Raw genomic sequence first — 71,832 nt, forward strand, 5'->3', positions numbered from 1 at the left:
TGAGGTAAAGAGAGTTGAAAGTGTTCAATATCCACGATGAAAAATCTTTGTGTGGAGCGTCTGAGTTACAAGGAACACAAGAAGGAAGTTTGGTTTTAAATGTATTTGATGACAAACAGGTTTTAATCCTGCAGTGTAAATCTCTCTCTGACACTTGGCTGACGGTTTTCCATTATTTACGAGTCAACAGAAGGATGAGATGCGATTTGTTGTTTGCACCTGTGTAGTCCAGACAGTGTGAAAGGCTGTTTTGAATGACGGAGAAACTGCTGTGGAAATGCTATTTTTTTTTAATACAATTGACGTTATACATCCATCCATCTTCAGTGCTTAGTCCTGTCCCTGGTTGCGGGGAGTGCTGGAGCCTTAACCTCGCAGGGTCCAGCCAAATGTCCCCACACAGTCATCCTGTCAAGAACTGGTCCCCACAAAGCAGGATAAACAAGCCCACCATTCACACACACACACATAGAGTGTCCAATAAGTCTAGTCTTTGGTGAGTGAGAGGAAACCAGAGTGCCTGGAAAAAAAACCCCACACAGGCACAGATGCAAACTCCAGCCAGAAAAGTCAAGCCAAAGATTTGAAGCTGGAACCTGAGGGGCAGCGGTGCGAACCATTGCATCACTGTGCCTCCAGTTGACATTATTATTTCTCATTTCTTAGTGAAGAGGAAGATAGGTGCTGACTCTCCGCAGCTTGACCACACTTCTCCAGAAACTCAGCGGAAACAGCACACTCAGGAAACCCAAGTCTTGTTTTTCACCCATTCATTTTAAGTGTATACAATAGGTCCGACTCTTCTTTGACCTTTACCTGAATACAAATAACATCACAAACATGTTTCCGGTAAAATCCTCAGCTGAGAACAGCCTCCACAGACAAGCGTCGAGAAGCTGTTCAGTCCAGTTATAAAGCGGCTTTTATTAGGTCAAGCAGTAATGAGTTTCCCCAGCAGAACAATTCACTGATTTTCTAGTTCTTATCACTGTCTACGTGCTTGACTTGAAAGCTCTAATGGTTTCATATCCTTATTAAGGATTCTATAATCTCACACCGGCAAAGATGTAATAAAGGCTGCGACGCAGCCGAGTGTGAAATGAGAAATGAGAAAGAATAGCAATTACTCGCATGTCCAGAAAAATGTCCTATGAATCAAATCCCAATTTGACTGCGGCTCTGTTTGAATGTCAGACACAGAAGTGAGTGAAAAAGAGTGTTTAGCTTGCAAGTGTGAGTGCCATTTCCCGCGTCCTTGTGCGGGGATTTCAGTGATCCAAGTCGCCCACATCTTCTAACTGCTGTCGTAGATCTTGTGAACTGCTGAATTAGAAGCAGGGAACTTGATGCAAGATCTTCTCAGCATGTTTCAGTGCATGTTTAATGTAGCAGCCTTCATACTTCCCAGCAAGTGAACCCTCAAGACAAGCTGGACGCATGTTGCGACGAAGCGAGACCGAAGGTGATGCGTTCCCACTGTCAGCGAGTCCACTTCCTGTCCACAAGCAGCTCATGCTGGTGCTGAAATCCCATCACCTCTACCCTCATTTCTGTCTGATAAATGCTAGCAAACGTTAACCACTAGAACCGTTGCCGATATGGATCGTGGCATGAGCAACCCATACTTCCATGGCGCAATATATTGACGTGGGGTAAAGTGGACTTTTGGGACCTATGCTGATGACAAACGCATGTTGACGCATGTTCGATTTGTTGGAGTAAAACTGTGTAGCGTTCCTGGCGGGGCGTGGATCGCACGTTGCATTGATCGCACTGGCTGTTTATTACTGTGATGCGCTGCCCATGGCGCCAGGATGTGCCGCTGAGGGCGGGACTTGGATTGAAAGCCTAGCATGGCAACACGCAACACTGAAGGCTGCATACGCCGTCGGAATCGGACGCTAAAGTCTACTTCCCCACTGTCAATATACGTACAGCAAAATAGGTCAGTATCTGATCGATGCTATTATTTGTATCGGAACCTCCTTCGGTTAGTTTAGTAGCGATGGTTCACATTTTTATTGTTAGTCATAACCATATGCCCCTTTGACTTGATGAAAACAATCTCTGTGGCCCTTTCACATTTGCCTTTAGTTGGCGCTGGACTACTGGGATAGGGTCATTCAAAGACGCATAAAAATCCATCCACGTTGGAACCAAGTTTCAAATCCTTGGCTGAAAAATGTGACGTGGAAGTAGCTTTGATTCGGCCGACGATATGTGTGCAAAAGGCTTTCATCAGAGCCGATGTCCTGTGAAAGCTCTTGGTTTCACACATCTCCAAAATAGACAGAGAAGTGGCTGGAAGTCTGCGTCATGAAGTCCTTTAGATCTTACGCGTCTGATCAGCGATCCGACTGGGCCAACACCAAAAGCTCAGGTAGCACAGGACGCTGAAAATCACAGCAAAGGTGGAAGACAGATGAAACTTCATCAAAATGTAAACACCAGTCGACTCAAATTCTCACCATCATAATACGTAACTTTTTAAAACCCTCATCTCTAGCAGGTAAAGTCAATTCAAACGCCGAAATTGATAATTCATGAAAGCGTCATTTAAGCCATAAAGAAACACATACCATAATTTCTGGTCAATAGGACGCTACTCTTTTATCGAGGTCACATGGCTAATATATCAATTTTTACAGGCTTAAGAGCCTCATGCTGCCGAAATATTGCGCCTCATCACATCAAAATGATGAAATCACAGACGTTTTATTGACATTAAAGCGCTCAAAATGCGCTGTTTTTGCCGATCTCCTGGAGGACCAGCGACAAGAAGCCGCAGCTGAGACCGGCTGTGTTGTCGGAACTTCAGACACTTGGGCGAAAACATCAAATTTTGAGCGCTTTAATGTCAATAAAAGAAGTGAGGGGTTGATGATTCAAGTTCAGAACATTGCCCAGTTGGTTTCATGAGTCAGTTTCCATGCTGGACCCTGTTTTCAAAACGAGTTTTGACGTGATCCTCATGCATTGTTGGGACCCTCTAGTGTGGATCCCAGCCGAAACTGTTGCTCAGCAACCAGTTAGCAAATGTAAAGTTGCTGTGAAGACAAAAGAATAAATAGGACAGAAAAGCTGTGATTAACTTTCCATTATCTCTAACAGGAAATATCATTACTTGGCTGATGATCTTTTAATGTGAGTGATTTTTCAACATCACTCACATGCGGATGTTAGTGAGTCGGGAAGGAACAGAACAACCCTGGCACTCGGACTGGAAAGTGATTCAGTAGTGGAATACATGGGAGTCCACTGTGTGGCGATGAAGGATCCGGTGTCCATGTGGGATAAAGTGACCACTTCTATATTAACCGCGAGAACAGAATCTTCATTTAGAGCAGCCGCTAATACGCGTATAGAACTGAGCCCATTCATCCGCGTGGCCTCACGCTGGCTTTCGCTGAGCAACAGATCCTTGCAGAAGCCTTTTCTTTCTCATTAACACATTCTATATGATGGTGTTGTGCACCGTCACTCGAAAGAAGGAAGGAACTCACAAATGGCAGGGTTTATTATTTCACTCAACTGCCCTTCTGGGATGGAAGCACCTCCGCAGGCGTCTCAGATAAATGAGGCTCGCATCTGAAAGAGGAATAATTAGCCTGGATGTTCCCGGCATGTGGAAAACACGCAGAGATTGTTTAATCCTCCTGATATTTCAATAATCGTTTAAACCAACGTGTGACAGGAAATGATGAGACACTTCGGAGGCTTCAAAGATCGCGTGTTACGCTCATTTATTCAAAGCTTATTCCTGCCGGCTGAACATTGAAAAGTTGAATTCAACAATTACATTTAATTTGTAAATGATGTCTTTTTTTAAATTCAAATTTCTGGTCATTTCATTTTCAAATCCTCAAATTAAATATATATATATATATATATATATATATATATATATATATATATATATATATACCGGGTCGGTGGAGAGTTCTTGCCCCAAGTGGTGGTCTCGGGGTCTTGTTCCCGAGTGAGGGAAAAGGGGAGCGTGAGATTGATAGACGGGTTGGTGCAGCGGCAGCAGTGATGCGGTCGCTGTATCGGACCATCGTGGTGAAGTGAAGACGAAGCTCTCGATTTACAGATGGATCTACGTTCCCACCCTCAACTATGGTCACAAGCTTGGGTCATGACCGAAAGGATGAGATCGCAGATACAAGCGGCTGAGATGAGTTTCCTCCGCAGGGTGGCTGGGCGCACCCTCAGATATAGGGTGAGGAGTTCGGTCATCCGGGAGGAGCTCGGGGTGGAGCCGCTGCTCCTCCACATCCAGAGGAACCAGCTGAGGTGGCACGGGCATCTGATCCGGATGCCCCCTGGACGCCTTCCTGGGGAGGTGTTCCGGGCATGTCCTAACGGGAGGAGACCCCGGGGAAGACCCAGGACTCGCTGGAGAGATGATGTCTCTGGTCTGGGAACACCTCGAGATCCCCTGGGAAGAGCTGGAGGAGGTTTGTGTGGATCGGGAAGTTTGGTGTGGTTGCTATGGTGGAGGGAGAGAAACAGATCTCATGTCTGGTTTCATTTTGCAGGGTTCTGTAGCGCCTCTCTTAGGGGAGGGGCGGAAAATGGTAAGTGTGAGTGGGATGTTCCCTCCGCCCTCTTCCTGCTCCTGAACGTGGATAGTTCCTGGACCGAGGACAGAGGGGCTCCAATGATCCACTCACCGTCCGCTGCAGTCTCTTCCTGTCCTGCCGCTGTGTGTCCAGTGATGTGGGTGGAAAGGACCAACTGTATGACCACTGTGTAGTGGTGGTCCATATCCATCGATCTAGCTCATGTTAGTTTGCGCTATGTTTTCAGTCCATCTCTTTGCCCATGTTTGTACAACTCTGCCTCCTTTTAGTTCCGTGCTAAGCCACAGTAGAACTGAGAGGAAAATGTCACAGAAGGCCCAGACATGCCCTTTCCAGAGCCGACAACTGATGAATGAAGCCGGTGCTGTCAGTTTTGAACATGACCCCGGGCGTCATTATCTTTATCTGCAGTGTCCAACTGAACCGCCGTCCGCTCCGCAAAGGTCAGGATTCATCTTCTACAAAGTCTTGTGCACATCAAACAGCTGCAGGAGCCATGTCCTCAGTCCCTGCTGATGGCGGGGGAATCTGACCTGCGGCAACTCGAGGCGTCCGTTTCCTGGTGCTGAGCAGCGAGTCGGAAGAAGCGGAGACTTTGATGCAGCGGGAGAGTCTGGGACGGTTGATGCAAATTAATATGCCGTCAACTCAACCGCCGCATTGATGGGAATCAAATATTAATCTGAGTGGAGTTCAGGTATTGAAGCAAAAACAGCTAGAGAGCTCATATGAATGTGTAATTCCTTATCCTTGAAAGACCCCAGCAGAGGAGCAGGCGCCCAGCACAGTCTCCTGCAGTTGACAGAGCAACAATGCTGGAAGATGGAAGAGCACACGTTTTTCAGGTTCCAACATCTTCCAACACACTTTTGTCTTTGTCTCAACTTTCCTGATGTCATGCTGTTTCTGTTTTGAGAACTTCGCAGATCACCCTGAGGCTTATTTCCCCTCTTTTCTTCACTGTCATCGCATGCTATCATCCATTCATTCTATTTTTCCCTGACCAACAAAATGTCTTCTAATACCTAAATTGACACTGGAGTGTCTTTATCTGCTGCTGAGTTCTTTATTGCTTTCACTCTACTCAAATCCTGATGCTTTTCATTCATTTTTTTCACTACTTTTTTTGTTTTACTGCCATTTTTTGCCGACAATATTTCTTTGTATACTATTTATTACATATAATTTATTTGAATACATATGATAAGTAATGAGTATTTTTATGTATTTTCTAAGGCTGGAGTAAAAACTCAATTCTCAAATACGAAAACCTGATTCTTTTTGTGACAATATTAAATATCAATATTTCTGCCCAGAATCTTATTTTTCCCCACATTACGACCCCAGCAAGACGCGACGTCGTGATCTGTTTCAGCTGGGACGCTGAGCTCCGTGTGTTAAAACTATCATGTCCGTCCACTCAGTTTGATATTCGAGCCTCTCTTGCTACAGTCTGTGCACATCTGACGCTCGAGAGTGACTCGGCCGGGCTGGTGACATTTGGGCCGTGACAGCTCTACAAAGTCAGTGCTGGGCCATCACATTTGGACCACCACCTGCGGCTCAGTACAACAGTGAGGGCTTTTGAGAAAAGAAAAAATAAGGATGAGTCAGCATCTTGTTTCCGCAAGGATCCGCATCGCCGCAGCAAAGAAACTGCCAGGTTTATTTATTGAGCTTTATATTGTTGAGCTGAGTGAGTAAAGGAGCATCACACAAGCTCAGTGGCAGATGACACGACTGAGGACATCAACACCATCGCCCAAAACTGTTTTGACTCTTGACCTTTGCTGGCAGTGAGTCTGACACAGCCTGAAAGGCTTTCTCTCTCTGTCTCTATGCGCTTCTGCCACAGCAGTTCAGTCAGTCTGGATCTTCTTCATATCCTCATTGACCCCATCTTCAACATCTCCTTCCCACCTGGTGTCTCTAAGCTTCTCCACACGAGCTGTCACTGTATCTCAACCTTCATCTCTGACTCCAGCGCCCTTTAACCATGCATCATCGCAGTGAAGGCTTCTGTGGCTGATGTCACACTCACCTCCATACGTACCACCCAGCCTACACTCTCTTCTTCACACCCTTCGTCTTATACATTACTCTCCTTTCCGCTCTCTCCACCACCTCACTATAGCTAACTATAAATATCAAGCTCCCTGAAAACCCCTCTCTAACCTCTCAGCTTGAATCTCTTCCTATCAAACACCTCATACAGCACATATCCAGTACAGCCCTCACCTTCCACACACACTAAACAGTGCTACATTCTTCTTCTTATCCTTTGGGCTTCTCCCTTCAGTGGTGGCCACAGTGGATCCTCTTCCTCCATCTCCCCCTGTCCTCTGCTTCCTCTTCTCTCAAACCTACAAACCTCATGTCCTCCTTCACCACCTCCATCAATCTCCTCTGTGGCCTTCCTCTCCACCTTCTGCCCGGCAGTTCCAACCTCAACATCTTCATCTACCAATGTCCTGGCTCTCTCTCTCTCTCCTCTGTACATGTCCAAACCATCTCCATCCAGCCTCTCTGACTTGGTCTCCTAAACACCTGAGCACATGTGCTGTCCCTCTGATCCTATCATCATCCTGCTCACTCCCAGAGAGAAGCTCAGCATCTTCATCTCTGCTACCTCCAGCTCTGCCTCCTGTCTTCTCCACAGTGCCACTGTTTCCAAACCATACAACATTGCTGGCCTCACCACCCTTTTGGACACTTTCCCTTTCATCCTTGCCCACACCTTTTCTCCAATGATTCCATCCTGCCTGCACCCGCTTCTTCGCCTCTTCCTCACACTCTCCATGGCCCTGGACAGTGAGCCTCAGTACTTCAAATCCTCCACCTTCTTTATCTCTGCATCCTGTAACTTCACCTGTCCACTTGGCTCCCTCTCATTCACACACACATTATTCCTTCTTGCCACCGTATATTAGACGACACAAAAACAGAAGTTCTCGGTCCAACACAATTTACTTTTGAGTCAAAATCTCAAGGTGTAAACCTCATTCCAGTTTTGTGTGCTACTCTCTGCCTGCTTCTAGGTTTTGATAGGTTGGGTCCTTTCCAGTTGTGGCTGTGTGCATCACCTGAAGGACGACAACAACATCAGCAACAATATTAGATTCATATTCTCTTCTCACTGAGTCTCTGCTGAAAGCACACGACTACACACCACTACACACGCGCGTAAATTTCAATTAATTTTCTCTCCATCAACGTCCCTGTTATCCATTCACGCTCCTCATCTGTGCCTCATCTTTTTGTCTCAGAAATATTCACATCCATTAAGACTTGAAAAGCATTTCACATCTCAGACCATAACACGTGTTGGATTCTGGTGACTGGTCACACACACACACACACACGGACGACAACCCTGCACATCTCCAGAGAACATTTTGATGGCGCTTCACTGAGGTGAGGTCAGAGTTTATGCTGTATAGAAAAACAGACACTGCCAAGATCCAAGCATCATGGTCAGTGGTCAGACAAGAAAACGGAACCACTTGAATGAGAAAGCGTTGAATCGACACACACACACAGGTGGAACAGTTATTTTCAGCTAATATGTGTTCTCAGCTTCCTCAGAACGTCAACACATTGAATGATTTCATATTTTTTGCATCACAGGCATTTTTTTCGCCTCAAAACTGGAGACAAATTGACACCGAGCAGAGCCTCCGTGACGTTTGGCTTTGGCTTCCAAGTGGCCGCTTCTCTCAATGTAACCCTCTGTTGAGATTTTGGAGGCTGTGTTTTTCTCAGCAAGCTCACTCAGTTTTATCCTTCAAGATCTGCTTTTAACTTGGCAATTTCCTCCCTGAATTTATTAGTTTATTTTCTCTCGCTAACTTTGAAATCGATTCATTACTGTCATCTTTAACGTTACGTTCTGTTTTTGTTTTGTTCTTCCTTCATTTCCTTTGTCTCCAATGAATTCTGATCAATTTCAGTCGACATGATTTGCAGTTTTGCCAATGTGTGAAACGTATCGTGGGTTTTAGACGGTGGTCGGAAGGCAGCGATTGGTTTAGTTAACAGTTTTTATTACGGTTCTCTGATCAGCCGCTTCATTTCTTCAGAGCTTCCAACCGACTCTTCTAGCTCTGTTCGCCAAAACTTCCATATCCTATCAGCTCTCTGAAGCTCTGGCTTTTGCGACCGTCTGGCGTCTTTCGTTTCGCAAAACAAGACAACCACCACTCTCTTATTTAATGCAACAATTCTTTTATCCATCCCCTGTATCAATAAGGTTCACTCGGAAACGCTGGTGAGCCATAAGGCAATTTTTAAAATTTGAATAAAATCTTCAGGGCGTTTGAGTGACAGCATTAGAATGACTGCAAGAACACAAACAAATGTATCAAACGTCTTTATTCATATTTATTAATTTATGTAATTCCATCGACCTTTATCTACCTAACATACATTTGAAATGTCAAAAAAGTAGCAGCCTTGTAAGTCCAGGAACCAGAAAGGTACAGTAAACCATGAACAACAAATGAAATAGAGGCTTTTGTGGGGTCTTTTTCAGCTTTTTAAGTGTCGATAATAGAGAGTTCAGTTACGTTAGAGAGAATTCTTCTTCTTTTCCTTTTGGTTTCTCCCTTCAGCGATGGCCACAGTGGATCACCTTCCTCCATCTCACCCTGTCCTCTGCTTCTTGTCCTTCATGTCCTCCTTCACCACCTCCATCCATCTCCTCTTTGGCCTTCCTCTCCACCTTCTGCCTGGCAGTTCCAACCTCAACATCTTCATCTACCAATGTACCAATGTACTGGCTGTCTCTTAGAGAGAATATTCACTAAAATGTTGCTCTTATATGCCACTATGTAAAGGGAGCAGACCAGAGTGATGTGGACTCTTCAGCTAATGCTGCTCTTGTGTTTAGTCGCAGCTGACAGTTAGCAAACCAGCTGTGATTGCTTTTCTTCAGATGACACTTTTCGTCTGCTGAGGAGCAAGTGGCTGTTTTGCTTCTGGATGGGACAATATGTGGAACAGCAGGAAGCCCATTTTCTGAGGAACATCCATTCAGCCGTTTGACTGGCAGCAGCAGAATCTTTCAGAAGATTCTGGATGTTAATTCTCTGTTGCACATGGAGCTGATGTCCCCAGCTGATGATCTTAAATAGAATTGATAGAGACTGGATCAATGGGAATCCATTTAGCGGCAAAGGAGCAATTTAATTAAGGTTCCACACAGGCAGAGCAAAATAGCTTTTTTGCAGCCGAGCAGGTTTGGAGACACTTGGGTCTGGAAATGAAAACATCCCATTTACGATGAGTGTTTTGATGGTTAAATCAAGTCAGACTTGTTGGTCACGGGTGCAGGTGCATTCGGGCGCACATGGACTGCCACTGTGTTTCTAATGTAGGAGATGAAAAATGACTGTTGATCTGAGATATGCAGCAATTTGAACAAGCTGGGATGAGGATCAGATGGAAGAATTAGGAATGACCTTCTTCAAGTGAAGCACCTTGAGTCAGTCCTACCTTGTCTTTTGGTCACAGGCTGTGGGAAGAGACTGAAATAAATGGTTGGATAATGATTGATTTGGGGTACGGCTGCCATGGCTGTCATGGAGTCAGACCCAGTTGCAGTGTAGTAGTCGACTGACAGAAGACTCGGGATAGCGCGGTTAAATTAATAGATTTATTTAACACAGATGAGTAATTCATTGACAAACAGGAACGGAGAAACAGAGGGCGCTGACACCAGAACACAGAGCGGGAAATGCACACAACAGTTGGGAAAAACGCTTGGGTCAGACAACACACGAACAAGTAACTCAAGCCTGACTGAGAGGCACAATGAAAACACACTCGGAAACTAACTCACGTGGCCCAATAAACAGAAAATGCTCGGTGGAGGAAAACACACACACACATACAGTACGCATATAGGAAATAACGACAGCGAGAGAAAACCAAAAAGTGAGAAAACACTTACAATCTATGGAGAATGAACGAGAAACAGAAACAGAGCAAGAAGAATTAAACAAAGGAGGCAGCTGAAAAGGAAATCAAGCACACACACAATTTGGAAAGATTCAGGGAGAAATACAGGAGAGTGTAGTCACAGGAAAGTTTATGGTCGGAGCGCGAAGTAACCATCTGGCGACACAAGCTGGCACCGAGGTGTTGATATCCAGGGAAGCTTGATGAGCTGGTGAATGCTGGAGGAAAACAAGGAAGTGGAAACACAGAACAAACCCGGAAATCACACAAATAAAAGCACGAAAGAAACAGACCTGACAATTGCGAGGGATGAATGGACTAATTTTTACAAGCAATCCATCAACATGTACACACTTCCAGTCATCAGGTACCCCACTGGGATCGTCACCTTGCCAAAGGAGGAGATAGAAGCCACAGATCAGAAAGCTCCTCACCAGGCATGGAGGGTCTCACCACAAGTCCTGTACCCTCAGGCTGTACACTAAGCGGAAAGATGGCAGTGGACATCAAAAATACAAGAGTATATCAGGAAGATGGCCCTGGTCAGTTAATGCCTCAGACAGACCTGGTGAGGGTGTGGAAGAGGAGGAGGAGGAGGAAACTACATGGAGGGACAAGCCCCTACATGGCATGTACCACAATCAGACAGAGGAAATGCCAGCTATCTGGAAGATCTGTTGGAGTGACAGACAGCACAAAGGCACTGGTCATGGCAGTCGCAGGCCCAAGGCACCAGAGCTGTAGAGACCAGGATCTACCACAGTAGAGCTGACCCTGAAGGTGCTGGCTGTGTTTAGAGATCTGCATAGTATGTATACATATAGTATAGTAAAGAGTGTACGGGTAGATCTGTATCCAGTACAGACTAGAAATCCCTAAAGGGACCCACCACCAGTAGTTGAGAACAAGGCTAAGATTCTGTGGGAATGTTAAAGTGTGTATTTCCTTATCAATACTTCATTGTGTTTTCAACCAGCCGTCTGATAAAGTCTGCCGTGGTTCTGTTTTTCATTGTGGCAGGATCACAGGAACATTGAAATAATGATCTCATAACATGGACTCAAGTGCCAGTAGAACATGCACACACAAAGGGACGCCTGGATGGACTCACTGAAGGAAAAATGCTCTTTGTCAGACTCAAGATGAAAGCGTCTTGAAGTTTGAAAGCAAATCGGTGGCTTTGATTTCTAGTCACACTCATTCATTTTACAGTGCTATTCTTTCCTCTGTTCTGCTTGCCATGTACGTCTGTGCTCGTCATTGAGCTGTAATATAGTTACAGTCCAGCCTGCGGCATCGATGCAGCAGGAAGACTGGATCACCTATTGACTCTGTCCACTTGCATTACACCAGAATATGGCTTTTTTATTGATTTTTCTCCTGGTTTTCTGTTCCTTTTTTAAATTCATTGTGGCCTGTGACCATGCCGCTGGCGGACACCAGCATGGACGCAGTCACGTGCAGGATCATGCTTGGTAAAGTCTTGGCGCCACACTCCTGTCCGTGACTTGGTCCCGTCCATCACCATCAGCTCCGGACTCCAGGTCGTCTCCACACTCATCATCAGGGCTCCAGCTTCAAGCTTGGCTTCCATTCCTAATCCAGCTACTGGTTTATTACAGAACCTATTCGCATCCATATCCCCAAAACCCAGTCTGGGACCTGGAAGCCTCCCAAATGGAAGTCTGAAGGAGGCAGACCAAAGGCTTTTCTGCCGGTCCCTTGTGTGCTCTCCCACGCTTGGCCTTCCTTCCATGAAGGACCAGATGCCTCTTCCAGACACCTCTCAGGGGTCGGACCTCTTCTTATGATGCTGCAAGCTGAAGCCACTTATACATTTCATCCTCCATATGCAGCAAAGGCAACAGTTTCTCCTCCACTACACTCTTTATCACGGTGCCAGAGGCTCTCAGACCGACACCACCCATGTGTTCCGTGGCATGCACCACTGCAGCATATTGCCACCGTTATCAACGATATTCCTTCAGTGAATTCTCCTGAGGTGTTTCTTCACAATCCATCTCTGCATGCTGGTGAAGGATGGATGAATTTACACTCCTCAACACACTGATCAGGATGAGACAGCTCACACACTGAGTGTGCAAATGTCACTCAGCAGTTCTCTGAAAAACCGACTCCAAATGAGCAGTCATCTTCAAGTAAGATTTATTGTGTTGCTTTGAGGTGATGCACATCATTTACCACAGCAAAGAATCACTGACAAGGCATCGGTCTTGTTTGAACACAATGACGTCATGAATGTTCATTCACTGGTTGCAGTGGCGGGTTGAGCCTCACGCACATAGTTTCCGAAGCAGATGAACGACGACGGTAAGGATGATGCCACAGCCCCACTTTTTTCATTTTTTGGCAGGAATCGGCGGCCGTTGATTTTCAGGTCGATACAAAGGCTGTTGGTCTCGAAGGGTTGTTTCGCTGAGAGCAGTCCTGCACTCAAGTGCTGAACATCGCAGGCCCCAAGATCGCAGTTTCTTAAAACAACATCAAATTAAGTACAAGGCATTTTTTTCTTTTATCCATGAGAAAATGATTTGATTGTTGGATGTTTCATAAAGTTAGTTTTTTTCTTTTTAAATGGGTTTTGTTTTGTGCCCTGAACGCAGCACAACGCTGCAGCCCTATTAAACAGACCCAGACAAGCATCCAGACTATATTCTGTAATTTCTTGTCCTGTTGCTCAGATTTTCCAAAAAAAGCGTCTGTTCATATCTTTATTTTTCCCTGATAAATACGTGTCTGAAGTGAAAGAGGAATTCTGAAAGAAAGACATGTACTTTGTTCGTCATTGACTAGTGAAAAGTTATTTTTGTTTTGTGATTATATAGTTTTTGGTTAGTAGACTTATTATCACTTAATAACAACGTCATTATTATAGACTGCTACAGAGCTTAATTCTACTGCTTTGTTGTGATGGGACATTCAGACGATGGCGGTGTCCACACAGGTACAAAATCGTAGACTTCAAATGGAGTTTTCATTTTGCTTGCTTTGAGGAAAATACAAGTTTTCCAGTGGACAACGCCGAAGTTGTCAGTTGTCATGTGACTCTTCTTCTTCTTCTTCTTCTCCATGGCAAGAATGTTTGTGTAACATCACACAGGTGTGTTGTCAAACACTTTTCTCACATAATTGTTTCCAAAAATGTTGACTTGAGACAGCTATGAATTAAAGAAAAATAGAAGATCGGAGGCAGAAAAGAAAAAATCGATCTTTATTTGTGGAGATTTATGAAACAAGTTCAACGTGAAAAGATTCAACATGATGCATTAGGTGGTTTTAGAGCGGGGCAGCTTCTGTTCATGTGCTGGTGATGAAGTCTAGTTCAGCTTCAGGAAGGCGCACTTGGACCAAACCAAGACTCCAGCGTGCAGCGGCTCGTTGAAGGTGGTCTGGACTCTGTGGAGCAGGGTCATGGTGCCAGAGACGTCAAAGAAGGACAGAAGACCTGCAGAGTGATCCAGGTACACTCTCACTCTTGAGGACGGGACGCTTGAGACTTTTGTCGTGACGCTGTTGTGTTTAAATGAACACCCAGAGTTGTGACAATGCAGAGACCAAGATTTGTCGTTACATCCGAATAAACTTTCTCCTCCTGATCGGCTGATGCTCCTGTATGCGACTGCTACTTCTGCGGCCAAGCCTGTCCACTCCACCTCCCAGTAGCAACATCCAGACAGAGAGTTTTCACTCAGGACCTGAAGATAGTCAGTGAATCTGTCTGGGTGAGGGGGCGGAGACTGATCTTTCCTCATGTTGGTCACTCGTCTGTTTCCTTCACTCAACAACAACTTTGAGTGTGCGGTGTTCGGATCCAGAGTCACGTCCCGTGAGTGTGTGAGGAGTGGGAGTCTGGGCGCGGACTGTGGAGTGAGGATCAAAGAGATGTTGGTCCACAGGTCCCTGAGGAGGTCCTGGAGGAGGGCCCTGCTGGCTGCCACGGCTGCTGCCACTTCCTCGAAGCAGTGGTGAGGAGGGACGTGGGTCCTGGAGGAGAATGTGTCTTCACTGACCTCGGAGAGTGAGGACAAGTTCTGGAGAAACACGGTGTGACTGTGGGTGTGCGACAGCTGCTGCAGCTCAGCATCTTTCTTCTTCAGCTCAGCGATGTCTTGCTCCAGCTGCTCCTGAAGGCCTCGAACTCGAGCGGTTTCAGTCTCTTGCCGGGACCTGATTTGCTCCTCCACCTTGGACATTCTTCTCTGGATGTTCTGGATCAGCTGGATAAGCGTCTGCTGACTGTCCATTACCGTTTTATTAGCACAGAGGGCAATCTTCTTCTCCTCCAGCTGAAGACGCTTCAGATCTTTCTCTTTGTCCTGGATCTTCTTCTTCACCCTCCCTCGTCTTTGCTCCAACTCTTTCTCTCTCTCTCTTCTCTCAGTCGCTGCCAAGACCGTGTCATGATCTTTGTGTTTCTCCAAAGCACACAGATGACAGATGACCTGCTGATCAGAACGACAGAACATCTTCTTCTCCTCATCGTGCTGAGAGCAGATGATCTCCTGGAGCTGCTTGGACGGCTGGACCAGCTTGTGTCTCCTGAAGGCCGGAGCTTCTAGATGAGGCTGGAGGTGTTGCTCACAGTAAGAGACCCGACACACCAGACAGGACTTGTGGGCTTTCAGCTTCCTCCCAGTGCAGGAGTCACAGGCCACATCTTCAGGTCCAGCATAGCAGAGGTCAGCAGCTGGGGATCCAGTCTTCTTCAGCTCCTGCACTAACTCTGCTAACATGACGTTCTTCTGCAGTCGAGGTCTCGGTATGAAGATCTGTCTGCACTGAGGACACTCGTAGATGTTCCTCTCATCGTCCCAGTAACTCTCAATGCAGATCTTACAGTAGTTATGTCCACAGGGGAGAGCGACAGGATCCCTCAGTAGCTCCAGACAGATGGAACAGGAGAAGGATTCTTTCTGCAGATCAACTCTTGTCTTCTCCATTTTACTGTTGCCTGAAACACTTGTGGCTTCCTTCACAGGCACCGCCTCGTCACATGACCCGGCCAGGATCTGTTCCGACCGGTTGGCTCAACCTACTTTGGAACCGCGTGATGATTCTTGTAAATAGTCCAAGACAAGGAGAGGTGTGTATTCGTCATGTGACTTGGACTCTTGTCAACAATCTAGACTCTGATATGACTGCGCATGCTGCTGTTGTTTTTTATATCACTTTGCATTTTCTCCATCCAGAAAAAGAATTGTCCCTGTTAAATACATGCAAGTAGGGTGCTTTTATATCTTCATGTTGGTAATAAACAGTGGTTGAAAGTTACTTTTTTGCTGCTGTGCAATAAAATGAACTCTCAAATAACAAGTCATTTTTTTCACCCAAAGTTATTCACATGGTATAATGCGAGCAATTTCCTTTGTGGATGATTCTCATGAAACAGTTCAGTTCTCAAACATACGTACAAAACCAGTACTAACACTGTTAAAGTAAGATGTTCACTGAGATCACATGGCTCTTTACAGCCAATTTGTGGGAATCTTCAGCAAAGTAGCCAATGAATGATAAGTCAACAAGTAAAGATATTTGCTTATGCTTGGTTTCATTGATTATTTATCATTGTTTACCTCGCCATAAGGCAACGTCCCTTAACAAGTCCTCCTGGAATTAGCCCAGCATATGATTTGCAAAGACATTACGTGAGGTCTTTTTTGAGCGATTTTCCTTCTCATCCTGCCATCTGTTCTCCGCCTGCAGATGAACAAGCGTGGTTGAAAATGAATCGCCCGTCAGAGATTCTCCGTGACTTGAATCCAATTCCAATGTCGGCCCGTTCAAGTTAAATAAATATGACAGTGTCATCTCCAGTCCTCTGATCTTGATCAGCTTCATCAAAAATACATGGCAGGCGTCGACGTATCGCACAAGGCCACGTCGAACACTGCAGCCGGAGATCTGTGCGAGTAAACATGTCCACTTGTTTACCTCGACTCCACTGCGGCATGCTTGAAGGTCGCAGATCAAATACTTTCCGTTTGTCAGTCTGGTTTCAGATGGTTTATTTCAATAAATAAACAAACGTATTTGATGTTAATGTGTCAATTTATGTATTAGAAGATCTGTTTTAGTCGTATGCAGTGCTGGAGTTACAACGACTATTGAATGTTATCTTCCTGCGAACAATTCCACGGTGATTTCTCCTCTTTCGTCCACTACTCAGACTCACCACTTCTACCAGTCCAAATACTACGAATTCAAATACTTCATCTGGCTCTACTTCTGCTTCCACATCTCTTAACTTTTTGTAGCCATCAACAATGACTTCTACAGCCATTTGTGAACAACTCTTGCTCTCAAATATTCGGTAGTTGTACAATCCTTCGTTCCAGTCTATATAAAAAAGGAATTCGAGGATTTTACTACATAATCTGCTACTCTTTGGGCATATACACAGAGTAGTATGCCAGCTGGTACCGCAGAGAGAGCAGCTTACTTTGCAAGTATTTGATGACATGTAATTCTACTACTACTATGACTGCTGTTGCTACCGTTACTTCAACTGAACTTCACTTTTTATACCATCTGTGAGGGATCCGACGAGCATCACTGGTACAAACGCCTCTCTTATAATCCATGATATATGCGACCTTCAGGTACATAATTGTCACAGCATTGTACCTTTTATTTTTTTGCAGAATTCATGAAGTCCGTGGTGCCGCTCATGAGTAAATGCATAACCGAGGCAGCACTGCCGCCTGTTGGTTGTAGGGTGGAATTACAATTATTTTTTTCAGTATTACTTGTTTTAAGTTGAACTATAATGTATTCGATTTTCTATTCGGATGTTTTAATGTTAAGTGTTTCCATTATGTTAAACATGGCATTTTATTTTTTGTAATATATAACTTAAATAATAAAATAAGAGTCACTTTCTTACTCTGACATTATCGTCTGTCGCTGCTGCTGTTAAACTAGAAGTTTTAAGCGGTGGAATAACATCTATCTCCATATCACGACTGCGATCATTTTATTTGGCGAAAAAAACTCGTGGGAAAAATAATTTGTTATTGTCCGTCTATGCTGTCAATAAAGTTTGTGTGTGGGATCTCGCGAGATTTCGTTCAACCAAACTGGAGGGAGTTGTGGTCCGCAGCTAGCAAGCTAACAGCGAAGTGGTTACCAGTCTGCGCTCAGGTAAAAACGCCTTCATTTATTACAAACTTTGACTTATATTCCACCGAAATGTGCAATGTTCAACGAATATTGTTTACTGTCGCACTAGCTGTAATTCGAGTGCTGTAAGTCGTGTACGTATAACTAATCCTTCTGCGCTTGTTATTGTTGCCACTAACAAACTTCACCACTTTATGCACATTGTCTCAGTTGGTCTCCGTAAATATAGTGGACCTGGTTAACAATGTGCTGTTATGAAAGTGACCACAGCTGATATTATGCTTGAATGACTAACCTTTTATCCCCAGTGTTACTGTTACATGACATGCATAACGACAATATAAATACGAGTGGGTACAATCGACCGAACGGGAAACTATGTTTATCACTTAGATAAGATACGACCGATGAAGAGAAACTGTTTCGAACTCAAATTAGTTGTGATTCGATGTACGATGTAGATGTACATATCATAATTTGTGTCATTGAAAGTGTTCCATATAAGTGTTCCAACACCATATGTTCATCATATTTGTGATATTGTCTGCGAGCCCAAAGCACATATCAAACACTAGAATTTCTATCACCTGCATGTCAACATCTCTGTCCAGAAACATTACAAGTTTCCAGCTGTGCTTTTCGACAGGTTGTTTTATAACAAGCAGAACTTCTAAATACTAACATAAGGGCTCACTTGAGATTTACGATATGCTTTAGTGTCGATCCGTATTTCCTGTTTAAAAATACCAGTTATGGCCTCTTGATTAGATAAAAAGTTTTGCTTGCTCTGTGTTTAGAAGTTTGATGCCACTCTGTTGGTGTTTTTCAGATACAGGTTAAAATGGATCTGGATGATGACACCACTGTCCTCACTACTCTCAAATCCTTCAACTCCTTCATCAGCCGCCCTGAACCAGCAAGTCGTCGGTTGGAGACTCCCAGGACGGGAAACCTGCAGGCTCAGTACAAGCATAGTATGGAAGTATGTCCTGCTTCAGGCTTGGTGTTACTGCATATAGTGCTGTAATAAATATGACTGTTGCTTTGATTTACTGAAATTGCATCTGAAATATTTTGGCTTTATTAATGAATTGTTTTAGAAGAAGTCTCTGAAGTAATTTGCCCTACCACTCATGCAGTCTTCAAAAATATGTAACTTAAAAAAAATATCTAGAGAAAATTTAACTTTTTGTTTTGCAGTATGAAACTGTCATCTGTCTATGGCAAACACAAGCAGCTATATTTTACTCTTGTCTATGTTTCCTGCTGGCAGGCAGAAGAGTAGTTGATGTCTCTGATTTGGATTCTGTCTTACCACTAATGTCAGCTTGGTTGAGACAAGGATGAAAAGTTTTCTTTCTATAATAGAGAGACAAAACTTGCAGCCACATGCTACATTCAGGATGCCTTGCAGAGACGTAGCAATGTCAAGTTCACTACTGGACAGGGTGATTCTGTCGTCCACATCGCCCACGCAAGGCTTTTAGCACCTTGAATGTGATTTTTTTTTTTTTTTTTTAATATATTTTTTTTGAGATTGCCATCTGCAAAGATCAACAAATACATTTCTTCTTCTGCCAGTTGCTGGAGGCAGCAGAGAAGGTGCATTCAAAAAATCGCTTCCTTCAGTTGGACCAGGAGAAGAAGCAGATGGAACTGAGTCACAAGCGAGCACGATTCGAACTGGAAAAAGCGGCATCCGATAATGCAAGGGACCTGGAGGTATTAGACGTGCTGGCTCTTCATTTTAAGTTCTTTTAACTGCTCTGCTGGACACACTAAAATGTGGCAATATTCCAGCACGAGGTGAACAGGAACGAGGAGCTTCTGGGTCGTATCAAGAAGCTGGAAGAACGGGAGACGGATGCTGCAAAAAAAATACTAGAGCATGTGGAGGAAAACCACACTCTGTATAAGAAGCTAGAGGGCGTGAATAAGAAATTGGAAGAGCGAGAGATGAAATTCAATTCTGCCAATCAGGTTTGAACCACATTTGTCGCTTCTGTTTTCAGTTACATTTTCTAATGATGCTATTATTTGTACCTCCAGTCTATCAGCTGCCTGAGGGATGAGATCAGAGAGCTGAAGCAGAAAATTCAGAACCAAGATTCCCTCATTTCCAATCAAAACCTTGTGAAGCAAGAGCTGCAGGAGGAGCTGGACTTGCAGCACAGGTGCCTCAAGAAGAAACTAGTCAGAAGATGAAACTAGCTTGACTTTTAGAGACAAGCAGGGGTTTATTTTTCATGATGTTTCTATAGGAAGCACCAGGAGGTGACTCAGCTTTGTCAGAGTCTTCAAGCTTCTCAGTCGACCTGTTCTAATCACGTCCTGAAAATCAAGGTTGGAGTGTTGAGAATTCTGACTTAAATTCCATCACTGAATTCCATAATTTCAGATTGAATAACCAGTTCCAGTTCCAGGTTTCCAGTTTGTTTGATGTTTGAGTCTACCTTTTTATTTACTTTTATATTTTTCAGGAGTTGGAGAGACGTCTTGCCCTCCAGGAGGAGGATGTGTTAATTGTAAAGACAGTCCAGGCTGAAGTCGCTAGAGTTCCAGACCTGGAAAAAGAGTTGAAGCGCCTCCGTGAGGATAATGCCTTTCTCAGGTACAACTCATTTTTAGATTTATTTTGATGGACAGTTGTAAAATGCCCCAAGATAAATAACTTTGCTTCAGTATTAAATACTTTTGTCAGCACTGAAAACTGATTTTAATCTCTCTGTCTAGGCAGAGCAGAGAGAACTGCAGCCTGCTGAAGGAGGAGGTGGAAGGGCTGAGGAGGAAGCTGGAGAGGATGGAAAAAACTAAAGTGGAGCTGGTCAATGCAGAATTGGAGAAAGAGGTGCGACGTGACCTCTAAAAGTGGTGCTCAAGAAGACAGAGGAATATTTTGTACCCTTTTCCATCACACCGGAAATTAGTTTTAGCAGGACTACTTGACATTCAGTCACAATGCAATGAGCCAATAATAGTATTTGCCTTATAAGTAGTAAGAATAATTGAACACACAGACACGTTACTAATGAATATGATTGTGTTATTATAGTATTTATACTTTTATTTTTTTAAATTCTTTTCTTTCTGTCGACGCCACAGTTTTATTAATTTTTACATTATTTTTTTTTTTAGCTAGATTTGTTGATCTTTGCAGATGACAATCTCTGAAAAACTTTTGATGGTTGACAATTTGCCTCCTGGTTTCAGAGGTTGGCGGAGAAGCTGCAGGCCTGGGAGAACCTTGGACCATCATCAGGACTCAACATAAGGTCAGTGAGATAGCTAAGCAGTGTAGGCAGTTGTTTAAAGTGTGTTTAAAATATATATACTTCATTGGTGCATTTAGAAATCATTTTGCCATTTTGTGACATGGGTTTACTACCTTAGCCACACATTAAATGTGCAAGGTGACACACAAAAAAGACTCTATACTCTTCCCTTCTTTAACCAGTCTGACTAATGGATGTTTTTCTTTTTTTTTGGATGGAAGTTTTGTTCGCTTTTACAGAATCACACATTTTAACGGTAGTTACCTAGGTAAACAAATTATGTCGCTATCACACACACTGGTGTCTGTGTATGTGGAGCAATAGCCCACCAGATGGCGCGTTGGTTTCGCAAATAAGACAACATCTCTGTATTTTGCTGCTCCTTCCAGCGGTTTTTAATCTTGAAGGTGCATGATTTGTCCACACACCGATGGACAGCGACTTGCCACAAAAGCTTGTGCCGAAACTGCCAGTGGTAGAGTTTGTAATAGTGCGTTTACTTGAGGTGCAGATGACAGAGATGTAGAAACAAGAACCTTTTCGAGGGTTGGTGGCGCTCACTAGTACTACACATCCAAGAGCTAGGTTTTCTTGGACTAACTCGGGATGTATGTGAATGTAAACAGAACGGTAGTGCATCATGTTCACTCGGCAGAGAGTGTGTGGTCACTGTGTGCGGCCAAGATTCTGAGCGGCTGGGAATAAATTACAGTCAGATCCAGTGCTCCTTTTCACTTGCATGCTGATTAATGAAATGAGTCTCTTGTTCTCTTGCATTATATTTGAATATCAACTAGTGTTTCTGACAGCTTAATTTCATCACGAGTATTAAACTTTCATTTCTCTCTGATACAAATGCATTTTAAAATGTTATGTGACAGTTGCTCATGTGAGAGATTTCTGCCTTTGATATTTGCTTCTGTTCTGCTGGTGAGGTCCTCCGAGCTCACAAAATACAGTGTGACTGCATGGTTGAGTGTTTAAGCTAAAGATGAGGAATCCTGGTTCGTCACTAGCTTTACTGATCGCGCACTGCCGCAACTTTTCTGCATGATTTCTGTGAGCCTGTACTGACTTCTGTATTTCAGAAGTGGTCAAAGGTTGGCGGCCATATTTGTGCAGATGTCTCATGGCTACTCGTCTGGCTGCAAAGCTCTAAAAATTAGATTTTTGTAGGCCGCGGGAACGCAAGTGTTTCCGCCTCCAATTGATTTGTTTGAAAAAAATTCCCAAACTATGTGATTTCATCTAAAATTTTACTTTAATTTGATTTGCTGCATAAATATTCATACTTTGACTCATAATATTCAGTAACTTTAGTTACTATCATTGTACATTTATGGAAAATGATAGCATGTTTAGGTCAGAGTTGTAGTTGGTTCTGATTTGAAGGGTTTAGTGTTATAGATTTGGCCATCTCCTGGTTCCCCTGCTCTTGTCCTCTAGATTTTGATTTTGTTGTATCTGTCAACCACAAACACCATCTTTTCCTTCACATTCAACTGAATGACTGCACATCAAGCCAGAATGGATCAAGAGTTTGGTGCTTCTTAATGCGGAGCAATGGACAGTGACACCAGTCAGTGTAACGCACACTGGACCTTTTACCAAATTTCCAAGTGCATAGTTCATTATGTTGACAACCTTGAAGCACTGGCTCTTTGCCACTGCACCTTCTCAGCCCAGGAATTTCCAGGAAAAAGATGGCTTTGCTTCACTCGTGGTGACTTTTAGTGTGTATGCTAATTGGCTACAGTTGAGTTGGCCTGACCTCTGCAACACACCGATTTCACTCCTGCTGTCCAATTCCATGACTCGCAGTAACAGGCATAATTAGAGTTGGATGCCTCCATGTGTTAGAGCAGAAGGTACGAGTTCTCTCCCCGTTACCCCAAAGGGATGATTTCTATTTTTTAGCTGATGCTGCACCATTTACAATGAATATAGACTTCCACTGAAATAAAACAGAGCATCCATCAGCACCCAGTGTGGTTGAAGTGGCACAGAGCCATGAGGTCAGATCTACTTAGGCTACATTCACACGACTTTGTGGAAGAGTGCCCTGTTCTGCCTCCAGTCAAATTTGAGTCGATGACTTCATTAGACTAGTCAGCTCTCTGACTCAGTTCTTTCTGCATTTCCTGCACAGATGCCCAGGCTGCTATCACATCATTTCGTTCTGGAATTTAGTCGTGAAATCAAATAACTGGATGATGGCAAACCTTGTGTTTCTATATGTGAGGAACCTGCAATTCTTTCTGAGTGACACACTTGTGTGTTAGGTTTTGGTGGTGTTGGATCTATAATGAAAACTGACAGCAGCCTGTGTTGTGTTTACTGGCTTTTGATGCCTTCACAGACATCAAAATTCTAACCTAAGATGGGTTTGTGTTTGCCTTCTGTGGGACCTTAATTTGTCTATATATATATATATATATATATATATATATATATATATATATATATATATATCCTTGTGGCTAAAACAGCGACTCGCATAAACCACCTGGGAAAGTTAATCTCTCTGTGCTCAGGGCAATGTGAAATTACCTGCTCTTCGTACCATAGTTATCCCATCATATGATTCATGGACTCATATTTTAGTCATGAGATTACTTCCAGACCCCAGGCACCATTCAGCCAAGTGCAATTGGTGATAAATCCACAATGCCTAACTTCTGCAACATCTTTTATGAAGTGTGTATGGTTAATGCAGCACATAAGAATAAACTCAAGATCCTCTTCTCTTTTTCATTGTTTCTTGTCTATTTGTTAGGAGAAAAAGTGTGGCGTGTATTTAGCCCACTCGCAGCTGCTATTTCTCTTTGCTACTCATGTTTTTTTCACCTTCCCCTGTGGCTCCTTTAAAGAGGATGTGAACTTCCATCATTTTTAGAATCCATTTCATTTCTTCTGCTCACTTGGTCTCATTGATTTTTCATATTTATTTCTCTGTGAATGAATCTGACTGCCCGTGTACATGCGTTTCATGTCTGCAGGAAACCCGAGGATTTGTCCAGGGAGGTGATTCAGATCCAGCAGCGAGAAATTACTCTGAAGGAGCAGAATTACTCACTGAACAGCCGGTAGGACCCAGCAAGTCTGCTCTGCAGACATTCTCCGCTCCGTCTACCTTCCGACGTCGCTCCCACACCCTCTCTCTCTTTGTGCGTCCAGTAGAGCGTATCTCTCAGAACTCCTTTAATTGTCACCAAGTTAATTAAACCGCTCTTGATTCTGATAGCACTCTTGACAGTAACCGCTGGTGTGTGCGTGCACAAGTGTCAGCGTCTGAGTGAGAGAGGGTAAAATCTCTAATTAGACTTGTCCTGTTTAAGCAAAGGTGATGTCTGCGGGGACGTCAGCGCACACGCAAGGGAATAGTCATGCTGCAGCTCAAGTCCAACTAAGAAAAGTTTCATTAGCCAGCAAGCCTTCCCTGTCCTCCAGACTACAGCAGGCTTGCTATGAATTTTAAGAAACGGCAAAACGAGGAGCGGGGTGACGAGAGCAGAGCTTATGTTGTAATTATTGTCTTGCAGGATAATTACAGTCTCATTGATCAGCCCCGGAACGAATCTGCCGACGCTCGTCGCTAAACAATTCAGTGTCAGTCGAGTTAAATGTCTGTAAATAATGTGCCAAAGTGACATTGCAGTTTTATTCTGCTTTAAAAAAAAGCAATTATTTAGATTAATTACTATACAGATTTTTTCCAAAGAAGAGAAAGACTTTCATTATCCTGGACATTTTTATCAGTTCCCATTAAGGACTCATTATTCAGCTTTGACCGTTATGACTTCGGACAGGAACTACTGCCGTTCTCGCTGCTCGTACTCTATGGTTTGGGTTCTGATTTCATTACATGGCCACCAACCTTTTCCCTGTTTTCTGGGGTGCTTCGTCAAGACTAAATGACTGCCATTATTTAGTCACTTTAAGTGGAGAAATTATATAAATTAAAATGGGGACACTCGTTTTGAATCCTTCAGGCTGAACCGTTTTCTTCACCAGGATGCATCCGGACAAATGAAATCTACTTGTGGTGCCATCGACACAAATCTGATTAAACAAACTTTTCAGCTCTCAGATGTGCCTCGACAAACCAATGCATATATGTCCATGTCCAAAATATGATTTATGTAAGCATTTTTCATCCGTTTATGTACTACAATACCACAAAGTTAAAGTGCTATTCAATCAATGTTTATTTTTGTGTTATTATTCAAAATCTACTGTTGTGGCGAGACAGCTGTGCAGCTTTCAGCACCAGTTAAACTGTTTTTCCACACTGGCTGTCATGGTTCAGACTTTGTCGTGCACTCTGTCACCATAACTGTTTTTAATTTATTTGCGCTTCTTTTTAACTGAACCCATGAAAACAAGTGGAACTGATTACGTCTTATGCCATTCAAAACCTCATAAAAGCAGGTTCTGTCCACAAATTCTTCTGCTCTCGGCTTGCGTCGGTGAAAAGGTTTAAAACAATTAATTGAACTTCATTGGACTCATTTTTAGGTTGGTGACTTGTTTATTCTCATGTAGAGTTAATGCCTTCTGCTTTGAGTTAGAGCTTGATGCAGAGTTTTTCCTTTGTGATCAGCATAAGGAATCTCGAGCGTGTCCAGTCTGAGCTCCAAGCAGAGCTGAGTCAGCACCATGGGAAGACCCTGGAGGAGCAGAAGAAAAAGGAGACGCAGGATCTACATTTCCGAAGACTCCAGAAGAGATTGCTCTTACTTACAAAGGTACCAACCTATAAGCACTTTTAGATCCATCACAACTATAAAGCTACACCACACACAAAAAACAGATCCTTCTCCTTTAGATTTTCGATGAACGTGCTGAAAGTCATAAAACATATCTGGCTGCTGTGAATTTTACATTATCCTGAAGTTTCGAAAGCACTAATTTGTCCGTAAGCTGAGATCTCTCATCTTAAGAACTTTCATATACCCTGGATAGTATTGTCTTAGAAGTCTGTGTTTGGACAGAAATAAAAAGCCTGAAGACTCAATTGTCCATTTGGGGTTTTCCTAGAAGCGACTGCATCACTGGCGTGGCAGTGTAATGCTGGGTACTGTCACAACGAAACGCTCCTGCTGTGGGCCTGGCTGCTAATTATACCCTCTTGGTATCGAGATCCGTCTTCTCATTAAACCAAAAACTGAAAAGACGAACTGAAGAGGCACTCATCTGTGGCGTGGCTGTGCCTGCAGCTGGTTGTCTGGCCCTGAATAACATCTGTGGGTTCATTCAAAACGTAAAAAAAAATCAGAGTTTGGCTTTATTTTTTCCCTCCATCACTATAGCTTCAATAAGACTCTCAATCATGTCAATTTACTCCTGTTTAAACAACCCTTTATGATGCTGTAAGTTCAACATCTGGGGAACATTTCTTGGTCTTTGCTGAAATATATGTCCCATATTTTATTTGTTTTCTCATCGTTTATGTCCTTCACAGTTTTAAGCATTATTGTAAACAACGGGAATAAAAACAATTTAATGGGAAAGTGATAAAAATAATGGCTTTTGCCCCTCTACCTGTCTGTTTGGGCTTTTAAACCCAGTCTTATCTGGAGCTGGCAGATTTCTGATTTAGATTTAATGAATTTCATTACAGGTAAATTGACAGTGAAAACCCAAGGGGCTCTTGTGTTCAGGAGAGACTCTCTGAGCCATTTTTCAATTTACTCCTGTTTTCTGACCATGTTTCTTTCAGTTAATTCTTTAAGCTCTCTTACAGGCCTTTATTAATGTCTGTCGTAGCCGGCTCATTCATCTGCGTGGCCCTTTCTTGAATTCTGTGTTGCTAAATTGACACAGAATCTGATTGAATTTCTCTTTTCTCACTGATATTGGCCTCTGAGGTAATTGGACGGAGCGATTATGGGACATTACAGATCCAGTGGCATTCAGGCCATTTACAAATGAACATCACAGAGAACACACTTCAATTTTACACAGGTTCTGTTTGGTAGTCTTTATCGTAGACTTTAAAGGAGGCCTATATACTTGTCACACCACCATCAGATAAGACATCTGAGGGGGTCAGTGGTCGAGAAAGAATTGTCTTGGGCTGGAGCTCTGGGGTTTTCCATTGTGTTGTTTGACTTGATGTACATTGAAGTGAGATTTTGTCTCATGCCCAGGAGATAACTGAATTGTAACAAATTTGTACTAATCAGTTAAGTGCTTACCACGTGCTGATAACAATGGTAGGAAACACAATGAGTCTACTGGAACTTGACAGTGACTCACTTGTGGGGTGCTGGCTTTTCGGGATTATATTGTTAATTCTGAGCTTCGATCACAGATCAGGACTCATTGATGTTTCTCTGCCCTCCCCTCACTCGCCTCGTCAAGCATCAAACCGCCTCCTACATTTCTGTTGTTACTGTTGAATGCCAGGATGTTGAATACGTTCATGATGGAAATACTGCAATGTTTTTTTAGAGCCATTAACGCCCACCTGTTTGTGTGCTTCCCACACTATGAACCTCCTTGGTTAATGTCTCTATTTTCAAACATTCGTCGAACATGCCCATTGTCCTACAACCTCAGTATCGCTGTCTCTGACACGTTCAGCTTCCTGACTTGTCTAAACCATAAACCATAAACCAGTGACCAGTGGCACCCTCTACTCTTCATCTCTGTTCATCGCTGCCAGTTACTCTGGTTTGATTGTCCTAAATTTCTTCATTCTCTTTCTCTCACAGTCTCTAACTTCCACTTCTTCACTCTTCCTCCTGCCTCCCACTCATTTACATCCGTATTCTGTCTTGTCACCTATGACTTTCATCCCTCCTCCCTCTGGCTTACACCTCCACCCCCTTCTCCTGACTGTCATTACAAGTCACTGTGTGACCATTGTCTCCCTGAACTCCTCAAACTGATTGTTGAATTTAAAATAATCATTTGCTGCAGCCCAATTTTTCCCTTCCCTCTAATGAACCACTGCTTGGAGATATGAGTTGTAGTTGAATATAAATAGCAGTTTTCAATCTACTTTTTTCCCAGCAGAATGCGAGAAATATTTACAAATCCCCAAATCTATTCATTTGAAGTGCATAATCTCATTGCTGTAACATCTTCGTTGTGTCAACACCGCATCAACATCCCTTTTTAATTAACCCTCAGCAAAACAGGATTCCTTCTACGATGAAATTCTATGTGTACGTTGCATCAGACGCCGAACAAGCATCAGCCTGACAGAAAATCATATACCATTTGCAGAAGCAGTGAGTGAGTGCCACTCCAGGATGAGAAAAACATGTGCTGCATGATAATGTCTTCGCTTTTCACTGAAATGTATCAGATTTTTTTGACATCAGATTCACCAAGCTGTTTTGTCTCTTATTTGGCTGTTGGATTTACTCCAGATGTTTTTGTCTGCGTGCACGTTTGACATTTATTTAATTATAGCTTAGATAGAGCGATGAACAGGACAATAAATAACACAAAGGTTAAGCTTGTCACAGTGAAAAGAACGCCTCATCCTTGCCACATTTTTCTAAAAAAGGTCTTGTCATATCAGCTCATCAACTCATGATGGAACCAGTTTGATCATTCACACCAGAACTCTACAAAAGGATCTCTGACGTGTCACGACTTTTCCTGTCTTCTCTCCACAGTTTGTTACTCCTCACGATGCATCTATTTTGGACTCTAGTGTCTGTGTTTGTCTTACAGGAGCGTGATGGAATGCGAGGGATTCTGGAGTCTTATGACAGCGAGCTGGCGCCCACCGAATACACCCCTCAACTCAGTAAGCGTCTTAAAGAGGCAGAGGAGATGCTGGTTAAGACTCAGAGCCACAACAGCGAGCTGGAGGTCAGTGCGGATTTATTCAAACACTGGCGCTGGCATTGTTCAGTGTTACTTTCATGTTACAACTATACTTCTAATTTAGATAGCAGCCATGTATGCCACACAAAGAACTTACTGAAGTGAAAAGAACGAACTAGTGCATGTATTTTTTTTAACCAAGGCTCTTCTTAGCCCAATTTCATGTAATGTGTCCGCCACAGTCCAATCTACTACATTGGTTTGCTATTAGAATGATGTTTACTTGACTCCCATCAATAGTTTTTGTCAATTATATTTATATTTACTCATATTACACAACCACTATAGGTAGTTTCTGCCTAATGGCGACAAGTCAAATGAGCAGTTGTATTCCTCAAGTCATAACGTGGCGAGGATAACATGGCGTCTCCTATGGCAGTGTTGTTTAGTTGGTGTTAAAACTGAAGTCGCACTAGTGTTGATTCTGTTAATGCTCTTACTTCCAGGCACAACTTACCCAGGTACAAGAAGAAGTGGGGTCCCTTAAGGTGCAGCTGCAAACTGTAAGTGTAAATTCCAGCGGTGGTTTGTGCTGCAGCTTCACGGCAAGAACGTTGCTGGTTTGATTCCCACTTTAGACCAACACGTTATATGAACGTTGGTCCTTTTTGTGAATGGCGTTGTTGTGGATGGTTACCCAGTTGGTAATTGCAGCGTCATGAGGTATCACTCTGGAAAATGGTAAAGAGAATTGTACTCTATGAACATTGTTTTTTTTCCCTATCATCATGAATTAAATTTGCGTAGACATGTGGCAATGTATTACAAACTTTTCCGACTTGATTTGAGAACAGCGATACACTTGTTAAGTCATCTTCACTCTTCTAATTTACATAATGGTGTCAAAACAACGTGCCACAACATCATCCTGGTGAATCATGACGCGTCTCCTGAAGAACTATTACTTTGTTTTTTGTTTTTACTTCTATCACTGACAACCCAAGGAGGTGATTGCATCAATCCAGCTGATGTGTTTATTATTGACCTGCCCTAATATTTAAAAGCAGCTCAATCGTATTTGACCTTAAACTGTCTTATTAGCTCTAAAGAAGATGCACCTTCTTATTCTTTGCCATTCCCTTGTTGCCGCAGCAACGTCAACAGAACACAAGCAAGGAGTATTGACGCGTGAAATCCACCTGTCTGGGTTTGCAGTAATTACTTATCTGTGTCAGTGAGAGTGAAAGAGGGGGTGAGCTGAAAGAAAGATGGAAGCTGTCAGAAATAAAGGATCAGAAGGTTGGCGCTAAACGGAAATGGGATGGAAATTACGGATAATTGCAGTGTGCTGCAGAAATGTACCCGGAGAAGAAGAACTTCAAATGTTGCCAGAATGGATGCCAGCAATTATGGGATGGATTCATGAGTCCAGAGGAATAAAAAAAATGACTTTTTTTGCTTGTGACTCATACCTTCTTTTCTTCCTGTTTTAGAGGGAGATGGAACTGGTGACTTTAAGGAAACAGCAGCCTTCAACTCTGGACAAGAACAATGCATTTACCAAGGAGGAGTTTGACATACTGAGGTCCGAGCAAATTCTTACAGGTGTTTTCTTTCTGAAAGAGTGACTCTAATTAAATGCCCAGTGAGTGTAGTGCACATATGGGCTTTTGTTAATTCTGCAAGTGATCGCTGTTATGGGCTCCAGTCCTCAACACAACACGTGATTCAATGTCTCCATGTTTCGCTCGACTCTTGAATTACACGTACATATTCCCTTGGATTGTAATTAACCTTGTGTGCATTTCTTACTCAGGCAGAAAATTGAAGATTTGGAGGCTGAGCGGCAGCGTTTGGAGGAGCAGAACAACATTCTCGAGCTGAGACTGGAAAGAAACAACCTACAGGTAGGAACCCAGACCAGCTGTTTTGGGGGGCAGATTTACTTCAGTGTCACAGAGGAACCAATTTAATAAACCCACAGGCAGCAACAGAGGTGGCATGACAGCGCAGATTGATTCACACAAAATCCTCCCACATCTGAGAGCTTTCACGCCACAATTGGACCCAACTGTTTTTGACATAAAGTGCTCGGATGTAGGGGGGATTTTGTAATCCTGTTTGCTGTTTTGAAAAGAAAGATATTGATTCACAACAAATGAATAACTCAGTGGGTTCTTCTAAACAAAATGAAGTGTATCAATTTCCGTGCGTTATGCTGGTAAAACCAGAAACAGCTAGTGGTACTAGGAGTAACATTGTTGCTGATGCCAAACAAATTTTTAATTGCTTGTCCAAATAATAAATAATAATACTGAACTCGCTCTAACTTAAAGGCTTAAAAAGAACCCAAAACTTCCAACACTGTAAGCAATCTTTGGATCACACTTTGCTCTGAGGAACCGCCATGATGACCGCGCTAAATACTTTGACACCATGGACTACAAAGAAGTGATCGAATAAAGGCGAAATGTGTGATAAATGAGTCTTAAGTCAAAATCATTTCAACTTGAGTTGACCGGCTCATTCGCATGTCAGTGCTGTCACCACTCAAAGTGGAGGACTGGGTTCCCAGATTTTTCGTCTCCACTTTAAGAATGGGGGAGTGGGTTGCCAGAATTTCGTCATCAGTCTCGCTGAGTTCATTTAACCTCAGCGGCACATTTTTACATTGCATTGTCAATTAGAATAAAAAATCATTGTTCAGGCTGCGCTGCGTGGTTTTCTTTTTTTTTTGCAGTTCAGCCAAATATATTCGGTACAAATTATTTTGGGCATCCCTAGAAACAACTTTTACTGTTCAAAGGCTGAAACTGAGATTGACATTTACATTTTTGAAGAAGAAGAAGGATGACCTGCTGTGGCAAACCCTGATCAGAAATCCAGGAAAAAGAAAAGGATTATGAAAAGAAAACCAAGACAAAGCCAAAGAACTGATTTTCAGTTCATGACTGAGTTCATCAAGCCAGCCGCCCTGATCTTCTCTCTGAGACTGTGCTGAAGCTGCAGGGCCTCAGCAGCGATTGACTGATCTCTTTTCATTTCCGTTTTGGTTCAGGGGAGCCACAGAAGAGCAGAGTGCGTCGACCTCAGGGCCCCTGATGGTCCATAGCGACTAAATGATTAGATATAAGGCTGCAAGCCAAAATGTCCGGGCTTTCAAATGATAACTTGAAATGTAAAGGCAACTAAGAGTTCCATGCTGTAGTGCTGTGTTGGCAGATAGCCGTGTTCTCTCTGTGTGGTGAAATGAAGGCATTGTTGTGGGTGTTTTTAAGTGAGAAGACATTGATTGAGTTAGTTGTTAGAATTGCGATGTTTTAATTGAGCCTTGTGTTGAGGAGGGAACCTTTAATTTTTCTTCAAAATGGCATTGTGCTGAAGGTCGTTGAATCTTGTTCTAATTATCTAGCAATATTAGCGAGATGAGGAAATATTTTTGGATAGATTTAACACAATTTCGACACATCATTTAAACTATGTTTGATGTGAGAATATAATATTGTCTTAGGAGGATTTAAACAGGTGTATAATGCGCTTCACTTTTTTCTATCCTCCAGGTTTTTTTTCCATCAATCATTTGTCCTGCTAATTTCAGTTCAAAGCACATAGGTAGTTTTATCTAAAGGAAATGACCTTATTTTATTTCCATTATAACTGCCTGCCAGAGACCCAGGAGAGTGAAGTAGCTCATCTCAATCCACTCTCCACGGCCACGTCTCTTCAATAAAGGTTGTGTGTGCGCGCAAGCCTTTTGATTTCTTTTAGCTGAAGGCTGTAAAAGGATCCATGTGTTCTCAAGCATGACCACTACATTTATAGCAATTGAGGGGTGAATGGTGTGCTCACAGAGGTCTCTTTTTATGAAATGGAACAGGTCAGTTCAGTGAGTGTTTTCTCTGTTTAAATGAATGTCCTCCCGCTGACGTGTGTGTTACAACATGCTCCTGTAGTACCACCTTAGACAGATAAGGGGACAGTGGAGATTTGGTTATTTCGGTGAGAGGCATGGCGCGTGGGATGTCCCATGTTTTCTCTATTTTGAGACTATTTATGAAAAGTAGAAATATCAATAATTAAAGGCTTTGTCAAACTTCTTTAGTTTGACAAAGAAGAAAAAATTGCCTTAATGCCTTAAATGGTTTTTTTTTGTTTCACAATGCCGAAACGCAATATCATTTTTCTCACCAACTGCTCAGTACCCAGTCATTGCTTGTTAATGGATTAGTAAAGTGAGTAGCAAAAAGCAACACAGCTTTGGACCACTTGTTCACATTCCATTGTAATAATAGTTGCAACTCATTACATCAATGCTATTCCTCATCCCGGTCCTTTGTTCTGTTCACCATCATTTAATTGTTCACATTTTGAATACAGCTCTAATATCGTTGAGAGTTTTTTTATGCCGTTTGCCTTGGAAAGTCTTGACAAAATAATTGGGATTGCAAGTGATTGCGTCAAATTTCTCAGCGAGACCTGTCCAAATGCTCCAGACTGCCGCAGCGCAGCGTTATATAATGGCTGAGATGTAGTACAGAGGTCTGCTCGGAATAATGTGCCCAGTGTACGAGAAGTGATTTTAAACTGAGAGCCTGAATTAGGCTCCATAATCAGGTATGCTTTTAGCGTACGCTGTTTTTCATGTTCCGTGGATGTATAAACGTCCTGTATCAGATACTGAATCAGTAGTGGTGGTGGGTGATATGCTGCAGATCACATCCCAGTCTCACTGTGACATCCAGCACCGTCGCTCAGTGACCGTTTTGCTCTGAGCTGAATGAGTGATACAGCAGGTCTATCAATGTATCCTGCTCTCACACTCAGTCACACCTTCGAGTCGAAGTGGCAATGAATGGGACACCATCCTTGTCAGTCCTTGTTTTGTGTATTGTGTCAAGTTCACCTGTTTCACTTTTTGTTGTGTTACTTTTTATTTTAGCCTATGTTTCATTCTGTTCACATGCTGACTTGTGATCTCAATTAAGTTTTATCCGGTCACATAGTATACTACAGTATACTGTAGATGTTATTCACCTCGAACTCTCACTGGTGTCACTGAAGACATTCCCGTTGTTTCCTCGGACACTGATGTAAAGATAATTATGTATGTAGATATGCTTCAACATTTTACCAGAATGTGTATTTTTTTTAAATTGACCAGGCAGGGTGTCTTTACGAAAACTTTGAAAGCGCTATTCTTGTTTTTTTTTCAGTACTAAATGTGCTGGTAATCCACTGCCGTCCTTAAATAAACCATTTACAACAACAGATTTAGAGCAACTCTGTGTACGAGAATAGACCGTGACGATGTTTGTCTGTGACGTCTTTGCTGGCCGTTCTTTAAGTATTTGTGTAAAAATACACTCCTTACTCAGCTCTTCCTTTACGAAAGCACACATTATCTACACCCAAGTGAGTCATTTATCTCTTCTCTATCTAAGCCATGTTGCTCGACCGTCCTTTCTTTGTCTCCAACATTGTGTTTCCCCTCATTCATTTACCGTCTTCTCTCTGCTTCCTTCCAAGCACAGCTGTTTCATTTGTTGCTCCAGGGCATGTAGAATCTGATTTAGTCAGTAATCAAGCGCATGGAGGTGCATGTCTGTGTGCCTCCTTGTTTTTGTGCATCACTTTAATATCGTGAAGAAATAGTCATATTCAGCCAGAAAATAAAGTCTCAGCAAATGTTAAAACATTTCTGATGAGTTACTCTATTTTCTGGTGCAGCCTTTATTTGTGTCCCTGCTCGACCGGGCATCCATCTTTGTTTGTTGTCTTTGTTTATTGCCTCCGTGGATGATCAATGAATGAACTGATTTTGTTTTAGTCATCTGTGTGTGGCTAACCTGCGGGATCATGATGCATGGTTGATGTTGTTAAGTCAATGGTTAAATAACCTGTTCAGAAATGACAATATTCAGCTGTACGCAATTTAAAGCTGAGCATTTCACTAAATAATATCCCCATAAATCCCATCTTTTCTTGTACCATTTCTACACATTTCTGCCATGAAAGTAAGTTCTTCATCTATTACCGAAAAAAGGGGGTATAGACTGTTGTGTTCTGTTACCTTTCAGGGTGACTACGATCCAGTCAAGACCAGAGTCTTACATTTCAAAATGAATCCAACCACAGTCGCCAAGCAGCAACGGCAGCAAGATGTTGAATCCCTCCATGAGGAAGTGACACGTCTGAGGGAAGTGTTGCGCTCTCTGCAGGAGGGTGGAGTTCTGGCCCAATCCCAACTTGATGGCGGGCTTTCCTCTAGTACAATCCTCAATTTGCCACCATCAAAGGAGGTGCTGGGTAAGATCATACGCAACAGGGCTTAGTGGTTTGTCGCAGCAGACCAGCCGTTCATTTTGCCTGAAACATCTCAACAGACAAGGACGACGTTGGAGGGGAAAATAATTCTGTGCTATGTGTTAGTTCATTTTATTTAAATGGTCTGCTCATTTACAATTATAGAAAAGAAGCAACTGTGTTTTCATGTGCTAAATTAAGTGGTATTTGCATTAATTTCAAATTCAAAATAGATTTTCTGTCCCATCATGCCTTTTGTATTCTAAACGCTGTCCTCAGTTTTTTCACAAACACAAACCTAAATCAAAAGTTAATTGTCGGTGTCCGTCTGTGACCACAGATCTACGTAAGCAAATGGAAAGCGCTGAGCTGAAGAACCAGCGACTGAAGGAGGTGTTCCAAAAGAAAATTCAGGAGTTCCGCACAGTCTGCTACGTGCTGACAGGATATCAGATGGATATCACCACTGAGAACCAGTATCGACTCTCTTCAGTCTACGCCGAGAACATGGAGGATTGCCTCCTCTTCAGAAAGGTATTTGCATGAACCGATAGGTTTTGATTTCAAAGATTGTTGAGTGACGCCGTCGCAGGTGTGGAGTGGTGAGTTGGGAGCACAGTCCCTGAAAGAGGTGGAAGCTGGGGCGACAACAAGATGGATGTGGAAACGCAGACAAACAAATTATTTATGTACATGCAAGCTAGCTGTATCATATGTTAGACCTGCTATCAGTCAAACATGTGGCGTTCAGTGACCTCAGTTACTTCAACTATTGCCTCAGAGTTTTATATTATGCAGATGGAACAGTGCATTGGGTTCCAAGTCTAGAATTATCAAACTAGGTCGCGCAGTGAGGCCACCAATCATCTCATTAGCCTACTGTCAGTCGACCATGCAATTGATCAGTACATGGACTACGAACAGCTGCAATTACCTGGTCTCCGTACAGATCTATAAGTACACATTCTGAGATCAGACAGTGTGTGGGGGGAGATGCTATGATTTGCTTGTATGACGCAGATAACTGGTCATTAGTGGCAAGAATTAAAGCATAAACGCTGTCTGTCAGGAGTGCTGCCGGAAATTCTATCTGTGCTCCGCTCTGCTTTTGGATGCTTTAGAAGCAGAGAGCATTTTCCCCTCCTCCTTGCTGTATCTCGCCGATGTAACTTTCTGCTTCATTAACCCAAGTGATAGTGTCAATCAGCCATGTCGCCAGATGTATGAGCACGACTCTGGGTTGAAGAGTCCCGTGCGCTGTGCATGAAAAGGAGTCGGCAGGATTAAAAGGAATACATGCATGAAAGCTGGAGAGCGATGACTGTACAATGTCATGATAATCGATCACCGCTCCCCGAGCACTCGTTGAGAGAGCTAAATAAAACTTTCCTGCTCTTTAACTGCGGGGCAAATCTTCTCCCTTAAGTACCATTACAACAAAAACATCCTGCTCTACTCCTCTTTTATCTACTTCCTCGCCTCACTGTTCTCTCCTTCATGCCTCCTCCTTATCGCTGCCTTCTTGTTTATCTCCTGGCTTCTCTCTGATCTTGGACTGGAAGTTAATCACTGCCTTGTTTGCTGTCTTGGGTTATGATAGTGGGCCTCCAGGTGTGACTGACTGAGGGATAAAACCTCTTTATTATATCAGCGGTGTCATTAACATTGCTTCCTATTAGATAACTGCTGTCAATATTCTCAACTGCGTCTTTGAAATCTGTTGATTCCAGTGCATATACGAGCACTCTACTAATCCTCTGCCAGGTCTTAATTCACTTTTTGGATTTGTCATTTATTTTAAGTAGGCATCACCTTACTTTTGACATACCTGCCTCTGTTTTCTGGACTTTGTTGTGAGGTGAGCTTAGAGATGCCCTGTTCTCATTGGGCTGACTCTGAACTGTTATGAAAAAAAGTGGTACAGAACAGTGTTTTAAGCTTGTTTATAGCCTGTTCTATGCTGATATGAATGATGTTAGAGAAGAGAGTCCAAAAGCTATTACAGGAACACTAGAGGGATGCTGGCCGCTCGTGAGGTTAAAGCAGAGTTGATCAATTGTTTGGGCAAAATCCATGAAGAGCTTATAAATATAAATAATAAATATAAGAAATAAAAGTGACATAAAATCAATGCTATATGAGAGCACAGAGTGTATCCTCACTGCTCATTCTGGACCACATCAGATGAATTTTGTAGCAGAGTGACCTGTCTTCCCAGTACAAATGAGCTTTGCAATAATCTGAATTTAATGTTATCACGCGTGTCTGCTCAAACAGAACAAGGCAACATTTACATTACAAACTCATGCCACTCAAGATGACCCACATTTGGGATCCGACTTGAATTGGATGAATTTACAGTTTTTCCTTCCATGCCATAATTATTTCACTCTCACCTCATAATACAGTAGGATACGCATCTGCCTGCATAAAGAAATAGTTGTGATGCCTCTTATGATTTCAGTACACTCAATGATGCAAAGAACGATTAGCTATTATATATAGAGAGAGAGATGAATGTCTTGTCTGTGCACGCCAAGTGGACTTATTGGACGTTTTACTGACTTACCTTTTAAAGGACGACAAGCTGGCAAAACAAGTTAGTGAATGGTTGCGAGTACTGAAATAGCTGACGTTTTTGGAAAGAACTCAAATTTGATTCAGGCTTATAAATATATGACACATTGTTAAAACACCTTATGCAATCTAATGTAAAGCCATCAGATCGCCTTGGTGACATGCACCAAGGTTCTTCATTGTGAAATGGAATGGAAGATTTTTGATTTGTAGTTCATATATATTATTTATTCTTGAATCATTCATGTAATGAGGTTACTTATTCTCATTGTGGTGTGACAGTACACGTATGAATCTCTCAAGATGGGGAGTCAAGGTTTCTCTCTGCCGCTCCGGCTCTCCCTCTGACTCCCATAATTTACATGAGTTGCTAGCTTATTCAGCAAGGAAGTGAATACATTCACGCCAACACACTTGGTCGTTGTGGAGCGAACACGTCAACACAAAGGTGTTCTCTCTCCACCGTCCTGGGTTCATTTTCTCCCTCCGCTTGTTTGTTCTGCCTCGCTGTATCTACCAATCCCTGTGTCCTCTCCAAGTAATAAAGGAAGATAACATCTCCTCGCCTGCTCATTAAAACTGAGTCTCAATTAGCTGCCCATCGTCTTGAGACGTCATTGAGAAGTGTAGTGCGTGGAGCAGCAATTAGGGGTTGGTGTTACCACGAATGCTGCGATTCTTTCAGGAAAACACGGCCCTCCATCATACGTGCTTGAGCATGAGATAAAGCAGGCTAATAAAGACTTCATTAACATCGCCAAGCCTTAATGACTTCCCTTTGTTTATGTGCCTCTTGGGGAAGATTAATGCTACATGAGTACGTTTGACTGTTTTCTTTGTGGCCAAGTCGGTTCTGCTACCAGTGACTTTTCTGGCTGATTTTACAAAGGCGTGACTAGAGAGTCCTTGACACCGAGCACTACTTCCAAAGTCAACATTGCGCCGTGGAGATATATATATATATATATATATATATATATATATATATATATATATATATATATATATATATATATATATATATGGCCAACACTGAAGTTGAAGACGTTCATATGCTTCCACAGTAGATGAAGGGCTATAAGGTGCCATTCTGATTTGGACATTTGGACTTTCCACAACTTTGGACCCACCTAAAGTTGAGTGGCCACCTTTTTTCCTGCCTCTTCCAGGGCATGGAGGAAAGTTGCTTCTGTGTTTGAATTCTCAAAATATTGAGAAGGGATTGTAGGAAAAATATACTCCTACAGAAATCACTTTTTGCTTAGCTTCTCAAGATTCACTGACGGACTGCTGTTGGCGAATCATGTGCACGATCCTAATAAACCACAGAGAGCTGGTGGGAATTCAAGGGTGAATAAATGAACTTCCTTTTGTAACAGGTTTTGTGAGCGCAAGCCTTCAAGAAAGAAATCTTGAAGTGACGTTCCCGGTGAGAGAAGCTGAGAATGTTGACTCTGATCCCTCCTGACAGATTCCTGTCCTGCTTTCCCTCAGGGTGTGTTTTTGTGTGTGTGTTTGTGTGCATGCACTAGTCAGTGTCACTACCTTCTATGGTCCATGCTGAAAACATATGTTTGCTGTCTCTTGAGTGGCGTGATAGCTTCTTACCGTAAACACACCTGAGGTCATGGATAGTTCTGAGAAAAAAGTACAACTCCCCTCAAGCCTGGCTGTGTCTTCAATAGGTTTTGACACTTCAGCTATTTAGTCACTGACCATGAGGACAGCATACTTTCGAGAGGGTAAAGGTTGTGACCAAAGGTGGTAATACAGAGTCACCGCTGTGTGTGACTGAGCTACAGAAAAATCCTCTTGAAATTTGTTCACACAAAGTTTGTCTATATCCATCACTTGATTTCTATACAAATAGAGAATCAACAAAGCAATTTATGAATGTCAGGTACCTTGCTGAAGGTATTAGGGTGAAGAGCTCAGTCATCCAGGGGAGACTCGTAATGGAACTAGTGTTTCTTCACAGCAAGAGGAGCTTCTACAGCTGGTTAGAGCTTCTTTTTGGGTCTCTTCAGGTCTCTGGTTCACTTGGGAACACGTCGGTTTTCCCAAAGGAGAGCTGGACAAGGTAGTTAGGTAGACGGACCTCTGGGGCACTTTGCTCAAGATGCTATCCCTGTGAAGTTTAATTTTGAATTTTACTCTGAAATTATATAATATCTCCTAGTAGTAGTGTGGTATCATGTGTCGCGTTCCAACTTGTGCCAAACCTGGGTTTTTGATGCTGATAAGTTTTCGGGGCTTCATGAAACAATGTCCTCATTGTCAGAGTTCAGGAGGCGGATCACTGGGTTTAAAAATGACATGATGTGTCATTGAAATAGCTGTTTTAATACAAGGGTGTTTAAGCAAAGAGCACCGTCTTGTGGGCTCAGGTGAGGACAGTGTTTCATGAAGTCTCACCAACCTGTCACTAGTCCTGCCATTGTTTCAGAGCAAGTTAAAGTTCAAATCATTTACGTAAACCTCTCAAGTTTTCTGAAGATGCAGAGCAATTTATTCTCACCAACTATATGAGTTATTTATGTCTTAAGCCCACAAACCTATTTGAGTGGTACACGAACTGCTGATTGCAGTATAAATATGCATCGAATTGCAGATGATTGCATGATGTCTTTATTTATCTCTCCGTCTCCCGGGCGATGCATTCCTCACCGGCTCAGGCCTATATTCCTCACAAATGAAGAAATGCCAAAATCTGCATTTAAATTGTCTTCATATACATATTTCTGATTAAACCCTTAATTGGCTTGTTGTTGATGTTTTCCGCCCTTAATCCTTCACCAGTCACATTCTGCTGTCTGTGGAGTTGGATAGTGCCTGTTGGTGTGCATTCTCCAAACAAAGAAGCCACCACACTTGCAGCCATAAAGTAAACGTGTACTGAAGTTCTTCAATCCAGATACATGGAAAAGTACCCCACAGTGTACAGGAAGGTTTGACTTTAATTTGGTGGGAGGTGTGAAAGCAGCTTCAGACACGGCATGGAAGGTCTCCTCATTAGCCAGGTCAAATGGTGACAGAGGTTAACTGATCTGCGAACCACATGTCATCGCCTCGCACTGCTGTCGGGACTGCTGTACAGCAGTCCATTATAGGAGGAAGCAGTCTTTTTACTGCATTTATACATACACCTTTTTCTTCGTATTCTCATCTGGCAAGGTCAAAGTGACACTATGAAACACGTATGGGGCGGGACAGATGTTCTTGTTAAATGTCTGAGGAAGGCCAGACATGCAATGTGCCCATGTAAATCTATCTTTTGCTGGTTATTTGAAGTCATAGCTTGCAGAGGTAATTGTACCTCTCTTTACCAGCACTGTGCTTCTATTCATGTCAGGTTCTCTAGAGTGGTAGATCTCAATTATCAGTATCATTTCTGTTGCATTGCACTCATAGTAGTTCAACCATAATGTCCTTAGTCCAAAAAATATTTTCTTGCAGATTTTTGCAATTTGTTCCGATGATTAAAAAACAAATTGCTTGTTCATTTTATAAGCTCTAGTAGAGATGTGTGCCATATACGGAGTGTGAGCCTGATAAATGGTTTATTTAGTTTGTTGTTGCCACGGTAAACTTGTGAACTTGACCTGAGAACATCAGTCAAAACAATCGTTATAATATTGTCTTGTTTTTCTTAATGAGCTCTTATAAAGATGAGGTGCTTTTTGCTGCCTGGAGCCGTGTTTTTGGAAAATTGCATGATGCTGAATCCTCTGGCTTCGTCCTTGCGTTGGTTTGCGTGACTAGAACACAATGTTTTTGTCACTTATTCGTTTGGTTACTGTTTTGACTTGAACTTTCTCGGGACACAGTGGTTTACCTTTTCTCCTTTCACCCACGCTGAACTGAGACTAGATTGTGTTTGCCATTCTGGCAGTAGCGGCTCTCTTGTTTAGATGGGGTCACGAACAAAGCCCCGCCCTGGATCCCTACCCAGGCGAATCGATTCCCTTTAATTGGTTGGATGAATGGAAATGGAGGATGACTGGCATTACTGTCCTCCTCTGCACTCTGAGTGAGTGTGGCGACCTTTGTGTGCACCTCTTATTGGCATTTTAAAGAAAGTTTTGCATGCATGTGATCTTTATTGGTGGGGAAGGAAAAAGAATACGCAAAGTGTCATGGGCACTACGGATATATAGGGAAAATGCTAGTCAGTCCTGTTGTTTTGATGAAGTGTTTTTCCAGCTGTCCTTTCCTCTTTCTCTCTCTCCTCACACCTCCACCTTCAAGGTCACTGATCATTTCTAAACTTAACAACAGAGGACAATTTGCTGGACGAAATTGACAAAAGTTTTCAAGTCAACAACACGGCCATCTTCCGTGACTCCTGACAGACCTTTTAGACTCTGCCACTGCACTTTTAGACAAACAGGCCACTAGAGAAAGGCTGGATTCGCTTCGCTGCTCTTCTCTTTCTATACCAGTTCCGTGTTCAAACAAACCTCCCTACTGTGATTGCTGTAATCTCGGAGGTAAAAACTCTTCTGGTTCACAGATGAATAGAGATGCATCTGTGTGACAGGCTGCAGATCCATTTCTGCAGCTCACTGCAGGCCTCCGCAGTGGATGCACAGGCTCCTACTACTACTGAGGGACTGTCGAGCAAGTAGTGTGGAGCTCAGACCACCTGTTGAGTTGATCTGACGGCCGTGCTCTGAGATTTTTTTTTTTACCTGTGTGTCAGCTAGCAACACCACTAAGATAGTGCTGCTGCTGAGTCAGCATTCGGACCCGCCCTTGTTGCTGGCTCTCATTGCATCGACCAAAACAGCCATCGAAAAAGGACCACATTAATGTGGATGAATGCTTGTTCTTTACATGAACAGTTAAGTGTATTAGATATAGAGCTGGGTATGAATTTCCCAAATCATTTCGAATTGATAGGATTGTATTCGATTTGGTCCTGAATATTTTAGTCAAGTTATACCAATTTGGATGAAATATGGAAGAGTTTCTTGGAAAACTAAAGCTGTAAATAGTAGGTGCATCATTAGAAATGCTATTGTTTACATTCTGGTTCGAGCTTCCCAGCCGTTATACACACAAGTTTGTTTGTTTTTAATTCATCCCAAGTACATTAAGTTCACAAATATATCCCTGTCTGTTAATGAAAAATATAGCATAATAAAATTCAGTCCACATTCATCTAAATTCGTCCTCTGCAACCCTGTGATTGATCTGATGAATGGTTTGATGAAGTAGAAACATGGGCTGGGGTGAATGGAGTGATTTCCTCATTCATAAAGAAAAGTTTGTGTGTCACTTTTTTATGGTCTTTTTAACTGGCCTCAGCATGACCTTCTCTTTGACTCCATTTCTTTTGCGGGGAAGTGGAATCCCCTCTTGTTTCCACTGTTCAAGCACACTTGTTGCTGAAAGGTCAAGTATTTCAATGACACGTTTGAAACAAGCTTGAACTACGCGCCAGGGACCTTATTAATTTCTGAAAGAAAAATGTCAGAATAAATGTCCATGTGGTCGGAGGAGTACTCTGGAACTATTCAGTAGAACTGCTCATGAAAAATGATCATGTAGTGCTGTGATCCTTTTATCGTGCTCATCCTTCACCCACCCTTGAGCAAAACCCCTAATCCTGAATGTGAATGTTATATATTCAACTTTGCCGACACATTTCTCACTTGTCTTGAACATTGCCTTCGCATTTCACCCACTGCACTCTGATGTTTTATTCCAGCTCTGAAGGAAACTTTCAGAAAAATGTATTCAGTATACAGATGAAAGATGGCGACAGTAATTTAGCAGATATTTCAGAATGCAAAACTGTTGCATATATTTTTATGTGGACTGGAATGGAAAGAATTTGCTGCATGAATTGCTACACCAGTGATGTATGTTGTATATTTCATCAAATGAATGTACATATTCAACAGTAGATGTGATGGAAGGATTGTTTGGAAAGTTGCTCCTAATATAGTTGTCAGGTTCTTGTGTGTGTCATGCTTAGGCTTTCGAAAATATTATGTCATAAATGGGGATAACTTGTCCACTGAGTCGCGCACACACACACAAACACACGTCTGGGACAAACATCAAACTGGTCTTACAGACCCCGATCTCCATGGCAACCCGCCTCAGTGCTCTTCTTTGATGTGCGCTGTCTGTGGCTGCTGGCATTTCCAGAGCTGTGTGCACAAATTTGAGTGTCTTTGTGCGTGAGAGAGGAGCTGCCCGAGGATATAGCATAGCTTTGAGACAGCTGTGCGCGGAGAGACAAGACACCAGGGAGCAGTGAGGAAATAAAGCTGCAGAGTGAGCCTGTCAGATCAAGCGATGGGAAAAAACGGTCACCAGGAACCTGCTGTGATTACAGAAAAGATTCTCACCGCCGCCTCTTCAAGGAAGATAAAACACTTAAGTCATCATCTTGTCCGCCACATAAATCACATACTAAGCGACTTTTGTTTAAGCCACTTTATGCCTTATCAGGGGTTCTTAAATTGGATGTCAAAGGGTCAGAATCATGTTTATTCCCTCTGTTCTTCTCTTTCTTGACAACCCCCCTGCTCATATGAGTTGGAGACTTTTCATAGATCTGCACCTTGTTAGATGAGCCCAGTCTGCAGTGGGCAGTTCTTCTATACGGTTGTGTGTTCCTGTGTCTTCGGAACGCTGTTTCACTCAAGTTTGTGTCAAGAATTGAATTCTGTATTCTTATAACTGTAGTGACACTAAAATGCTCATCATCATTAGCATTTGTCTCTCAAGCCCTCTGCTCTTTCATTTTTAATACCTGAAGAGCCATTGAAAATCTGAAATTCAGTCGCCTAACACATTTGAATACACCTCAATACAGAAGAAAAATCAAAAGATCTTCAACAGATTGAAAAGTATGAGTATGAATAGCAATCGCTTCCTTTGTATCAATTACTGCTGCAGTGTAGCGCAACTTGGAGGCATCAGTGTGTGGCACTGCTCACACAAGCTGGTCTGATATCGCACTTCAACTCAGCTATGTAGTGGGGTCACATCTTCCTCTTTAGAAAACATCTCCATCCTCACTGATGCTACATCTAGCTTTATGGTTTGAAGGAGCCTGGATGCTATGAAGAATGAACTGTGGCTGTGCTAGCATGGCACCTGGGATGAATAACAAGATAGTTACCACTTGAGATAATGTAGCATTAACACATTTAGACTCTCCTCTTATGGTGCGAAACTCTAAAGTTGAATATTCAAAACACGCAGACTGGCTCCCCTCCAGGCTTTTAAATGTGCCCTCAAAGTTGATCAAGTAGATGCGCCACTACTGCAGGTCAAGGAAGATGTTTGTTCCTCATTCAAAGCCGAGCTTTATCTCGAGCAATGTCAGCACTCTCTAACCAGTCAGTCAAGCAGCACTCAAAGTAGACCTTGAAACCGCCTGAAGGAGGATTGTGAAGGATGTACAGTGCGTCATCAATCTTTAACACATGCCATCGCCCTCCATCAGAGACACCCCCAATGCAGGGGCTTTTGAGTTCAACGCTGCGTCCCAATACCGATTTTGGCCTCCAAGTTAAGGGTTAGTGTTTCCTATTTACTTAGGGAGCGAGAGGAAGTGAGAATTTGGCCTTAAAATCAACCCTCACTTTGTAGGGAGTTTGGGTGCAGACTTAAAACGAATTGGAAGATGAAATAGCCCTGAGGAAATTGTGAACAAAACGGCAAAACATTGAAGCAAATTGACATACCTGAAACATGCCTGGGAGGCAGAAGTAAACTGTGAATACGTCTTCTGTCCTCCGCATTTCCTCTCTGCTCATTTTGATGCCGAAGGTAAACAAACGGACCCAACGCAGCAGGCAACACAACAGCAAGCAGCACTTTTCATTTTTCGCTGGAAAGACTTAAGTCAGTGTGTGATGTATGTGAGCACGTTCATTTCATTCACAGGCATTTCTTTAGTGATGGTGTCCCATTTTCAATGGGAATGATTTCCCTTTGGCAAAGAGACTTAACTATTGAGGGCACTTGAAACCAAATGGGAGATTTAAGGGCAAGAAAAGGGACTGGGCCTAAGTTTATATAACTTGAAGTGAACTCTTGATAGGAATCAGTTTTTGAAATGACGTGACTCCAAATTTTGAGCAATTTAGTGTGACATTTAAGTCAAAATGTACCAGTACTAATTCTCAAAATGTGTTACACATATACAATGCAGAGAAGAATTTAATTGAGGCGGCTCAGCTTATGCTAGATAAATGTTCGTGTCAGTTGAAATGAATAGACGTTACCTGTGTTGCTTTTTTTAACGGCTTATTCGGAGACTGGATTTTCTGAATGTCAGTGTGACCCACATACAAAGTCAGAATCTTGGTACGTTTTAAATGACAGACCGCATGTGGCCATATGACCTTAAGAGATAGGTGAAAGACTATTCTCTTATTTGCTCGCAGCATGTCGCGAACATTCTGGAGATTTTTAAAGAAAGCCCTTTTCCGAATCATGTTTCCCCACATTGTACTCTTTTCCCATTCCATCCACTGTCAGCCTTCAGACGCGTCCGATAAAAGCCTGTCTCTCATTCATGCATTGATGGTGGACTTTTCGCCGATCTTCTTGGCTCGTCGTGGGACCGTGCTCCTCTCGACTTTCCTCCCTCCCTCTATCCGTACTCTGCTTTAATTACTTTCCCCCTCGTTTCCCTCATCCCCTTCTCCTTCACTCCATCGCCCCGAGCTGCTTCTCATTCCTTTTAATTAATCCTCACAGATTTAGACACCTTCACCCTTCCCGGCATGTACACACACACACACACACACACACACCAACAACTTTTAGTGCTGTTTTTACACTTCACAAAGTTTCACTCTGGAGAAGAATCTTCACCAAATTTGTTTTTTTTTGTTTCATACATATAGTCACTGCGCTTTTCCCGTGCCATGTTTTCTGTGGCCATAGATTCACTCTACTGGACCGTGTTGCTACTTTTAACATGCGTAGCTAGTCTGTGAATATGAAGCACTCGGATTTGTCAAAGTGCTGACAGATGGTGGAGGCAATGTTAATCGTTTTTGAGAGCGACGGTGCCTTGAGGTAGGGTGGACATTCTTACCAGCCTGAAACAAGATGACGCCGCGAATGTGACAAATGGCCTGCTATTGAGTGTGGAGCTTGTATCTGCTGAATGGCGCAGGAGTCTGGAGTGTCTCTCTCTGTTGTGGTAGTTGAACTAAATCAAAACTGATCAGTGTGTCCTTGTGGTTTGTGCTCGGAGCTGTAACTAAGTTGGCAGCGAATACTTGAGTGAACAAGTTTTTAATTGGATTTGGAGCCTCGGTCGATCTTCATAAAGTCAGGACTACATTCACCAACGACACACTCGCTAATTCATTGAGATATATGTACGGAAAAATGGCCCTTACCACCATTGTGTGAAAGAATCTGCTGCAAAACTGGCTGTGTTTCTGTGTGCAGGGTCCCAATGGAAGCATGCTGCTGATGGAGACAGAGTTTTCCAAAACTCTTGGAGAAATGGTGGCGCTTCACCTCCATCATCAGAAGAGCATCCCAGCGTTCCTCTCCGCTGTAACCCTTGATCTCTTCAGTCGACAAACCGCCATGTGAAGTAACGTGACACGCTCTGAGACACCGAGTTCTCTCTTCACTGGTGGCAATTATGTACATTTGGATCGGCGCCGCAGAAGCAGCGTTTCCATGAGAACATACTGCTAATCTGAGAGAAGTTGCCCCCTGATGAGTATCTTAAGTTGCTCCTTATGGAACCTTAATTCTCTTCCAGTTACTTAGAAAAACATTGTCAGAGTGCTGGTGGAAGCACTTGAATTCAAGCGTCTATGTTCTCACTCATGATTGATAAATCGTTTTCTTTTTGAGGACATTAAATCCATTGAAGAACTTGATCTTTTGGTTTTAACTTTAAACTTGTTTCATTCTTCAGAACTCTGACTGCATGGTAATCGTTCTTTGTTTGTCCAAATAAACATTTCACTTTTATTTTTTTTTTCAACTTTTTTTTTCTGTTTTTCCCCGTTCTATCAGATGGTGGAGTTTTAAATGTGCATTCTAGATTTCTGGAATGTTAGTGCTTACCAAACTGATGTTTGTCTGATCACAGGGGCAGCTTTACCAAGTGCTGAGGAGCACAACTCCTGGTCCAGACCTCGAATTGAAATCTAGTTGAAACAGCACTTTGCATTTTAATCGGAGTTCAGTGTTTGGAAGAGATGTGAGCGTGCAGATTGCCTCATCACACTCAGGTAGTTGTCTCTGTTTCTGAGTTTATTTTAAATAGATAATAATTGAATAAACACAGCATTACTGTCTTTCCAATGTATGTGCCATTTATTCTCTGTCGCCCTTTTAGACCAGTGTTTTCTGGTCATTTACAAATCACTCAGAATCTTGCCAATTCTTCGAGGTGAAGCCATCACAGCTCTGCTGCACCAAGTGAGGTATTATTAGATGTAAATACTTACAGGCTTTTCATTTTGAAATTCTTATTGTGGCATTTTGAAATTCTTATTGTGGCAACTTTTCCAACAGTTTCCAAACTGGCTTCAAATTGATTGAAGTGTTCAATTTTCTTTTTTTTTAATTCCGAAAATCTTGTTGTTTTGTTGTGTTTTTTGCTGCTGTGTTGGACCATTCTTCAGTGCCATGCCCCACAAGGGTGAGGTGCCCGGAATTGTTCTCTTAGACTGATACAACATAGAAGGTGCAAACCTTTGTTCGTCAGACAATTGCAGTTAAAGTCAACGTGACAGTCCATCTTGTGTGAGTAGTGTCGTGACGAAAGCAAGATGAGACGCAAAGTAAATGGTGGTTAGCTCACGGAAACTAGAATAAAATATGCCAAGGAGTATTGTTGACAAAAAAAATGAAACAAAATGTAGTTCACAAAATTAAAACAAGGTTGAAGTCATTTGCATTGACTAAAATAAGATGGGATAAAATGACATTATCGCGCTGAGCGGCATTGATCTAGTTGTAGAACTGTGCCGATGCAGGAAGCATCACTTCTTCAATCCCCATTTCCCCCTAAGTTATGACGCTGTTCGGTTAATAAGAGTGGTCATGGCAGGGATGCCGAGTAGAAAAAGGCACAGCGACATCTGGACAAACTTTGTTTACAAACATGAGGAGAACAAAACAGAGTGTATCGTAGAGAAAGAGGGGGCGATATGTGGACACAAAATCACCGGCAAGAACACGACCAGTTTAAGAAGGCCTTCCATGACCAAGTCAAGGTAAGTTAAGACATGAACGCTACGCTCCTCTGTGTTTTACATCATTCAACTCCAGAGGCTGTGTTTACTGGTCACATAGCTTTTACGTTAGATGTTAGAACAACGGTGTGTTACCAGCATGCGCATGTGTGTAAAGAGAGGCTTAAATACAACTTTTGTTGACTAGAGCCAGACCAGAATGTCGTTGGTTTTCGGCTAAATTAAGACTAAAATGTTCAAACTTTTGGTCGACTCAGACAAAAGTGTGATTGTTGTGACTTAAACTAATAAGGACTGAAATGACTGATTCACACCAAGACGAGACTAAAGCTAAATTTAAAACCTGCTGGCAGAAACGGCACGAAGTGAAAGTCAAATGCGGTGCTTTATTTTGGGGAAGTTACTTAGAGATAAAAGAATGATATTATATTAAAGGCCAAAGTATTGTGATATACGTATTGCATCATGATTCCCCATAAATGTTCCTACTTCTGTACGTGGAAAAAAAGACATATAACACCAAAATACTGTGGTAGAGAGGTGATTAAATTTGTTAAATGGATCCAGACCAATGCACAAAAATACCTCTTATATCACATTAAAAATCCATTTAATTGTCCAGCGGTGCCGGGAAACACAATGAGGAAGTTGTAACTTTCCAGATGAAACAATTTATGCCAGTTCCTCTGCAGCGATAAAGTAAAGGACTTCTGAAGAACTAGGAAGAAAGTAGGAAGAAATCCTGCCAGTGGAGGCAAGAGAGCTCATTTCCAGCCACTTTATTTTTGATTTTCTCCTTCTCTGGTTTCTGGTTGCGCAGCTTATTTTTCAATTTGAAATTAATTTCCTTTATTTCGTCCACCTATCATCCGTAAGTAGAAAACAAAGACCCCCCTCATATCTCATGAACTATAAACGAGAGGCTGAGGCTGAAGTGGTCCGGTTCACTTTATTACCTCCCACGCCGGGATGAGCAGTGAGCAGTCTCTTTTGGCTCATTTGCAAGCTCAGTGCTGCCCCCTGTCTAAAACTAGGAGTAGTGAAATCTGGGACTGGTACAGTTTTTCCGCCACAATGGGACTTTTACAAAGTGAAGGTGACTGTCAGCCTCAGAAAAGTGGGAGCTGTCACTCTCCTGTGTCACATCCTTCCTGCTTTAGTTAGCAAACTCTCCATCTGGTCGTTTCATACCTCCACAGGAAGCTCTGAAGGGTTCTGCCTTCCCAAATCCCAACTGGGACGTGAGGCAGCTGTTTAGCTCAACATCGTTTTTTTTTTTTGTCTTTCTTCCCCGCCTCTCCCTCCCTCTGGTTTATTCACAATGAAGCCCAGCAAGGTAGACTTGCAATCTTTCCCTTCGACTTCAGGGTCAGAGTTTGACATTTTCTGTTAGAATTTTGAAGAGGTTCCTAATGGATGTTCACGCCAAGCGTGATATGAGCCAGTAGAGCGACGGTTTTACACACCAAGTCAGTGTAGTAGTGCGATTTCATGCAACAAACTGTCACAATGGGGTCGTGGGGATGCTTCATTTTTGGGCCGATAGGGCTGCAGCTTCAATGGTTTTTAGGCGACATTTGTCACCTTGATAAAACTGAAAAAACTGTAAACCACCCAGATGGTGAAGAGAATGTATGCAGAGAGGGAATATTCATCCACAAGTCCTGATCGTAGTAGTAACTGGAATTCCGATAGCTTCTCTGAAGGATATGATTGACAGAGAGACGGCAGCATTCAAGTATACTGTACTTCCAGGGATGCAAACCTGCCTCTCCAATCCGCCATGTTGACGCTCCACTAGCTTTAGAACCGCCCTGCGGAAGATTGACCCACCTTTTTAACTCAACTTGAGAGGTGCTGGGAGTCACCTTGGTCCCTTCAAACCATTAACCGCTTGTGTGCACATAGCGGCCCATTGTACAAGTCATGTGTGATGTGACGTACAGCGACTCAACCAAAGGAGCTTCCTTTCTCCAACAACCTTCATGCTCTTTGAGCAGTGTGATTCCATTTCATGTTATGTTCGCCAATGTTTCCCACTTGAGGTCGCCATAGCTTGTCCTCCACCATAACCTTCTAGCTTTTCCTCAGGCCCCATCCATCAACATCATTGGTTGTCTTCATCTCCAACAACCACCTGGCCTCCTTAACTTTGTCTCCAAACTAGTCTACATGGGCTCCAAGATCCTCCCAATGGAGATCTCAGTATCTTCATCTCTGAGTCTTCTAACTCTGCTTCCTGAACCGACTTTGTCTCTGTGTGGACAGGATCGCTCTAAACAGTCTGACCAGCCTAAGATAAGCTCCTCCTCTTTGGCCTGGCCTGTTATTTGCAAACTCTTGTGTTTGTCCACCAAAGAAGGGGCTCCCTCTTGAAAGCCTCAAGTCTCTTTTGCTGGCTAGCCCCAAAGCAAAGTTCAGTCGTGTTACCGCTAGGTTCTGTGCCAGCCATCTCATGGTGACATCGTATTCCACATGGAATCCAGCGAACGCCTCTTTACACGCTTCACAAGACGTCTCACGAGCTCCGGAATCGTCGCCGCAGTTGTCAGTTCCCATTTTAGTCGACAACATCAACCAAACTCTCTCGTTCGCTGGTGTCACTCTCGGCAGCGAGCCGGGCGTCTCTCTGTGGTTGCAACTTCAACCAACTTCTGAAAGTTTTATAATCAACTGCCAAAAAATGTGACACTGACAAGCTTGAATTTGTTGTCAGAGAAAGCGGCTGTTCGCTGGTGGACTGTGAGAATGTCAGTTTTTGCATTTAAAAGCCCCATCGGGGAAGAATTTCAAAGCACCTGAGCTCCACCGCTGCATTACTGAACGACAAAGTGACAAAAATAAAATGTTGGAGCTGGTTGATTGTGATGGATTACTGAAGTTGGATGCATTTCACGCGTCACGCTTTTGATCGTCGTGCTGCGCTGGCACTGAGTGATATCACAGACTCCCCTGAAGGTGCAGAAGCAATCCAAAAGTGTTGGCTTTTATATGTGGCCGTGTGAGGAAACTGATACAATTTACGCACCGTTGAATAATTTAGAGTGAAACGACTTTCACAGCGGGAGGAGAAGAAACAGTTCCGGCTGACATTTAAACCAGCCGAGTTCCCATTGAAGACTGGGAGTGACGCGGGAAGAGCATGTGATCCTATTGTGACATGTTAACGGAAATCAGTGTGGTGAAGTTTCACACCAACTGTGCTATTGTTCAGTTTATTCACCTTTAGTTAGCTTATTTCTCAAGTCTACCCAGCCTTTATGAATCGATTTGGAAGTGTCCTATGGTGACTTCCTAGTCAACTACGTCTATCTATTGTGTATTTGTTTGCCAAATGTGCTAAATCTATTCATCAAGTCCTGGTTTACCACGACTTATTTTAGACTTCTAGTTTTCTACAGATATCTTTTTCACACATCACTTACCAACATTACTTTCCAACCTAGTTTATCAAGTCTTTTTCAGACATAGGTACCAATTCTTTTCCAGGTCTTCGAGTGCATCCAGTCTTTTTGATCCCCAAAAATTACCCAACTTTTTTTAGACCTTGACAAGTGTGTGAAAGCCTATTACTCGCGTCTTATTTATCAAGTCTTTCCCAGAACCCGAGATTATCAAGTTGTTTTAAAATCTTCTAGTTTATCAAGTCATTTCAGACATTTTAGTTTCTCAAATCTTTTTCAGACCTATTGGTGTATCAAGTCTTTTTCAGACCTTCTATTGTGTGTTGTTCGTACACGTGGCCTTAGAGGTTACCATGTATTATGCAACCATCTGGAATTTACTTTTCCCCCCTTCTAATTTCACTTTTTTATGTTTTTATAGAGGTTGATCAACATAGAATTTGCATCTCAGTCGGCCATCGGCTGAGAGAGAGAGAGCTGAGCCAGAGGGTAGTCGCGCTGCAACATGAGCTGCTTCTCTGAGCACAGCTTCATTGATCAGCTGGTGTTGATGCCAAACCTACTGACTCACTGAGGAGCCGCAACAATGGAGCAGAAATAGATGAGTTCAAGTCTGTGAGGGGTAAACGGTGTTGTCCAAATGTAGATTTTTCTTCAAAACAGAGAGTTCACAGATGACTGGAGGACAGTTTTGATTGATACATTTGTTATTCTTAGAGCTTTTGTTCACCACCTCACAGTGTGATGGGCACCACACACACACACACACACACACACACACACACACACACACACACACACACACACACACACACACACACACAGAGCTCCATGTTAACGCTGGCGCACACACATCCTGGCAGACTGATGGAGGCAAAGACGAAAGATCAAGGCAGCGCAAATTAGAAGCGCTCTAATTAGCCAAACTGTCACTCTGCCCCTCTGACACCACGTTGGCCGCCGTCAGACTCGGCGGATGTTTGGAGTCACAATGGCGGCTGGCTGAGCGTGGCAGTCGCTCACCGTGTAATGAACGAGACGGTGTGTTAATGAAGCGACTCTGCGAAGGTCAGTCGTCACGAGGGTGAACTTTGACTCGGCGTAACTCCCTTCGAATTTCAGCTCCCATTCTGGCAGCCGGTCGGGTGTTTAACCGCTCCGTTAGCCGCGGCTAATTGTGGGAATCATGGTCATGGCAGCGACGATCAGGCAGCCTCTCCCTGGTTGTGTCCGACAGACACAGCTGTTGAATGTGGAGGTTCATCATTTCGCGTCTGTGCCGTCGCTGCTCTCAGACAAAAGATACATGTCGAGTCGCGTCAAAGTCAACGCTGTACCTCTGAGCTAACGTTGTTCTGAAATGAAGGGACTGATCTGCTCGCGTTGACCTCGTGCTGCTCGCAGCTCAAGGAAGAAAATGTTCGGAAAAAAAAGTCACATTTACTGTCCCTTTGGTTTATACTTGACTTTTGTGTGTGTCATTCTTTCCCTTGACTTGACTTTTTCCTGACTTCTCAGCCTTTTCAAAGTGTCTTTTATAACTGACTTTTTTTTAACTTCCTTTTCTCCCTCTTTTCCCTTCATTTTCTATGAGGTTTTCACTTCACCATTTTTATCTTAGGTTTTTCAGACCTCTTTGATGGTATTTTTTCATGTTATTAGCCTCATTTTGTTCTTCTTTATGGTGACTCATTTCTTAATTTCTTAATTGCTAGTTTATTTTCTCTTTCATTTGTTTTATGGTCAATGCTTTTTCAACCAGCCATTTTCTAATATTCTGAGTTTTTTTTGTGTGTTAGCAGTAGATGTTAGCAGTTAGCGTCCATCAATTATATCGAACGCATCATAGCATAGCCATGAGAAGCTGGTTATCATCCTGATGAATTTAATCTGTGAATATTGATAACTAAAATCAGCAGGAAGAAGGTCATGACAAGAGTTTTCCTTGCTGCGGCTCCTCAGCTTGCATCACTTTTAACCTGTTGTGGGTTGTCAGCAGGATAAGCAGTGTAACCGCTGACCTGAGCGCTCAAACATCTCCCCGCGTGCCATGACCTTTCCACACTGCACGTGCATTATTAATGGGTGTTTGTGTTGCTCTCACTCTGATGTGTGAACATACTCTTAACTGGAATGCCTCCTGTTCTTTCTCTCACCCCTCCACGAGTGAGGAGAAGCATGTCACTGCTCCATCAGTCGGAGGCAGTATTTTAAAAAGTCCCCTTTTTGGACCGTCTCTGCAGAAAGTTAATCGTGCCCCCGCCACCAGGGCGCCGCTGCCGGCTGGCGTCCTGCTCTTTGACAGAACCATGTTCGCAAAAGGGCAGCTCTCACACAGCAACCACTGAGTTGATGCCGAGGCAGCAATGCCCTTTCATTCAGGCACGAGGAACGGCGACTTCAGTCCATTCATTCTGCCAGGTGTGACTCAATATAGAATCTCCATATCCTGATGCTAAACTTGAACACCACAAGCCTGTCCATCTAGTGAACATTACTGATGTAGTACTCACTCCTAAAGTACTCAGGACTCACACCACATACAGTGCCGGTAGCACTGGTGACGCAGCAACGGTTGGGAGATGTTCCTGGCTCCTCTACCTAGAAACATCAGAGACGGGTGGCTGCTTTGACTTTTATTTTTCTTCACTCAGTTGTTAAAACGTCAGTAGTTACAGCTTGTTTTATTCAAATAGCAACCTTTGTCACTCGCCGTCGTTCGTCGCAGCTCATCTGTCGCTGTAGCTCACACCCCCTTCACTCTCCGCAACACTGTTTAAATGCTGCAGTTTTCCGCCGTGTTGAACGCACAATGCGCCTGGACTTTCTCAGAGCGCAGATACTGGGTCTCAAGACGCTCCTCATTAGATGCTCCGCTTGGTCCGTTCGCTGTCAAATTCAAATTCAGCAAAGCAAGCATCCTAATTCATTTCACCCAGGACACGCTCTAAATACGCCTTTTCATCCGTGCTGCCAATCCGTCATGCCGTCGCTTCTTTCCTGCCCTGGTTTTTAAAACTTATTTGAAGTCTCATTTATTTATTTATTTTGCCACATTTGTGTTTCCTTGCAGCACTTTTGGCCGACATCCGGTTTGGACTGAGGCTCAAAACTGCCTGAGTTCACTGAAGCACACGTTAGTCTTCCCACGATTGTGTGATGTGGTTAACAGGATTAGATTCGGCCGTGAGCCCCAAAACGTCAAACCGTCGGTCCGGGCACATTGGCTTGTTTTAGTTATTCCTTGATTTTAGTTGGGAATCTGTTGAATCATTGGCTTTCCTTTCCATTCCCCAGGGTCCCCCCACAGTGGTGAGCTGTCCCTGATGTGTCCCTCTTGATACAGTTCATGCTGAACTTTTCAAGTCTCTTTGAGTTCCCCTTCACTTGCACAGGGCGTCCTTCAGAATAGCCATGTTGGCTGTCTGTGCCTCGACATTGTTGCATGCCCAGTGGTCTCCTCTCCACCAGACAATGGAAATGTGTTGCGTTCTTGTCTCAGCCACCAGAACAGATCTCAATGGCTCCTTTCCAGACCACCGACTTTCCCCTCCTCTCCTTCTTCTGGATTTGCAATGCAATTGAAAAGACTAGAGGGATTATATGTTTTTCCATTCAGCAATTTCTGTAACCGATTTGATGGTGAGGTGGAAGGCATGTGACACAATCTGCTTCTTTCACAAACTGGGTCAGTTCTTCCTTGTCCTTCACTTTTTTTAATATTCTAAGTTTGAGTGTGGTTCACTTATCTTCTCCCCAAAATATTATAGATTTTTGAGGGGGGTTCGATCTACGCAATCTACTCAACTGCGCTTATTTAATGCACTTACTATAGCAATAATGAGCATTTTCTGGCCTGAGAATGGACAGCAATCTAAATAGAAATAGAATATTGTGCAAGTAAGTAAGAAACCATTGAGGAAGATGATGCTCGCATATCTGCACCTGAAGAAGAGCTGGTTTCACTATACCAACCCTGTGGACTTCATCTTTGGGCAGAGGGTCTGAGACCTGTTCCCTGCAAGAATTGAGTTCACTGCATTTGTTAGATTCATTCTGCCTTTATTATATATAAAGTTCAGATCCTTTATCGTATACTTCAGAAGTGTGGTCAAACTAATTCCACTGACTAACCAGCCCCTTGTTTGAGCGTATTAAGGCCTTAGTTTGGCTTCTCATTTCTCTAGAATGGTTTCGCATTTGGAATCACTGGTTCCACTCTGTTATCAATCTTGACGTTCCATCACTTACCATCTCTCTGTTTTGACACCAGCTCACGTTGTATGGGCTTCCATTGCAGGTTGTGAAGTTCAGTGCAAATCTGTGTGTGGAGACATTTTTGAAGCTCTATATCCAGGTGAGTTTGGAACTCAACATCTGTCATCTGTTTATTTTTTCCTTTTGCAAGAAGAACAAATATTCAGTGCCCATTTTTAATTTCAATTTGAACAATTAACCAGAAAAAGTTCATTCAAATGAAGTGGCGCTTGTGTTCACAGGCAGACAGTGAGGCGTAGGCAACTGGAGAAGCAAACTTTTCTGACTGAAAAAGTTTGCCGTCGTGTGATGCTGCTTGTGACCAGCACATCATCTTCAGTGGAGATGGGAGGATTGTTCTCCACACAGTGATGTGGACTCTCTCTTCAGGATTCTTAAAGCCACTCCAGGCACGTGAGTAAATAACAGCAGACCCCCTGGAAGTGAAATCCTTGATGTGTTTGAAACTCATGTTTGCTTTCCAAGAAAAGGAGACGGTGACAGAAAGGCTATTTTATTGTGCTCATTTAAATTACTCTTGACAAGAAAAAGAAAGAGAGAAAGCCTCGGAGAGATCTGATGGCACAGCTTGTGTTCCTGCCTCGCTCCTGACTCACAATACATCGAGGCTTTTCCTCGCAGCTCCGCTGTCGCATCGTCAAGTCGATCACTTTATTTCCACTTTCTAGGCAATTTATCGAAAAAGAAACCGAGTAAGACAGTTTTGCTGGGAAGAACAGCAGAGGAGGGTCAGCCGATGACAGGATGAGGACCGTCTGTTGTCCCACTCCACCGCTGTTCTCCAGCGCCATCCTGGACTTTGTCCCAAAACAGTAGTGGAGTACATCGCTACATTGATATTAGTGAGAGAATGCTTAAGTGAGGCTCAGGAGTCAAGCGGTTCTAGAAAAGCACAGTCTGAGAAAGAGATATTTTAAGGCTGTTTTTTTTTTTCTTCACTATTTCAAAAGCCACAGGACGTACTGCTGAGGTGTCTCACTTGTCACCGCTTCAAGAGAAGACCTTCAGCAAACAAAAATCTGAATGTTTCTACTGATAACAATGTCAACTGAGCTTTAACAACTTGAGCATTCTGACATTGTTTAAAGAGTTTGTCTATACAGTGTCCGACACAAAGCCTTCGGTGTTCGTCGAGACGCTCACTTCAGCTGGATATGTTTTTCTGTGTGTTGAGGTTTTTAACACAGCGCAACACATGAGAAATATGTCATTGGTGGTTTGATGTGGGGGGGGATCACAGCCTGCTTTACCAACTAGGAGGCACAGTAGGGGCCTACTGGCCCTCATGAATGGCTGGTCTGAGAATCAGCTGAGAGGGGTGCAAGTCAGCACTCAGCGGAGGAGTCAATGAATCAGATCTTGAGTGTTATTGTGATATTTTTGCAAACACAAAGCAGACCCTTTTTAAAAGTCTGTTTCGTCTTCACTACAAAGGGATGTTGTGAGTCATGTTGCAAATCTTTTGTGGTCAATTGATCTGAGTAAGGGATCACTAGCCCTGTCTTTTCATCTTGCCGTTCATACTGTAGCGTTCCTGTCGCTGTCACATCTGTCATGATGTCTGGGTCTCTCAGATCTTGTGCCGCTTCAGCCAACTGAAGTGAACGCTCTCGACTCAGTTCACTATCACAGGAATATCTACTCTTCTCCGTCAATCCCGCACACACATGAAAAGCACATTTCACAGTCTACCCATTCAACTTTTCACTGCATTGTTTTTCGTCTTCTGAAAGCAGGGGAGAACCTCTAGTACATGGATGTCAAACTCACGACTTGTGGACAGAAGAGGCCACGGGGCAATTGTTTTGTGGTTCACTAGTTTCATGCCTTTGATTTTCCATATGCACCTTTCCCCCACGATGTGCCCCGCCTCTGCCTCCAGCAGCCCCTTGCTGAATGGAGTTTGAGAACCTTGCTCTAGAGGGATCTTCATCCACAACAGACACAGTTAGAAACCGCTGGTACATTAGAAACTGGTTTGCGAAGAGATACATTCATCTGTGTATTGCTGTGTGTGAGCGTGAGTGCATGTGCCCGAGTCATATCTGCAAGGATGAAGGTGGATGGGTGGTCCGGGACCAATCGGAGAGGGGCGGGGGGTGGAGTAAGAGTAAATTTATTACCACAGTACTTTGGTCTCAGAAGTGATTGAAGGGAGCAGTGAGCTAGCGGCGGATCGTCTTGTGCAAATCAATATAAAGAGGACACAGAGGACGTTGAAATAATCTGGAATATTTTCTGGCTTCGGCATCAGGAGTGTAGAAAGGAATTGAACTGTGCGGGTGAAAAGCAGAAAAGACAAATTGGTCAAACACAGTGGAGCTACAGTGTATCGAGTTTCCCCCGCTCGTCCTTGAAAAGATTTATTTGAAAAGTGCAGATTTGTTCCCACCGCCCACTTGTGGGAACGGAGGACATTCATTCGAAAGATCAGATTTTTTTTGTTTGTTTTTTCGTTGACAAATTTCAAAATTAATGTCTTTTTCTTTTTTTTTCTTTTTTTTTTTTTTCAAAGGTCCTCGATTCTGGTCTCTGAAAAGTCTGGTAGGGTTTCAAAAAACAGGTTGTACGAAGAAAATAAGTCGCCTATATGTTGCAAATATAGAACTTCTCTCGACTGTACAGCGATTCCTTCTTGCGAAGGTCAAGGATCGGGTCCCACCAGGAGAGAAGACGGGCTCCTCTGAGGCTCAGCAGCCAGCAAAAGAAAAAAAAAAAACAAAAAAAGAAAGAAGTCCTCTTGGGAGAAAAGAAAAAAAGTTCTGTCCAGTTCTGTTCACTTCTCGAACGAGAGTCAAACACAGTCACACAACAGCCATGCCATAGTGAAATAAGATTATTAATTAGGGTCATAGTAATAGTATGAATATCAGTAAAGATAAGAATAATTCAGAGTTATAACAACATACTCCATTTTCTTTTTTGAAATGTTGTATACAAAAACAGTTCGGAGGGTACAGTCTACGAATCCTCGCTTGATTTGGCACGTGAAAGTCGCTCTGCTAAGAGGTATCTGCTTGAGACTGTTGCCTGGCGACCCATCCTGAGCTTGAACTTTTATGTCATCCATCGTGTGTTTGTGTCACGTAAAACGTCCAAAATCCTTCAGCAAGGTTGATCTGCTGCCGTCGGCGGAGTCAGTCAATCGGGTGCCCAGTGACATTTCAGGATCTCAGTTTCACCGTTTCTTTATTTAAAAACGTAGTACAAATAGCTACATTAGTCGAGCTATAACTTGCGGTAGATTACAAAACATCTCTATAGCGTTCGTTGTTTTAGTTTGGTCCTCCATCACATCTCAGGAGAAAAGACTTGTTGTAAGTGGCATATTTACAAGTCTGACTCGGTTTTATAATCCTCGCGTTCAACTTCAATTTAAGCCTTTTGCTGAGCCGAGACACCCTTCCAGTAGTCCAGAATGTCGTGGAGATCCTCATCCTTAGCAAACTGAACCTTCTGTCGCAGAGCATGCCCTGCTGCCACGTATCCTTCGTCCTCCATGGACGACTGCCGGTGCCTCTTTCGATGCAGTTTGAACCGCTCCCAAAGCCCTAAAGTTGGGGTGCAAAGTAGCCCTTCGTCCTCTTCGTCTTCTTCTGGGCTGGAACAGTAGCTGAGGTTGTGGTATTGGGGAGAAAGTTGATAGTGGGGGGAGAACTGGGAGTAGGCCAGTTCCCTCTGTTTTGCTTGCCTGCTGAGAGTTAAAGGATCTAACACGGACGGCTTTCGAGCTCCCGGGTGATGGTGCAGCTCTTGCAGCATCTGAGGATGGTGCTGCAGCTCCTGCAGATGCTGTTGAGAACCCGGGTAAGAGTGGCGGTGTTCGTTGTACTGACGAATCCGCTGCGCTTCAGCCCGTAAGATAGCCGCCGCGGGGTTGACCGTGCGGACGGCCTCTCCTCCACCATCCTCTCTTTCTCCCCGCTTTCCGGGCGATGCTCGATCGATGTAGCGAGACTCAGAAGAATGGTAGCCACCTTCTGATCTGAAGGAGCGGGGACTGCGAGCTGACCCCGGAGATGAGGATGTGCTGGGCCTTTTTGAGGTCTGGGGAGCTTCCATGCTGTGATGTCGCTGCAGGGAATGATGGTAACTTCTTCCTCGCTCTCCTCTTCCCCCCTTATACACAGGTGAGAGGAACTCACTGCCTCGTTCTCTGCGCTCACCTTGCTCCGAAAGGAGCACCAGTTGCGGTTCTTCTGTGGAGACGGCCCCTCCACCCGCAGATGGCGATTTCATTCCCTGTTGAAAGGAGGTGGACTCAGATTTGAGGGCATCTATGCAGTTGTTGATGATCTGGTTGACTTTATCCACTTCCTTTGCAATGGTTGAGATTTCAGCGACCGAGCCCTGAGCATTAGCCTGCGGTGACATTTCCCTTTCACGCTCCCTCTCTGTTCCAGACCCTCGGACCTCCATGTAGTTGAGTTTAGTGGGTTTGTGCACTGGTGTTTCTAGCACCTCCTGCAGTTTGTATGGGTCGATTTCGCCACCCTGAGGCAGGTAGGGCATCCTAGAAAGGCTGTCGCCAGCCCCGAGCTTCTGAGGAATTGGCCCACCAGCCCCGCCCTCTATATCCCCTTCTCCTCCATACTTGAGCTCAATCAGAGTCTTCTGAATTCGACTCATCTTTCTTTCCTTTTCTTCCATGATCCTCTTTCTTCTCAGACAGTGAACCACGAACCCCAGGAAGAGCAGCATGCCAAACAAGCAGCCCAGGATAGTCATAATGTAGTGCGTGGCTGAGGATTGGTTGGCTATTTTCTCGGCACCAGGCCGGCGGCCTGTTGGAATGGTCAGACAGGTGTGGTTGAAGCGCAGCGAGTTCCGTATGGAGGCTATACAGTAAGTGTATTCGGTATTTGGCTTAAGATGCTTCAGTTCGATGTCTTCTCTCACCTCCTTCAGGGCCTGGATGTCTGTGAAGAAGCTGTTGTTGTAGAGCACCAGGATGTACATCTTCCTGTACGGATTTGGGATCTGAACGGTGATCAGTGCTTTATTGTGGAGCATCTGCTTCAGAGTCATGACAGGACTGCGGTCTGGATAGATGAGATTTGGATCGACGATTTCGTCAATCGGAGTTCCTGAAGCACAGTCGTCCAGGCCGCAGGGAGAGTCCGACGTGGTGGTGGTAGAATCTATAAGGCCGTTGATGTAGAATGACGTGGAATTGCTGTCTTCTGTGCACACCAGGCTCAGCACGTGGAGGGCGTTGCGTTGGGATGGTATTCGGGGATTTTGGCTCAGGAGGTTGTAACCAGAGAAGCCTTGTGGGGCATTGCACACCATCCTCTCACTAGTCCTGTTGGGGAAGGCTGAAAGCCAGCGGAGGAATCCCAGCAGCTCGCAGGAGCAGTTGAAGGGGTTGGTGTAGAGTTCACAGGTGGTCAGTTTAGAGAGTCCAGAGAACAAGCTGCCGTCCAACACCTGGATCCTGAGAAGACATGTTTCCAGAGCGGTTAGCAAGCCAAGATTCCAAACAGCGTGCGTCTAAATACTCTCTCACATCCACCCGTCTTTTACTCTGTGTGGTGCCGCATTCCAACACCCTGCAGTGTGCCGCTTGTGTCACCACTTTCATCTTAAACATTTCTTTTCAGTGGAGTGAAACGTGGAGCATTTCAGTAGTCACCTGTTCATGGAGAGGTCTATGTTCTCGATGTTAGGACATTCCCAGAAGGTGTTGGGCGTCACAGCTTCAATGAGGTTCGCCTGCAGGTACAGATACTGCAGCTTGCCGAGGCCTCGCAGCATCCCCTCCGTCAGGTTTCTCAGCTTGTTAAAGCCCATCTGGAGAACCTGGAGAGACAAAGACAAGTGGGATTATTCTAATCTCCGAGGTGCTGGCCAGCTCGCGGCTTGGTGGCTACATGCTTGAAGCATAGAGGACAAACGTGGAGTGTATAATTCGTGTTTCACATGGTGATCCAAGCTGCAGCGCTCAGCTGAATTGACTCTGATTTTTACGTTTTTATCTCCTGGCAAACCCCCAACAGGCAAGCGCTCATGCTCCCAAGCTAAAAATAAATACTAACATTTGTCATTAGAATCTGTGGTTTCCTAATAAATCCCTTTTCCTCGTCTGAAATTTAGCTTGTTGTTTCAGTCTTATTGAATATCTTATTGACACAATTTCAGATTGTTTTTTTTTAACATTTCTCCACCAAATCTTTATTTACTTATTATTCAGATTAAGTGTTTTTAATGAGCCATACATTATTACGTTTTTTTTTTTTTTTACTCAAGCTATCTGATACCTTAAGACTTTTTTTTTTTTCTAAATTTTGACGTCCAATTTTCCTTCAGCCGATGTGTCATTTTTGTAATGTTTTCTCAGCCTCAGTGTTTATTTATTTTACCCTGGTTTCCTTAAAACCTTTTTTTTTTCCCATTGATTCTTATCACAGTCGTGTCCAAGACTGACGTTGGGTGACAGCAGACTGACAACATTCAGGAAATGACAACACTGAAGTTGTGTGATGTGTCGTGAACCCATTTCACTGTCGCACCTGCAGGTTGAACTGTGCTGAGAACGCTCCATCCTCCACATAGCTGATGTCGTTCTTGGTCAAGTTGAGATAGGTGAGGTTCCCGAAGCGACTGAGAGAGGAAAAATGCACCGACCGAATCTTGTTCTCGTTCAGCCTCAGGTCTACGATTGTGCTGTGGAGGAAGAGGAGTGGAGTGTGAGTGGAATGTGCTGTTTCTTCTTCCCAGAGCGACTCACCTGTTGATGTGGGCCGGGATGGCTTCGTACGGCGGCTGGTTCATGCTGCAGATGGCAAGCCACACAAATCCCTTTTCCCCTTCTATTAGCCAGCAGTCCGCCGTTACCATTGGCAACTGGATTACAGAGAGCAGAGCGAGCCAACAGACGAATGAGCTGGCTGAGGACAGAAGCGCCGATGTTGAACCTCCAGTCGCAGGATGCCCGTGCCCGACCAGCCTGCTCTTCTGGGCCATCTGGGACGTCGCAGCAAAATCCATCAGAAAAAATGAGTTCCACAAGTGCACGCGGGGCTCAGCTCTTGACTCTTGTGGCCGGATTTGTTACTTTGTCGGGATGTTCTTGCACTTTTAAGAGGGAAACCAAATTAAGAACGGGGCGAGCGCAGCTCATTGACACTGCTCTTCATAGCTCTGTGTGTGAATTGTATTGGCAGTTCCGACCAGAGAATTAGGGGCTGATGCTTGATTTGGTGTGTGTCTGCTGGCAGGTGGAGGTCTGGCTCTCTCCTCGGTTGTTGGTGCTTCTCTTCATAGCGGCCATCTGCATCTCTGATGGGACAGGCGCGCCTTGTCTTTCGCTCTTCCCTCGCACTGCAGTGGAAAGACTCGCCCCTGCAGGAGGAGAGGAGGGGTGTTGGTGAAATACAGAGGTCTTTTTGTGAGATGCCGAAGAAACACAATCCAGCGAGAGGCACGACGCGATGGAAGTAGTCAGCCTTATGTAAGTAATACACGCTCGGTGACGTCAAGACAAAGAACCTGGAAATGTTCCAAAGATTCTCGCATCTCCAGTCAGTCAAACTCATGAATCAACGTTCAGAGCATCTGCACACACCAGGAGGTTTGGGAGGAGATTCTGAGAGCTGAAAACAGGTGGGAAGAAGAAGACAATGTAGAGTGGCCGAGCTTCTCTGGAGCAGGAACACAGTCTCCCTTTTCGTGCCGAGAGCTAAATCCAACAGGAGATGATGATCATCATCGGAAAAAGGTTGCCGCTTTCTCAAGGGTAGCTGTTACTGAAACGCAGTCAATGGCTAAGACCATTTATGAGGGAAAGCAGTTCCTCTCTGGCTGTGGTTCTCAAAATGTGACATCTCATCACATGGTCTGATGATGCCACGTGTACAGAAAAACCGCACATGCATGTTGTCCCATGTTGTTCTGTACTCGGGTTAGCCCCAAGCCCCATTTACGCTTCCTCTACGAACAAAAATGTACCCGTCCTTTTCAATTATGTCACAGGTCACGTTTCTTTCCATTGGTATTGCTGTACACCAATATATCCAGCAGAGGGAGCAGCCCAGTGTCAGACGTTTATGACAACAACAACCTACAAAACCAACATGTGGAGTCAGTATTGATCATCATCTTGCACTAGAGAGGAAACAGAGGCAGCGTTGTAGGAGGCGGTGGTCAGTGAGGACGTTAAATATATCGCGACTGGAGGACGGAGCATTTCCGCCATTGTTATGTCTTCTTCGTGTCTCATTAGAGCTACGTATCAGGTTGTAACAGCAACACTGCCCTGACAGTTTATTGGCAGTACTGTTCCGTTTAGCCCGTATTTTGGTGTAAGCTTGGTGGAAATGAGCAGAAATACGGATGAAATTATCTGGATTTGTATTTAAGGTGTGGCATAAAGGGCCCTTCAGGAGTCACTGTTCAGTTAGTGTGAGCCGCTTCAAGAGCGATTCGTGCTATGACAAAACAAATGCCTTCGGGAACTCACTGGAGAATAGCATTTGTGACTCACGGGTTAATGTTACAAACACAACTCTTGAAATTAAAGTGCACTATTTAGTCCATCTTAAATGAATTACAATTTCTGCCCAGCAAATAGGGATTTGTGCTCTCAATCGACTTGTTCCAAGTTTGTAGATGGTGACATATGAGTGGGTGTGTGTGCGTCTTGATAACAGGAGTATGTTGGGGTACAGCTGTTTGTTAAGCTACATGAGAGGGCTGCACAGAAAAACTACTAAAACTCACACTGATGGATGATGAAAAACATCCCAGACCTGTTCAACATCAATGTGGAAATGCAGGTTCTCATTGAGATGCCAGTTACCCAGCATCCAGGATTCTGTAGAACCACAGTTAACTGAACAACATACTCAGCACTTAAAGGTTTGGTTTTTGAACAAACGTTAACTTGTATGTCTGTGTAGCAAATAGCTACTTCCGTTGCCTAAATGAACATGACTGGCCGTTAACAAGACACAATATGACACTATTACTCAGATACTATGGCACCAAGAGTGTTAAGCGGGAACCCACACACTGATGCTCACGTGCTCATGACATGGGCATTTTGCTGAACCGGACTGGATGTGGAGAAAACAACAGTGAGGACTTGTAATGAAAGTGCAGTGTGGGCTTATTTCCACCTGACCGACCGAGGGAAGTGATGTCAGCAGACCTGAATCTGTCTGTGACCTGAACTCAACCTCCTCCAGAAATAAGTACACGAGTAGTAACCGAGGTGTGTACACAGGAACAAGTGTTAAGAGTGTTAGGTTCACAGTTGAATTTTTCCATACTCGCCGCTGCACTCGGCATCGTGACCCGCCTGCTTCTCAGACGCAGGATGGAGGATGAAATGAGCTCCATAGAGAAGCTATTTCACGGAGAGAGGGGAACGAAAGGTTGAAGGGTGTTTGCTTTACTAGCTGCGTAAAGCATCTCAAAAAGGAAAGCCATTGAAAAGACTGTAGATGTCTACAGGGTCAATGACGCAAACACACACGAGCACGCTCATTTTTGTGTCCCAGGAAGCCTGCGAAACGGACAAAACGGCATGGCGCCATTAGAGGAGAAGCACATCTGTGTGCCTCAACCTTTACGTTCACTGGAGAGACATGTATTTCAATCGCCGGCAATGCGGCGTAGTGTTTACGGTCCGTTTGTTCTATTTCTGTTCACAAACTATAGAATGTCCGTTAAGCGTTTCTTCCTTATTTTCCTTTCATCACGCTCAAGTCGCTTTATAGGCTATTTTCAGATTCCTCCGAAATGTGTTTGAGCCAGAAATGAGGACAGCATGTGGTTTGTGTTGGGCTGAAGCTTTGAGCTGCTCCTGTACGCGAAGAATCAGAAACTAATTTCTCTGCTGGACTTCAAAGCTTCATTTGGATCTGAGATATCAGTCTACTGGACTTGACGTTTCTGTGAAATATTCTTTTTGTAGATGCCTTTGTGGTTTGGTCTCTTTGTATTTAATTCATGTCAAAACAACTGGCTGCTAGCGGAGCGAACTGGCCTCCTTTTTTGGAAGCTCTCGGACGCACTTTCCTCCACTCACTTTCTGACAGCTCTGGTTGCGTCCAGTGGTTAAGCATTGAAACGGCTTCACATTTTCTCCCTCAGTTTTTGACTTCAACCTCAACACAACCTGATTTGGAAACATCAGTTGGACATTAGCTAAGCCCAGAGTCGAAAAGCAGCGCCACGTTCCAAAGAATTTGTCTGTTGACTGTCCATGGTTTCCATGGTGCCCTACAGGCAGAAGAGTCTGGACTCATCTGATGGGAAGTTGCTGGATTGGAGGAGCACTAAGAGACAAGAAACATTGAAAAACCATCAAGAATATTTTGGACTCAGTTGTAATCAAGTCACAGTGTCAAAGGTTGGTATTGGCTTGGCTGGTCAAACACCTCTCTGCTGAAGCTGAGCAACATCTGATTCTAGCATGGGGAAACTTGCTTATATTACAATCCCGAGCTTATTGTTCTGCAATATCTGCTCCAGTTTTCTGTACAGATTTCTTTCATAAACTAGTGTTTAAAAGTCTTCAAGGATTTTGAATTATGGGGATAGTTTGATCTGTATTTGAACAGTGTCTTTTTTTCATAAGAGGAAGCACCCCAGGCCTAAATCTGCCCAAAGATCGGAGGGAAGTTTGGTCGATGGTTTGGAAGATGGAACAGAGAGATGGTGTTGGACCATGAATGATGGATATGGAAGAATGAGGACATGGTGGGACAGGTGAGACGGCATCTCTCTCTCTCACTCTCACTTGGTGGAAAAGATTTGTGCTGATCTTAAATTGAGATTTGAAAGTGTTTTTTTTTTTTTTTACAGAAGAAGAAGCAGAAAGTTAGCACAGTGCCCCACTGGGATCACGATCATTTTTAGAAACCCCCAAAGTGTGCGGGATCCATCCCATTACAATACAGAATTAAGAAATCTCTTAACTTGTCCCCTTTTATGGGTTTTTCTTTGCAAACATTGGTGAGGAATTAATCCCTTTCAACCCAGGAGACTTCAAACCCCACGGGGCTCCAAGTTCCCGGCCTTTCTGTCAGCTACCGCTCTGGTGTTTTTGGACACACTCGGCGAAGCAGAACTGAAAATTGAAATGTGAGCAACTGACTCATCCTGACTGATTTGGCTCGATGACGGAACAAGAAGCAAGGAGAAGCAGTGCAAGAAGTCCACTGGCTCTCAGGCAGCTACGACTGTGAGACGCCAAGCGTGAATGCTAGATGTCCAGGCGATTTGAAGTCCTCCTGGAAAATGTCACGTATTATCGCTACAACTCTCCAAACCTCATGGTAGACTCTCAGGAAAAAAAAGGCGGCAAACGTCACATGATATCACACAACCATCGCGGAAAGCGACAGCCAACATGTTTCCTCCACACGGCCCGGCCTTCGCCTCAGAGGATTTCAAGAAGGAGGCCAGATCAAGATGAAGGTTAGTCGTGACGGACTGCGTTGACTTGACGTACAGACTCTGCGTGATGGATGTTCCTATAAGCGATATGAAACATGGAGCGTGACGGACAATTCCATTATGAAAATATGGCCAGCGGACTTCCGAGACAAACTGCTTTATGGAAAGCGTTAAAGCTCTAATGGAAATATAAGTCCATCACATGAGGCATGGCATCAGGCTTGAACCTGGAATTCCTCTTGACTAGAAGATTCCCCTTCCAAGGTTCTGCATGTTCTTCACTCAAGTCTACACTAATGTGTTCTAATGTCTTTCATCTTCCTCTCCAGCTGTTCCTCACTGGGTATGTGAGTCCAAGATTTTACACGTCTTTCCGAGCTACATGGAGCTGGAGGCGACATCCTGGAAGGCTTGAGTCCACCCCGGTGTCATTGCAGGTAACTACTGACGCCGACATTTCGAGGCGAGGTCTCCAGCGTTTAATCTTCTATGAGCTTCACGACAAGCTTTAGCGTCAAGACGAAGTCAGTGTTTAGCTTCTCAACCTTCTCCAATTGGGCACTGCCTCCCCATGTCTCCCAAGGTGTTGCTCATTTTTTTACAGTCAGGCACAATACTTCACATTCGTAAGACCTCTTGCTGATGTGACTGGACCTCCATTCCCCTAAAGTTGCCTCTATCTGACACCAGCAGTTTGGGTTGCATGTAAATTTAGACCTTTTTTACCAAGAGATAAACCAATTTTTTTGTGAATGAAAGGACCTGAGGAGCATGTTGGTTTGTTTGTGGGCTGTGGGTGGAAACGTGTGCACTATTGAAAGAAGAAAGATAATTTATTATTGGGCCACAAGCATGACAGTGAGAGCTGAAGGTGGATCCCAAGCTTCATTCATAAACCTGCACCTGACAGGGAGGCGATAATTACACCCTCAGCTCGCGTGCACTGCAGCTGGAAACGTCCCCGCTTGAATAAGGGCAACGGTCACGGATATCGCCGTCACGCACGTGTCTCTTTCAGTGCTTATTTAAGTGGAACGGCGGAATCAAACATACATCTGATACAAATCGCTTCCACGGGCGCTGCAGCGCTCCACTTGTCATTCCCCTGCAGTGAGCGGCGAATGTGTGAGATGCCACGGCTGATCCTCTCTGCTGAAGGGATGTGCGCTTACGTAATGCGTTTAGTATTCAGAGGAGAGACAGAGTGGGGAGGGAAAGAGATAAGGGAAGAAGCTGGAGTCAATAGAAAGAGGGACTTTTGACGGACAAACATGAATGACAAGGCTTCATGAAGACATTTCTGGAGGTTTGTTTTATGATTTGACACAAATATGTTTGGCAAGTCCAACCATCCTAGCTGCATATTACAAATAACGGAGCTGGGTTTTGACTGAAGCCACTCTTCTGCCCCACGGAATGAACTGTCCTTGCCATTGTCACATTCCGTTCTGCATCAGCTGAGATGGTTGGAATCTCCTCTGGACTGACTGATACTGTAGAGCCAACGTTGCTCCACAAAAGGGACAAAGGTGCTGCATTGAGGGGGAGCTCAACTGCCCAGGGCCATGGAGAGTGTGAGAAAGAGGTGAAGAAGCGGGTGCAGGCAGGATAGAATCATTGGAGAAAAGTGTCAGGTGTGATGTGTGACAAAAGGGTGTCGGCAAGGATGAAAGGGAAAGTGTCCAAAAGGGTGGTGAGGCCAGCAGTGTTGTATGGTTTGGAAACAGTGGCACTGAGGAGAAGACAGGAGGCAGAGCTGGAGGTAGCAGAGATGAAGATGCTGAGCTTCTCTCTGGGAGTGAGCAGGATGATGATAGGATCAGAGGGACAGCACATGTGCTCAGGTGTTTAGGAGACCAAGTCAGAGAGGCTGGATGGAGATGGTTTGGACATGTACAGAGGAGAGAGAGAGAGAGCCAGGACATTGGTAGATGAAGATGTTGAGGTTAGAACTGCCAGGCAGAAGGTGGAGAGGAAGGCCACAGAGGAGATTGATGGAGGTGGTGAAGGAGGACATGAGGTTTGGAGGTTTGAGAGAAGAGGAAGCAGAGGACAGGAGGAGGACAGGTGTTCCGCTGAAGGGAGAAGCTGCAAGAAAAAGAAGATGGAGGGGGAACTCTGACTTATGATCAGATCCCTGACTAAGGATCAAACATGTCAGCTAAAACTCCGATCTTTCCTTGAATCAAACAGAATGGAAACCAGATGTTGGTGTCTTGCAGCAGATAGTCAGGAAGGACACGTAGTGATAACGCTGGGTACCTAACCTAACCATCACAACTTGGGCTTGACTCCGGTCTCTTTGAGCCTGTCATGTCTTTGATTCTGTTCACCAACCCTTCTATTGTCACATTTTAATCTCTCCCTGTACTGTTTCATCCAAATCGGACCACCCCTAGTGGTGCGACCTCTGACCTGAGTGGCCCTCACACAGGACCGGAGCACACTCCCTGCTCCTCATAGGCTCATCCCAGACGTACTTGTGTCCCGTGCTTCGTCCGTCCGTTCGTGTATTACGTCTCTTGGTGCAAAAGCAAAAATGAGTCACCGCTTCAACTTAAAATTTAATAACATGGGCAGGTTAGCTTGAGGACTCAAACTCCCCGAAATCCTGCAGGAGAAAAGCGACGGCGATGAGAATAAGGGAGATAAAGAAAGTAAGGAAAATTAAGATCAGATAAAAAAGTATGTTGGTAAAAACAAGAAGGTGCAGATAAACCATGTTTGATGTAATTTCACAGGGAGGAGAGATAAGAGTCCTGAAATAAAATCAAAAGTTAGAAAAATCAAAGGTCAGATGAAGGTCAGAGGAGTTTGGAAGAGATCGAGGGAAGGGGGATTTGACTTCCTCCTCAAGTGAAACATTCCAGTCTGCAGAAATGAATCAATACCTCTAAAACTATAGTTAACATTCCAAGCAGATCATGTCACATCTCCGAGATATGCAGGACTCGCTCACCCAACCAGATGTATCAATGACACCTCTACCAGACCTGAGGAGGACGTTTGACGCGTCACTGAGCACAGAAATACATATGCTTAATGCCCAACATTGTTCCGTGTCGCAGAAATGTTAGTGAAGCAGGGACGTATTTCCACTCAGGTGTCATCGTCTGCATTTCTCTCACCAGCAGAGTACCGATCTCCGTCTGCGCTCTTGACTACAATGAGTTTTGCCTAAGAAACGGCAGCCTGACAAATCCATTCTCTATCCAAGTGTGTTCCTGTTTATTTGCCGGCGATCACACATGGCTCTCAAACGTGTTTATCCTCAACGTTGGTTTGTGTCTGTCAGTGTGTGCACTCCACACTGTGAAATCCCATTAAGTGTGTTAAAAGCCTCTCTGGCCTCCTGCCTGCTCAAAGAGATCAAACACACACACACACACACACACCATCGCGTCACACACCTGTGTGTGTTTGTCTGTCAGCTTCTCCTCTCTCAGGTGGTGCTGACACTTTTTTTTTTTTTTTTTTCATGAAGCCACCGGCCACAATTACGGTGCTGGTCCAGGTACAATCACGAGGTCTACTGGTGCCACACGCACCTCTTCCATCAGGCCCTCCACCTGCCCGTCCTCACCCATCAACCCATTCAGCCTTATTTGTCGATACTTTAAACTTCGCCGACCTGTTGCAGTACTTTTTACTCACGAGCAGAACTCTTTCCAACCCATCCTCACTCCCCTGGCATTGAGGTTGGGAAGTGCGTCCTATGCTGAAGCACATGTTCCGCCTTTTGCGGCACATCCTGACTCACATCAATGGAAGACTGTGTAATTCTTGGTTGATTCCGCACCTTTCTCAGGATCATTGAGACCCCACGAGGTCAGCTCTTGCATGCAGCCCCACCCACCAAGCTGCTCGGCTATGGCCCGGTAAACCCTTCCCAGCCTTGTGGAGGTCTACAATT

The 71,832-nt window shown here is 43.7% G+C and overlaps 3 protein-coding genes across 5 annotated transcripts in view; 1 reads left to right on the plus strand and 2 right to left on the minus strand.

Moving 5' to 3' along the window:
* Positions 1-13,856: 13,856 nt before the first annotated feature.
* LOC128753901 (E3 ubiquitin/ISG15 ligase TRIM25-like) lies at positions 13,857-15,525 on the minus strand. The gene has a single exon (XM_053856081.1). The coding sequence runs from the start codon at positions 15,503-15,505 to the stop codon at positions 13,883-13,885; it is 1,623 nt and encodes a 540-aa protein (XP_053712056.1). The 5' UTR covers positions 15,506-15,525; the 3' UTR covers positions 13,857-13,882.
* A 2,106-nt stretch (positions 15,526-17,631) lies between these two features.
* mad1l1 (mitotic arrest deficient 1 like 1) lies at positions 17,632-47,922 on the plus strand. The gene is made up of 18 exons (XM_053856079.1): positions 17,632-17,705; positions 18,514-18,666; positions 19,266-19,406; positions 19,485-19,664; positions 19,734-19,858; positions 19,946-20,027; positions 20,165-20,295; positions 20,418-20,532; positions 20,895-20,956; positions 23,956-24,042; positions 25,560-25,704; positions 28,649-28,789; positions 29,251-29,307; positions 30,238-30,329; positions 30,561-30,651; positions 34,822-35,050; positions 35,388-35,581; positions 47,060-47,922. Exons 2-18 carry the CDS (start codon positions 18,526-18,528, stop codon positions 47,207-47,209), a joined length of 2,163 nt encoding a protein of 720 aa, XP_053712054.1. The 5' UTR covers positions 17,632-17,705; positions 18,514-18,525; the 3' UTR covers positions 47,210-47,922.
* A 9,080-nt stretch (positions 47,923-57,002) lies between these two features.
* Positions 57,003-71,832, minus strand: part of LOC128754896 (protein ELFN1-like) — a 92,582-nt gene continuing 77,752 nt past the window's right edge. For all 3 annotated transcript variants that reach the window (XM_053857861.1, XM_053857862.1, XM_053857860.1), the window contains 4 exons: positions 63,244-63,857; positions 63,026-63,179; positions 62,149-62,315; positions 57,003-61,950 (listed from right to left, as the gene is read on the minus strand). In XM_053857861.1, the coding sequence (XP_053713836.1) occupies positions 59,889-61,950; positions 62,149-62,315; positions 63,026-63,179; positions 63,244-63,503 (2,643 nt within the window). In that variant the 5' untranslated portion in view covers positions 63,504-63,857 and the 3' untranslated portion in view covers positions 57,003-59,888. The remainder of the gene's footprint in view (positions 61,951-62,148; positions 62,316-63,025; positions 63,180-63,243; positions 63,858-71,832) is intronic.

The sequence above is a fragment of the Synchiropus splendidus genome, chromosome 2 (genome assembly GCF_027744825.2).
Source record: "Synchiropus splendidus isolate RoL2022-P1 chromosome 2, RoL_Sspl_1.0, whole genome shotgun sequence".
In the NCBI taxonomy this organism is placed as follows: Eukaryota; Metazoa; Chordata; class Actinopteri; order Syngnathiformes; family Callionymidae; genus Synchiropus; species Synchiropus splendidus.

Bases quoted from the DNA above. Each gene is read 5' to 3' on its own strand.
- LOC128753901 (XM_053856081.1), bottom strand. From the start codon at position 15,505: ATGGAGAAGACAAGAGTTGATCTGCAGAAAGAATCCTTCTCCTGTTCC.
- mad1l1 (XM_053856079.1), top strand. From the start codon at position 18,526: ATGGATCTGGATGATGACACCACTGTCCTCACTACTCTCAAATCCTTC. The intron at 19,407-19,484 runs GTATTAGACGTG...GCAATATTCCAG, and splicing joins ATAATGCAAGGGACCTGGAG to CACGAGGTGAACAGGAACGA. The intron at 20,533-20,894 runs GTGCGACGTGAC...TCCTGGTTTCAG, and splicing joins ATGCAGAATTGGAGAAAGAG to AGGTTGGCGGAGAAGCTGCA.